The 70761-nt window shown below is 49.1% G+C and overlaps 2 protein-coding genes across 4 annotated transcripts; one reads left to right on the top strand and one right to left on the bottom strand.

Moving 5' to 3' along the window:
* Nucleotides 1-16525: 16525 nt before the first annotated feature.
* Nucleotides 16526-33614, top strand: DNAJA4 (DnaJ heat shock protein family (Hsp40) member A4; the record flags this gene model as incomplete). 3 transcript variants are annotated; one of them, XM_080691806.1, is made up of 8 exons in its annotated part: nucleotides 16526-16605; nucleotides 16799-16937; nucleotides 24141-24321; nucleotides 26950-27054; nucleotides 28454-28681; nucleotides 29555-29785; nucleotides 33204-33304; nucleotides 33399-33614. In XM_080691806.1, 8 exons carry the CDS (start codon nucleotides 16526-16528, stop codon nucleotides 33612-33614), a joined length of 1281 nt encoding a protein of 426 aa, XP_080547932.1. The 3 variants fall into 3 exon arrangements, with proteins under 3 accessions (XP_080547932.1, XP_080547933.1, XP_080547934.1); XM_080691807.1 differs by lacking the exons at nucleotides 16526-16605; nucleotides 29555-29785 and having other exon boundaries at nucleotides 16806-16937; XM_080691808.1 differs by lacking the exons at nucleotides 16526-16605; nucleotides 26950-27054; nucleotides 28454-28681; nucleotides 29555-29785 and having other exon boundaries at nucleotides 16806-16937.
* Nucleotides 33615-36541: 2927 nt separating this feature from the next.
* On the bottom strand, nucleotides 36542-48614 carry SKIC8 (SKI8 subunit of superkiller complex; the record flags this gene model as incomplete). Its single annotated transcript, XM_080690691.1, has 10 exons — nucleotides 48570-48614; nucleotides 47952-47979; nucleotides 45615-45720; nucleotides 45114-45286; nucleotides 43338-43486; nucleotides 43020-43113; nucleotides 41485-41578; nucleotides 40004-40096; nucleotides 39152-39230; nucleotides 36542-36631 (listed from the first exon to the last, which is right to left on the bottom strand). The coding sequence occupies exons 1-10, from the start codon at nucleotides 48579-48581 to the stop codon at nucleotides 36542-36544; spliced, it is 918 nt and encodes a 305-aa protein (XP_080546817.1). The 5' UTR covers nucleotides 48582-48614.
* Nucleotides 48615-70761: the final 22147 nt, after the last annotated feature.

Raw genomic sequence — 70761 nt, 5'->3', positions numbered from 1 at the left:
GAAGGGGCCACGAGCCACGGAGTGCAGGCACCTCAGAGAAGCTGGGAAGGCAGCGGAGATGGTCCCCTAGAGCCTCCAGACAGAATCCAGCCTCCCAGCACCTAGATCCTGGCCCGGGAGACCCACTTCGCGCTTCCGGCTCCCAGATCCTGTGATAATCAGCGTGTGCTGTTTTCGGTCCCTATCTGTGGAGTTATTTGTCATGGCCGCCACAGGAAACTAATACAGGGCTCTTGTGCAGGCACCGGGGCCTCAAGGAGCACCCTCCAATTAGCACGCTAGAAAGCTGGATTCAATTGCACAAATATTTGCCAAGCGCCTTGTACACACAGGCACCGCACTAGACCCAGGGGAGAGAGTGGCAAAAGACAGAAGCAGCCGTGGCCCCGGGTGGGGTCCGGGGTCACTCCAGGGCACTCCAGCTGCCGCACTGGATTAGAGGCAGGTGCAATGGAGAGATTATCACCCACCGCAGCCTGAACGGAAACAGCTTCAAACCGGCAGCTGCCAGGCCTTTGTTTATCGGCAAAGGGGCTTATCTGAGGGGCTTGGAGGGATCACTTCTCTGCTCACGGACCCGACACAGCCTGGCAGCTATCTGCTGTGGACAATTTGTGTCACGGCTACCCACTGCCCTGCTCAGCAGGGCAGCCTGAAGGACTCGCAGGTAACAAGGGCTGGGGACGCCGGGGATTTCTCAAAGCTCCAAGTAGGAGTCTCACCAGTGGGGAGCTGGGGCCAGGAGAATGCAAAAGGGTGTGAAAGCGTGACCCCCAAATCCATCCAGTAGGTCTACTCTAGGGGAGATCCAGAGGAACATGAACAGTCAAATGACATACACCAGAATGTTCACAGCCAGCGGTGCCAAAACGGCCCCAAACTGGAAACAACTCTAACGCCCACTGATGGGAGTAGAATGGATGCTAATTTGTGGTACCCTCCGACATCAGAACCCTAAACAGCAACGAGAGTGTTTGAACTACTGTTAACCCCGGCCATGTGGATAATTCTCACCAACTTGATATTGAGCAAATGAAGGCAGACACAAATTCATACTTACTACATGGCTCCAGTTACCTAATGTTCACAAAGAGGCAAAACAATTATGTGTGTTAACCGCGAGGACGGGGGTAGCCCTGGGGTAGGGGAAATGCACGGGGACTGGGACAGCGCTGGCGATGTCCCCGCTCTAGCTCTGGGGAGAAGTTAAACAGGATCATTCACTCTGGGACCATTTATTGCACTGTATGCTTATGATCTGTATATTTTCTATGGGTATGTTAAATTGCCATAAATTTATTTTTAAAATTATTAATGAGCTGGGTGCGGTGACGCACGCCTGTGATCCCAGTACTTGGGAGGCTGAGGCAGGCCGATTAGAGGTCAGACTCAGCAATTTAACCAGACCCTGTTCCAAAATAAAAAGTTCTGGGATGTAGCTCAGTGGTAGAATACTCCTGGGTTCAATCCTCAGTTATCAAATAAATCAGTAAAGTAAAAACCTTAGTGGACGTGCCTAGGGGTGTTTTGGTGGCTATGCAATGTAGGAGATATTGGCTGAGAGCTAGAAAGCTCAGGTTCCAGCCTTAATCTGCCTGGACTAAGATGCTGTGTGACCCTACTCAGGCTCTGGCCCTTTTTGGGTCTCCTTCATCCAAATCTTGGGAACGTGTGTAGACAGATCATATGATTTTCACAGAAACCCAGCAAAATGCTATGATTGTAGCTGACCTGACAAGAGAGAGAGAGAGAGAGAGAGAGAGAGAGAGAGAGAGAGGAGAGAGAGAGAGAGAGAGAGAGAGAGAGAGAGAGAGAGAGAGAGGAGAGAGAGGAGAGAGAGAGAGAGAGAGAGAGAGAGAGAGAGAGAGAGAGAGAGAGAGAGAGAAAGAGAGAGAGGAGAGAATCCCAAAACTTTCCTGTTTCCTTGTCAGAGTGCTCATGGGTGATTTGGCTCCATTACTAAAGGCCTAGTTGTTTGACCTCCAAGCAGAGTCAAGTGACGGGAAAGAACTATGGTGGGCTTTGGGATCATTCAGTCTGGGTTAATGGTCTGGCAGGGTCTCATATTGGTTGTGTGTGAACTTGGACAAGATTCTTCTTTTCCTCCTCCATTCCTCCTCCTCCTCCTCCTCCTCCTCCTCCTCCTCCTCCTCCTCCTTCTCTTCCTCTTCCTCCTCCTCCTCTTCCTCCTCTTTTTCTTCATACTGGGGATTGAACCTATAAATGTTCTACCTCTGAGCTATATCCCCAGTCCTTTTTATTTTTATTTATTTATGTGTGTATGTGGGGGGTACTGGGAATGGAACCCAGGGGCTTTTCTACCTCCGGGCCATACTCCCAGACCTATTTTATACTTTATTTGGAAACGGTCTCACTAAGTTGCTGAGAGCTTCACTTAGTAGCTGAGGCTGGCTTCGAACCTGTGTGATCCTCCTGTCTCAGCTTCCCAATATTTTTAAATTTTTGAAACAAGATCTCGCTAATTTGTTGAGGCTGATCTTGAACCTGTGATCCTCCTATCTCAGCCTCCCTAATACTGGTATTACAGGCATGTTCCACAACATGTGGAGGGCAAGTTTCTTACCCTCTCCAAGTCTGTCTCCTCACAGGTGCCCATGGCCACCCTACTAACAGGTGTGAAATTAAGGGAAACGTGCCCCTGCCACCTGCCTGGGGGGGGGGGGCTGGGTTGAGTTCCTTTCTTGGATCAGGTCAAAGAAGACATTTGAACATCCTGATGATTTATTGAGTTGAGGTAGCTCCGTGTGTGTGTGTGTGTGTGTGTGCATGCGGTGTGGCAGAGAACAGACCCTTTTTATAGCTGTAGAGGCCTTGTGAGGGAGTCGAGTCTCACAGTACTGAGGGAGACTTGGGCCTGCCTTGTCAGCCCGGGGTGGGGGTGTTGGAGAGGGAGCCCAGAGTTAAAGGGCCGCTCCTGGCTCCTTGTCCCGTCCTCCCAGTGCCCTGTGAACCTGGTAACAGCAGGTGTACTGGAGTCTTGCTGGTCTGAAAGAAGATCCGGCCTTTCATACTGTAAGGGACCGGGCTCCAAGGAGGGGTCCAGAATGGGAAATGGGGAAGGATTTTGTCACAGTAGAGACACCTGGAAAACCTCGAGGGGGGCAGGTAGTTCATAGGAGTCGGGCGGGTTCGGGGTTGACTGCTTTTACGAATCCAAGGGATTTGGGATTTCCTGACCTTTTATGTAGAGAATGTTTCTCCAGCCCTGACTATCAGAGAATCCAAATCTGCTCATTATTAATGATGTTTTCCATAATAATCTAATGTATTTTGTTTTGTTTTGTTTTGGTGGATCTGGGAATGGAACCCAGAGGCGTTCGACCTCTGAGCTTCACCCCCTGCCCAATTTTTTATTCTTTACTTTTTTCAAACAGTGTCACACTGAGTTGCGGGGGCCTCACTAAGCAGCTGAGGCTGTCCGCAAACCGCGATCTTCCGGTCTCAGCCTCCCGAATGCTGGGATGACAAGTGTGCGCCACCAGCCCGGCTTAATCTAATGTATCTATGTCGGTGCAAAAGAACTGAGATGCTTAGAAATGTAAATAAGAAGGGACTGCTCATCATTTCAGTATCTGGAGATGCTGTTTTTAAGTTGCTGTGTACATCCTCTGGATTCATATATAGGACCACTGATGTATACTGGGGATTAAACCCAGGGGATTAAACCATTGTACCTCCAAGCTCTATCCTCAGCCCTTTTTACTTTTTAAATTTGAAACAGGATCTTGCTAAGTTACTGAGTCTGGGCTTGAACCTGCGATCCTCTTCCCTCAGCCTCCCAAGCACTAGGATTACACGTGTGCACCACCTTGCCTGGTTATCTCCGGTATATTTGATTAGTCAGGGATCTTGGTTGTTGACAACAGAAACTGGCCCTGGCTAACTCTGCTTAAGGCATAACTAGCTGCTCTAGTAGGAAAATCCCAAAATATCAACAGCTTTACACAACACAGATCTATTTCTTGCTCAGAGAGATGTTTTGAATGTGTCCCCCCAATGACTCATGTGTTAGAAACTTGACCCCCAAATTCTTGTGCTTGGCATTTGGAGGGGGCTTTGGGAAATAATTAGGATTAGATAAGGTCATCAGGGCAGGACCCCCAAAATGGCACTCACAGCTTAATTTTTTTTTTTAAGGGCTGGAGGGCATGAACCCAGGGGCATTATACCTCTGAGTTACACCTCCAGCCCTATTTTTTTTTTTTTTTTTTTTGGTGGTACTGGGGTTCCTGGAAACCCTTCTACCTCCGGGCTACACTCCCAGACCTATTTTCATACTTTTTATTTGGAAACAGGTTGGTTCTCTTAAGCCAGCGCGGCTGGCTTTGAACCTGCGCGATCCTCCTGTCTCCGCCTCCCAAGTGCGGGGATTACAAGCTTGCGCCACCACGCCCGGCACTCCAGCCCTATTTTATTTTCATTCTGTATTTCAAAACAGGGTCTCACTAAGTAGCTGAGGCTGGCTGTGAGCCTGAAATCCTCCTGCCTTCGCTGCCCAAGTACTGGGATTACAGGCTTGTGCCACCACGCCTGGCATAACTCAAGGCTTTATATGAAGAGATTTACCATGTCATGCTGCAGCTAGGGGCCTCGCCAGCCACCAGCAATGCCCCGGACTTCCCTGCTCCAGAACTGTGAGCCAGATAAATTTCCATTCTTTCTAAAGTACCCAGTCTGTGATGTCCAGTCATAGCAATAGAAAACCGACTAAGACCAGCGGGCAGCTCTGGTTCCCAGGGGCCCAGGCCCAAGGTGGCCCTGCCCACTTACCCTGTGGCTGCCCAGGTCACCAGCCTCATGCAGCCAGCCAGAGGGAGAAGAGACAGGTGAGGATCCCACGGGTGGATTTGGGGGCCAGCAGCGGGGTTCTTTCACTTGCCATTGGCCAGAATCCAATCATGTGGCCACGCCTGCCAGAAAGGCTGTTGGAGGATTCCCAGACTGGACAGGAGGCTGGGGCCCCAGGCTGGAGGCCGGGCGGTCTCCAAGGAGCTCTGGGCGGCCAAGAAGCAGGAAAGGAGAGACTGGCCATCACCAAAGCCAGGCAGAGCCCACCACTCTCGCCCCACCACGGCGGCCAGGATCTGCCTGGAGTCCTTGCTTCTAGTTCTCTTGGGACCCAGCATCCTGGAAGAGATCCTCTATCTGAAGAAGTCCAAAGCGTGCCTGGTCCCTGGAGGAACCAGGACCAGAGGGGCTGGTGTCACCAGCCCCATCTTTTTGTGTATGTATATGTATAGTGCTAGGGGTAGAACCCAGCTATACTCATAGCCCTTCTTTATACTTTTTATTTCGAAACCAAGGGTCTTGCTAAATAAGTTACTGTATGCTGCTAGCTTTTATTTATCTATATTTTATTTATTTATTTATTTGTTTGTTTGTTTGTGGTACTGGAGATTGAACCCAGGGGCAATTGCTGAGTCTGGCCTCATATCTGTGATCCTCCTGTCTCAGCCTCTCAAGGACTGGGATTATAGGTATGTGCCACTACACCAGGCTGAGTCTGACTTTTTAGAGCCCTGTTCCTCAAACCACTTGTCAGAAAGGAAAGATATGATTCTGCCAAGCAAGCTTTGTTTCTTTTTACTTGGTACTGAAGATTGCACCCAGGGGCATTCCACCTTTAGGCTATACCTCTAGCCGGATTTTGTTTTTTATTTTGAACAAGGCCTCACTAAGGAGTAGAGGCTGGCCCCTTAGTGAGGCCCTCCACAACTTAGTGAGACCCCGTTTCAATTTTTAAAAGGGTGTGCGTGGGAGGATAGCTCAGAGGTAGAATGCTTCTGGGTTCAATCCCCAGTACCATGTACACACACACACACACACACACACACACACACACACACACACACACATACACGGGGCTAGTTGGTTATGGTGGTGCTAGCCTGTAATCTCAGTACTTGGGAGGTCGAGACAGGAAGATTGCAGATTTGAGGCCAGCCTTAGCAACTTAGCAAAATCCTCAGCAACCTAGTGAGACTGTTAAAAAAAAAAAAAAAAAAAAGAAGGGAGACTGGGGGTGTAGCTCCGAGGTAGAACACCCCTGGGTTCAATCCCCAGCACCAAAAAAGGGGGCAAGGGGTGGGAGGTGAGGAGGCTGAGGAGCGGCCCACAGCCCCGCCTCATCCAAGCATCTACTGAGCCACATCGCTCCTCCCTTCTCTCCTGGGCTTCCATTTCCTGCTCCCTTGCAGCAGTAACATGCCCCCCTGGCGTTGCACCAGGTCTTTGGAGGCCTGGCCCTTAGATCTCAATGGCCTCCCTACATTGCCGACCAATGTATTTTTTTCAAAGGTAGTCCCCATTCTAAGAACAACTCAGAACCAGTGCGTAGACCTCACTGTTAGATGTTACTGCACCGTCATCATAATGGGCCTGCAGTGTCTGCTCCTGAACGGGTTCCAGGCTTGTTCTCCAGCCTCCCGCTGTCTGCAAGCCGCACTGCGCTGTACTGACATGGGACTCGGAGCCAAGAAGGCGAGCTGGGCTGGATCCCGGGGAACGTGGGTGCGAGGGAAGGGCTTGGTTATTGGGTTCAGAGGCCCATCAAAGGTTCTGGAGTTTGTCTGTCATTTGAACGGTACTGGGCTTCTCAAAGTTTCATAATCTGGCTGCTGCAAGAGCTGGAATGGAAGCCGGGCCTGGTGGCGCACACTTGTAATCCCAGTACTTGGGAGGTTGAGACAGGAGGATTTCAGGTTCAAAGCCAGCCTCAGCTACTTAGCGAGGCCCTCTGCAACTTAGTGAGACCCTGTTTCAAAATAAAGAACAAAGCCGGGCGTGGTGGCGCACGCTTGTAATTCCAGCATTCAGGAGGCTGAGACCAGAGGATCGTGGTTCGTGGACAGCCTCAGCTACTTAGTGAGGCCCTCCGCAACTTAGTGAGACCTGGTTTCGAAATAAAGAATAAAAAATAGGGCAGGGGGTGTAGCTCGGAGGCCAAATGTCCCTGGGTTCCTTCCCCAGACCCACAGAAACAAAACAAAAAATAAATAGGGCTGGGGGTGGCGCTCAGAGGTAGAATGTCTGTGGGTACCAACCTCAGTACTGCAAAAAAAAAAAAAAAAAGAGTTGGAATGGAAGTGGACTGACTGGAGACAGAGGCGGAGGAGCTAAGGGTATGCCTTAAGGCAGAGCACAGGCCCAGGGAGCTCAGAGTAGACACAGACCTCAAGGGGAAGGAGTGGGAGAGGAAGAGAGGAAGTGAGGATCCCGCCCAGTGTTTGAGGGTGAGGTCCCCCCTCCCCCCCACTCCTAATCTAGAATGGCCTGTAACTCTGTGTGTGTGTGTGTGTGTGTGTGTGTGTGTGTGTGTGTGTGGTGCTGGGGATTGAACCCAAAGGCATTCTACCTTTGAGTTACACACCAGCCCTTTTAAAAAAATTTTTTTTTTTTGAAACAGGGTCTTACTAGGTTGCTGAGAGTCTAGCTTAGCTACACTGCTGAGGCTGGCCTTGAACCTGGAATTCTCCTGTGTCAACCTCCCAAGTACAGGTTTACAGATGTGCACCACCATGCTTGACTGGTCTGTATACTTAACATGGACCACCACGGCTGAGACATGACCAAGGCTGTGGAAAGATTGGAAGAAATCATCAAGTGTAGCTTTCTGTGTGTGTGTGTGTGTGTGTGTGTGTGTGTGTGTGTGTGTGTGTGTGTGTTACTGGGGATAAAAACCAGGGTGTTAAGAGGAAATACATTTCTAGTAAGTCTACCTCTCTTTAGACCTCTGGAGGCCATTTTATCTAAACTTATGTTTGGCCCATAGTTTTCAACAAAGTTAAAAACATTAAGTTCCAGGATTATACAGGCACTCAGATTTGTGTCTTTTCACTTTTCCTGATTATACTCATTTTTCTGGACTAACTGAACAATGAGGCAGTTCGTTTCTGGTCTTTTCCCAATTGTTACATGTTCAATTGCTAAAGGATGCTATCTCACAGCCTCTAGCTACAGCAGTGACACAGTGGCAATAGGAAATTCCTTAATACAGTGCTGGGCAAATCATAGTTCTCCCATAGGACTGATAATATGGGTAAAACATTCAAAAACAATATTTTCTCATATAGCTCAACAGTCGAGATTTAAAAATTTAACGGATCAGTCAAAGCCTTTTAATACCAATTTTTCTGTTATTCAGCCTCAAGCCACTCTATTAGATACTGGCATCTATATTAAAACAGAAAAACAGAAAAAGAGAAAAAGGCACGGGTTCTTGTCCTGAGCTAAGGGTAAATACACATTAGCTCGGACTCTTGCTGAAGATTTAAAGAAGTTTATTAAAAAGATAGAAATATAGCCGGGCGTGGTGGCGCACGCTTGTAATCCCCGCGCTTGGGAGGCGGAGACAGGAGGATTGCGCTGGTTCGATGCCAGCCTCGCTGGTTTAAGAGACCCTGTTTCCAAATAAAAAGTATAAAATAGGTCTGGATGTGTAGCCCAGAGGTAGAAGGGCTTCCAGTAACCCCAGTACCACCACAAAAAAAAAAAAAAAAAAAAAAATAGAAATACAGCCGGGCGTGGTGGCGCACACTTGTAATCCCCGCGCTTGGGAGGTGGAGACAGGAGGATCGCGTAGGTTCAAAGCCAGCCTCGCTGGCTTAAGAGACCCTGTTTCCAAATAAAAATATAAAATAGGCCTGGGAGTGTAGCCCGGAGGTAGAAGGGTTTCCAGGAACCTCAGTACCACCAAAAAAAAAAAAAACAAAGTACTGGGATTATAGGCATGTGCCACCATGCCTAGTTTATGTGAACCTTTCACACACACACACACACACACACACACACACACACACACACACACAGCCTCCTAGAGACATGGCACCACTGGCTGCAGGACTCAGCCCGCTCCACTGGAGGAGAGATAGATAGATTTTCCAGGCTTCTACTCTCTCTGGCTTTTCATTCTTCCAACTATGATGCTTCTAGCCGGGTGTGGTGGCGCACACTTGTAATCCCAGCATTCGGGAGGCTGAGACAGGAGGATCATGGTTCACCGCCAGCCTTAGCTACTTAGTGAAGCCCTTTGCAACTCAGTGAGACCCTGTTTCTAAATAAAGAATAAAAAATAGAGTTGGGGTGTAGCTCAGAGGTAGAATGCCCCTGGGTTCCATCCCCAGTACCACACACACACACACACACACACACACACATGCACGCACATACACACACACACACACGCAAATATGATGCTTCTAGGCATCGAGCCTCTCATATCAGGATAACACAAGATTGAATGCTGTGTGTGTCAAGTACAACCTAGGGGTGTTTTTATTATGCAGTATTCAGTATTCCGGACAACTCTGTGAATGATGTAAGCACTCTTACAAACGAGGCAGAGAAGTTAAGTAGCCTCCTGAGGCCACACAGCTAGGATGTGGCAGGGTCAATATCCCACGCATCGTAACAATGAGTTTATATTCTGGGCAAACACATGAAACTAGGAGTCAAAAGAACGGTGTGCGACCCCGGCTCGGCTGCGGACCAGTGTCAGCGCGGGCGGGTCATCGTTAAAATGTAAACTCCCAGCCCTCGGCGGTGACACAGGCTGTAATACACACTGCTGTGATCCTAGTGCTTGGGAGGCCGAGACAGAGGGGTGCAGGGTCAAGGCAGCCTCAGCAAGTAGTGAAGCTCTCATCAACCTAGGGAGACCCTGTTTCAAAATAAGAATAAAATAGGACTAGGGGTGTATCTCAGAGGTAGAATGCCCCCAACGTTCAATCCCCAGTACCACTAAATAAATAGATACTGGAATAAAATGGGCTCAGTGGTAGAGCTCCACTGGGTTCAAGACCAAGCACTATATTAAAAAAAAAAAAGTTAAAAAATGTAAACTCCCTCATAAGGACACTTTGGGAAATGATGGTTATATTTACTATATTGATTAAGGGGATGGTTTCACAGATATATGCATGTAATACCAAAAATTATCAAATCATATACTTTATGTGTAATTTATTGTATGTCAATTATACTTCAGTAAAGCTCTGTTTTTTGTAGAACTAGGAATTGAACCTACTCTACCACTAAGCTATATTCCAGTCCTTTTTAATCTTTTTATTACTTATTTTTGTGGTACTGGGGATGGAACCCAGGGGCATTCTACCTCCAAGCTACACCCCGAGCCCTATTTTTTTATTCTTTATTTGAAACAGGAACTCACTGAGTTGCTGAGGGCCTCACTAAATAGCTGAGGCTGGCCACAAGCTGCGATCCTCCTGTCTCAGCCTCTCAAATGCTAGGTTTTATTTTTTATTTGAAAACAGGGTCTCACTAGATTGATGAGTCTCACTACTTGCTGAGGTTGTCCTTGAACCTGCAGCCCTCCTGTCTCAGCTTCCCGAGAACTAGGATTACAAGCATATACTATCACATCTGGCTTAAGCATTATTTTTCATATGTTATAAAGACATGTCACTTTTATAACCAGAAATGAAATTGAAACCATAAATATCCATATAAAACTGTAGTCATCAATACTGTTTGTGGTATTTTAACTTTCTTTTTTCTTTTTTTGCAGTATGTATGGGGGATTGAACCCAGGGATATTCTACCTCTGAGCTACCCCCCCCAACCCTCTTTTTAATTCTTTATTTCAAAACAAGGTCTCACTAAGTTTCAGAGGGCATAAGTAGCAGAGGCTGGCCTTGAACCTGTGATCTTCCTGTCTTAGCCTCCCAAGTACTGGGATTACAAGCGTGGGCCAGGACACCTGACTTGGTATTTTAGGTTTCTGAGATACTTGTCCTACAGTACTGTTATGAAAACGGCCTTAGTGGGGACTACTAAAATTTTTTAAAAAATAAAAAAAGTTGGGGCTGTATCTCAGGGGTAAAATGACCTGGAGTTTAAGCCTCAGTACCCTTGCCCCTCAACAGAGATATCAATTAGATGATAGGATTAAAATATCTATAGTATTTCTACAGTGATTTTCATTTACCTTATATAACTCTGTTACATACATTGTTTGAGAATAATGCATAAAAGTCATGGTCATCTTTGAATTTAGGTATTGGCCTGAGAGTTGAAAATTTTGCTATGTCTGAGAAGAACAAAATGTCTCCAAGCTAAAACTAAGAGCTGCCATGTCTCAAAAAATGGCTTATAATCTGGCATTGCTGAAAATAGAGCAGGAAGAATGCAGAGATGCTGTTTATTAAACAGAGCAGTTGGGTGTGGTGGTGCACCCTTATAATCCCAGTATTTGGGAAGCTGAGACAGGAGGATCACAGGCTTGGAACTTAGCCATGCCCTCTGCAACTTATGAGACTCTGTCTCAAAATAAAAAAAATAAAATAAGACTGGAGGTATAGAATATCCCTGAGTTCAATCCCCAGTACCATCACAAAGACTAATAAATAAAAATAAATAAGTAAAGTGATTTTGCAAAATAGAAAAATAAATTTTACATAGTATATAATAAGTTTATTGTTTTTGTGTTAAAGCCTGTAATCCCACTACTTGGGAGACCAAGACAGGAGGATCACAGGTTCCAGGCCAGGTTTAGCAATTCAGTGAGACTCTGTTTCAAAAATAAAATGAGGGCTGGACATGGTGGCGCACACTTATAATCCTGGTACTTGGGAGGCTGAGACAGGAGGATCACAGGTTCATGGCCAACTTCAGCTACTTAGTAGCTTGCACCCACACCCAGCTGCTCTGTTTTATAAACAGCGTTTCTGCATTCTTCCTGTTCTATTTTCAGCAATGCCAGATTATAAACCAGTTTTTGAGTCATGGTAGCTCTTAGTTTTAGCTTGGAGACATTTTGTTCTTCTTAGACATGGCAAAATTTTCAACTCTCAGGGACACTTAGTGAGATCTTGTTTCAAAATAATGAATAAAAAACAGGGCTGGGGTATAGCTTAAAGGTAGAATGTCCCTGGGTTCAATCCCTAGTACTGCAAATACTAATAATACTAATAATTAATAATAATAATAATAACGATGATGGAGGACTCTAGGGTTCAAGCCTCAGAATTACACACAAAGCCCTTTAAAGGCTTCTCTTGGCCCTATTTCAGCACGCCTCTCCAAAGGCCACACCCTTGCTTTGTCTCTGCTCCAGATACAGTGGCTCCTTTTGTGGTCCTTTACAGAAGGTCTTCCATGCCTCGAGGACTCCATATATGCAGCTGCCTGTGCCCAGAATTGTTTGGCCCTAGCCCCCAATGCACGGCCAGCTCCTCCTCTGCCTTCAAGACTCTACATGAAGATCACCAACTCCAGACACCTCCCTGGGCATCCAGAACTCAGTAGAATTCTTTTTTGGGCCTCATCATAATGTGCACTTGAGAGTTTCATTTCCAACTTGTTCCTGCCCTCCATGTGGGAGAGTACAGGCCTGCTGCCCACTGTGTCCCAGAGACGGGACACGAAAGGCCTACACACTCATGCTGGAAGGATGAATAGATGTCTTCTTTCTGGACTTTGGGGCCTCACAAGATGAAGTTAGAAATTATAGGGACAAAGGGGACAGCACAGAAAAGGCTTTGGTCAGGGTCAAACCTGGGAAAAGAATCACAAAAGTGAGAAGCCCGCTTCCTTACAGACTTGGGGCTCTTTATGGGAGTTAGGAAGGGAGGGAGTGCAGGGACAGTCGTGTGTCCCAGGGATTGGTGGGTTTGACACCGAGCCGGATTTGGTAAATTTATGGGCTGGGAGGAGGGGGATGGTTGGGAGAGTCTCCCCCTGCTTTGGTGCCATTTCTTGTCTTTTTTTCTCAATCTCCTCCAGCAAGACCTCACAGTGCCCACAGATGGGAGCCCCAACGAGAGCCCAGAATTTTGTAAAGTCCAAATATGTGGCAGGAGAATCACTATGGATATTCTTAGTTATTTTTCCCAAAATAGAGCCCCCCTGCCCCATCTCTGGTGGCAGCAACTCTGAGTAAAGGCCAACTTCTAGGAGGAATTGGCCTTTCAGAGACCAGGCCCTAATATGCAGAAATACCACATGCTACTTGGGTTTTGTCTGTTCAAGCAAGGTACAAGTTCAATTTTTATTTTTTTGATACTGGGGATTGAACCCAGGGGTATTCTACTGAGATAGAACTGGAGAAAGAAAAGTAGTAAGTAGAAAGGAGACAAACAGAAAAGACAAGGAAGATTGTACCTTTAAATCTAAAAATTCTATGATGGCCCTCAACTTCACCATGAAGGTCTGTTTTCCTTCAGACCTAAACTCCTAAATAGTCCATAAATAAAAGAAAGCCAGGCGTGGTGGCACACGCTTGTGATCCCAGCATTTGGGAGGCTGAGAAAGGAGGATCGTGGTTCACAGCCAGCCTCAGCTACTTAGTGAGGCCCCTTGCAACTCAGTGAGACCCTGTTTCAAAATAAAAAAATAAAAACTAGGGCTAGGGGTGTAGCTTGGAGGTAGAATGGCCCTGGGTTCCATCCCCAGTACCACAGAATAAATAAAAATAAATAAATAAGTAAAAGGCTCAGTAAATATTAAAGAACCACAATCCAGTTAATTGGTATATATATTTTATTAGCCTATAGAATTTATGTTATACTGATAAGAGAAGTCTAGGCCTAAATTCTTTTTTTGTATATGTGTGGTACTGGGGATGGAACCCAGGGGTTTTCTACCTTTGAGCAACACCCCCCAGCCCTATTTTATTCTTTTATTTTGAAACAGGGCCTAAGTTGCTGAGGCTGACCTCGAACCTGTGGTCCTCTGGTCTCAGTCTCCCAAGTGCTGGGATTACAACCTTGGGCTGCCAGGCCTGGTTTAGGCATAACTTCTTAAAAGGTGCAGTAAATCAAGGGAAGCCAGCTCTCCTCGTCACATGCTCACCATTTGCCCACCCTCATGAAAGTCCCCAATGAAGAGCCCTTGGACCCCAAGGCGCCTCTCACTCTGGGGGTAGCCGCAGTCTCTCTTGAACATGTATTTCTTATCCTGAATCACCTCTGTCTGTATCTCTGACTGGCGCATCGTGTCACATAAGCTAAGGACCCTGCAGGTCCTGAGTTGAGGAATCAGCCTTTCTCTTATGACACCACCTCCAAGCTACACCCCAGTCCTACTTTATTTATTTTTTAATTTTGAAACAGAGTTTTACTAAGTTATTGAGGGGGTCTCACTAAGCTCACTGGCCTCGAACCCACAACCCTTCTGTCTCAGCTTTCTAAGTACAGGGATTACAGGGGCAAACAATCATGCCCAGATAACAAGTTCAATTTGAGTTCTTAGAAATTCCTAGAGGAAAGAGAGAAAGAAAGAAAGAGAGAAAGAAAGAAAGAAAGAAAGAAAGAAAGAAAGAAAGAAAGAAAGAAAATTCCTAGGGTTAGCTGGGCATGGTGGTACATGCCTGCCTGTAATCCCAGTACTTGGTTGAGACGGGAGGATTGCAGGTTTGAGGCCAGCTTCAGCAATTTGGTGAGATCCTGTTTTAAAAATAACAAACTCTGGCATAGTGGCACATGCCTATAATCCTAGTACTTCAGAGGCTGAGACAGGAGGATCACAGGTTTGTGGCCAGCTGCAGTATCTTAGCAAGACGCTCAGCAACTTAGATCCTGTTTCAAAATAAGAAATTAAAAAAAAGTAGGGCTGGGGATGTAGCTTAGAGGTAGAACACCCCTAAGTTTTCCCAGTACCACTCACAAGATGGGAGGAGGAAGGAAAGAAGGAAGGAAAGGAGGAAAGAAAGGAGGGAGGAAAGCGAGGGAGGGAGGGGAAATTCCTAGGGCTTAGCCAGGCAAGGCGGCACATGCTGTAACATCAGAATTTAAGAAGCTGAGACAGGAGAATCCAGGTTGGAGGCCAGTGTGCAGTAATCTAGTGAGACTCTGTTTCAAATTAGGGCTGGAGGCCTAGCTCAGAGGTAGATTATCCCAGGGTTCTATCCCCAGTATAACAAAAAGAAAGGAAGGAAGGAACCATGTTTGTGTTTGTTCAGGCTTTATAGGTCTAGGTTGAGGCCTAATCCAAGAAGAGGGTTCCGAGGAGCCTGGCTAGAGTTTGGTCAAGAGAATCAACAGATGTTGAATCCCTGTATATGTACCTATAGGACACTTCACCTGGTATTATTATCATCCCAGTTAACAGGTAAGGAAACTGAAGCTCAGAAAGGTCAAGCTACCTTCCCAAGGTCACGTAGCCAGAAGAGTGCTGGTCTCAGTGAGACCCACCTTGGTTTCACTGCCCCACTTTCTTCCTCTAGGGCATTCCTTTCTAGCACACATCCACCCCGCCCAGGTCGTGCTGGCCCACAGTACTGAATCTGGACAGGCACTTGGAGCTGAACGGTGCTTTCCATTGCTGGCTGAGTATTGGACCCACCTGAAGAACTTTAATGACTGATGTGTGCATCCCATCCCAGAAACTCTGGGATTCAGACTAGGTTTCCAGGTGACCCCTATGATCATCTAGGTCTCTTTAGAAACCTCAACCATGGCCCCATATGATCCTTGTGAAGCCTATGAGGCAGGCAGGCAGTTGGCAATGGGCGTGCCTGCTCAGATCCATGTCCCCAAGAATAAAAATTAGTTGAATTTCCCTTGGACTTTAATTAGTCACCTCCATGTAACACATGGAAGAGTGAGGGGTGGTACCTGTTTTAGCCACATGACCCAAAATTAAGCCAGGTGCACCCAGGGCGAGCAGGGGTCCCCTGTCCCTGATAAGTGTCAGCCTGTAGAAGCCAAGGCCGGCTGAGGAGGGCGGCCTGCAGGTGTCCAGTCGACAGCCCCGCATCTCCCCGCACCCTTGTTTCTGCAGCAAGTCTCCGTCATGGTTCTTAGGGTACCTGCTGGGAGCCGAGGACTTAATACTGAACCCCTTGGGACCATGTCCTGGACGGCCCACTCAGTCAGAGTCCAGCTGCAGATCCCCGTTGTTAGCCTGGTCCCCCACCCTTCACCCCGTGCCCCGCCTTGATGGTTCACGTACTAAGGATGCTTGGAGGAGGGGGGTGGTCTCCCACCTGTGGGAGAAGAGGGGTCACTGCCCACCCTTGGGAGACTTGCTGATGCTCTCACATCGGACCCACGTCACCGCTCACGGCTGCGGGACGTCACTGCTTACCGCGGGGGTACTTGCGGGATTCCCAGTGGTGGACGGCGGAGAGGCCACCACCATCCACCGGGACCACCCGGGACCCCTGCACCAGCCCGGCAGGGCTCACGCCCACGCCGGCCGGAGGATGCCCCGGGGAGAGCCGGCAGCCGCGGGCCCTCGGGAAACGAGGTGCCGCCGCGGCCCAGGACCCCTACCCACTCCGAACCCCTCCAAAACGCAACAATCCGGGGCGCCTCCCCGCGGTGACCGCACAGAGGGCGGCCACGCCCCGGGGCCGCGGCCGGGCGGGGCGCGCAGGCCCGGCGCCCCGCAGTCCAGGCCCTCGGCCGCCCGCTGCCGTCGACGCGGCCCCCCAGGCGCCCCGATCCTCGAGCCCGCCGGCCCCACGGACCCGCGCCCGGGCAAGGCGGCGGCCTCGGGGCGCCGGGACCCTCGCCGCAGGGCGCCCAGCGCGCCCGCGCCCGGCATGGCCCGCGGCGGCAGCCAGAGCTGGAGCTCGGGGGAGGCGGACGGCCGGCCCGAGGAGCCGGCGCCGGAGGACGGCGGGTGAGCCGCGCGGGTCTGGGCTCGGTGGCGTCAGCCGCCCGGGCGGAGGCTGCCGCGGCGCCCATAAAAGCGGCGCGGGCGGAGGCTGCCGCGGCGCCCATAAAAGCCGCCCGGGCGGAGGCCGCCGGGCTCGGGCGGGGGGGCCGCGCCGGGTGGGGTCCGGGGCGCGCTGACCGCCGCTCGCCGCCCGCAGGGACAAGATGGTCAAGGAGACCCAGTACTACGACATCCTGGGGGTGAAGCCCAGCGCCTCCCCGGAGGAGATCAAGAAGGCCTATCGGAAGCTGGCGCTCAAGTACCACCCGGACAAGAACCCCGACGAGGGCGAGAAGGTGCGCGGGGGCCCGGGCTCGGATGGAGGTGCCCCCCAGCCGCCTTTGGGTCCGGGAGGCTGTGGCCAGGGCGGGCCAGGCCCGGGCCCCGGGAGGTGGCGGCCAGCGGGGGGCACTGGGCTCCCCGGGCGCCGGGCGGAGGGCGTAAACACTGCGGGGGGCCAGAGCTATGGGGCCCCATCCCTGGCTGGGGCTTCCCGATCTGAGCAGGCGCTGGGACTGACCCCGGGGAGCCCAGTTCTCATGGGGTTTGCGGGAGAGGTGGCTAGCGACCAGAACTTGTGTTGCTGTTGGGCATCGCTGGCTTCGAGTTAGTTTTGAACCTAGGTTCCCTGTGGACGTGTAAAGCTCGGGGATGAGTTTGTTTTATTTTTTAATCTGAGTCGTATCTTGGACAAACTTGGTGTCCCTCTGGAGAATGATTGGATTTGGCCATGAGCCTACCTCCTGCCTGATTCTGTAGTCGGAGGTTGACTTTTCTGTGTTAAACAGGGACGTGGAGATCTGTAACTTTTTAATGCATATGCCAGGTTTCTTGTGATGCATGGCCCCTAAGCACCAATCCTAAGGACTAGTTGATTCTCTGCATATTAAAGACCTAAGTGAAACTTTTCCGTCCTGTCTGCAGAAACAGACTTGCCTTTCATCTCAAGGAGAACACGACCCACTTGAGTAAGGGAGGATCAGGTGTTGCGAGGAACACTTGTTAGCCTTCCCGTGACTCCTGAGCATTTTCTTATACAACTTTGTGTGTCCCACCTGGTCCTCGGAGGCAGCCCGGTATAGAAGCCGCTAGCAGTAGCCCCTGGGCCCCTTTTGAAGCCACCGTTCACTCAGCCTGGCACTTCGAGCTGTGGAGGTGGTGAATGGATCAAAATACCCGTCTGCATTAGTAATGCTGAGCTGGAGCAGGCTACGTAAGGGAACATTGGCGGGGCGGCAACAGTGATAGAATATTTATATTTAGCCGCATGTGCCGAATGTGGCTGTCACAAGTTTAAAATCCTTCCCTGCAAGACCATTCGTCTGTTTCCCACTTGCGTTCTTATCTATATTTAGGTGGCTTACTGTAGCTCTTAAAGTCACTGGCGCTCTCTCTCCCTGAAGTCACTGTAGTTTGTCGCTAACAGTCTCCTTTAAGGCTCAGATTTCATATTTCAGCAGGTTGGCTAGTGGCAGAGTGTGGGAAAGCCTTCTGACCCTGGTTTCAGGTCAGATCTCATCACTCTCACCAAGAGTTAAGTTTATGGTTGTGTGCATACTGTTGGAAATGAAGCTTGCTTTGTTGTTCTGAAGCTTTAAAAAAAATTGTTTACCCTTTACATATATTAGCTTTTACCCTGAGTACCTGTCAGGGCAGGTCGTTTTGTTTGTGTTAAACCAATATTTATTTATAGCCAGGCCCTGAATTCTTGTTACGTTGATGAGGCTTGTAGCTAGGCACAATGGTACACACCTGCAATCCCTTGAAACACAAGGATAACAGGTTTGAGGCCAGCCTGGGCAACTTAGCTAGACCCTGTTTCAAAATAACAAGTGAAAGCCTGGTGTGGTGGTGCACACTTGTAATTTCAGACCTTGGGAGGCTGAGATGGGAGGATTGCAGGTTCACAGCCAGTCCCAGCAACTTAGGCCCTGTTTCAAAATTAAAAAAAAAACAACAACAACAACAAACAAAGACAGGAGGATTACAGGTTTGGGGACAACCCCAGCAAGTAGTGAGAAACTCATCAACCTAGTGAGACCCAGTTTCAAAATAAAAATAAAAATAGGGCTGGGTGTGTAGCTCAGAGGTAGGATGCCTCTTGGTTCCAACCCTAGTACCACAAAAATAAAAAGGGCTGTGGGGAGCATCTCAGAGGTAATATGTTTCTGGGTTCAATCCCCAGTACCACTAAAATAAGATAAAATTAGCAGGGTGTGGTGGTGCATGCTTGTAATCCCAGCATTTGGGAGGCTGAGACAGGAGGATGGCGGTTTGAGGACAGCCTCAACTACTACTTAGTGAGGCCCTCTGCAACTCAGTGAGACACTGTTTCAAAATAAAGAATAAAAAAATAGGGGCTGGGGGGGGGTATTGCTCGGAGGTAGAATGCCCCTGGGTTCCATCCCCAGTACCACAAAAAAATAAATAAAATAAAATTAGTGAGACTCTTAGCAGTGAGGTCTAGCAGGTCCCTCTCAGTTTGCGGCAATGGAAGATGTGTGTGTGTGTGTGTGTGGGGGGGTTTCTATGATGGGTCTACTGCCAGGAATACTGCCCCCTCCCTTCCACAAAGAGCCCGAAACCCTTTCCTTTAGTTCCCCCCTAAGGCGCCTAGCAGAGGCCGCCTCGGCAGACTGAGGTGCTGGCCCGGCCCTCAAGCTGCCCCGCGGTGATGACTCGTGTGATCTCCGTGCCCACTTGGGTGGCATGCCTTCACCCTCTAGCTGTGCCTGGGAGTACTCGGATGTTTGTCAGCTGGCTGAGTGAGTGATTAAAGGATTTCACGAGAAGAACGGCACTTTAAACAAATTCTGAGTGGGAGGAGGAAAGAGTCCGGCATAGGCACAGATTGGAAGGGAGAGATGGCGGGGTCAGTGAACATTTGGGTTGGGAATCCAGGGGATGAGGAGATGGGACACAGTTTCTAGAAACTCAGTCGCAAAGTTCCCCAGCAAGGACTCATCATTTATTCATCCAGTGCCTCCTGCTCTGGGCTTCCTGTGTGCTGGCTGTGCTGTCAGACTCTGTTTTAGTATGAGTAGGTCTTGTCCACTGTATCTTTCCTAGGAGAAACTTTTTATTTTTTTTCACCTAAGTTTGTGTCTTTATTATTCACTTATAGATTAGGCCAGTCCTTGTCCACCTTGCTCTGGGGCAGCTCAGGCCGCGAGCTCAGGCTTTTGTTTCTGCCCTGTTGTCCCGGGTTGCTAAGCATCGGCAGCCTGTGTTTGTTGTGGACGCTCTGCTCTGTGTGGATTCTGGTTTTCTGCAAGACGCAGCAGGTGGAAGGTCAACAAAATAGTCCCTTTCAGGGCAGTGATGAGGGTGTGTTCTTGGCTCTTATCCTATTGAAATGAGCTTGGTCTTATGGTCAGTTTCATTGTTCTGAATTTGGATAATAGATTTTCAAGGTTAAAATCCTAACATTTTATAATAGGGCAGAACATTTCAAAATACAGAGGAGACGCCAGCAAGAACACATCATCCTGCCCATCCTGTGTTTTTTTTTGGGGGGAGGGGATGGAACCCAAAGGCATTCTACCTCTGAACTATACCCCCAGCCCTACTTTTTTAGTCTTTATTTTGAAACAGGGTCTCACTTAGTTGCCGAGGCCTCACTAAGAAGCCGAGGCTGTCTGTGAACTGCGATCCTCCTGTCTCAGCCTCCCAAATGTTGAGATTACAAGCGTGCGCTGCCACGCCCGGCTCCACCCCGTGTTTTTCCAAGAAGCTTTTTCTTTTTCTCTGGTGGTGCTAAGGATTGAACTCAGGACCTCACACATGCCCGGCAAGCACTCTACCACTGAGCCACATCCCTACCTCCCCAAGGAGCTTTTCACAGAATGATCTTATCTGCTCATCCTGGTTGCATGGGCTTTAAGTTTTGTTTTAGTTTTCCCCTCTCTTTTCATTTAAAATTTTATCATAAGGACTTTACTAAGTTGCTGTGTAGTCTTCAAAGGCATTTTCCCCAGCTGTATAGTTGTTCCATTAAGGTTGTGAAAGGTAAACTGATCCTATGTGTGAAGGGTGAACTGGTCAGAGCCCTAATCTCCAACGGGGAGAAGGGGTCCAGGCAGGAGTTGAAGAAGACCCTGGAGAGCTGGGTCCCCCAAGGTGGAGGAATCCAGGACTGTTGGTTGCAGCCCATCTGTTGTGAGGTCTGGTCTCTGATTTGGTTCCCATGTGTCTTTCGGGTATTTGGTAATTGTTCGGGTGTTTGGTAAGTGTTTCCAGGGGGCCTGCCCTTGGAGCATACTCTCTAGTCCCTGGCCTACAGATAGGCCCCGAAACTGCCTGGCTTAGCTTTCTGACCTTCATTTTGTTTGTCTGTATTATTATTATAGACATTTGCTTTGGTGATGATGATTATTATCACCACTATTTTTTTCTTTTTCTTTTACTATCGTTATTACTCTCTGATCTTCCAAACCAGGGACCTAATCTCTATGCCTCAGTTTTTCTGCTGAAGGAAGGGGTGGTAGTGTATGAAACCTACTGCTCTAGTAGGAGAATTAACAGATCAGAAGATCTAGTTGCCTCATATATGATGCTGATATCTTTTTAAGACTTTTTTTCCGTCCTGGAGATTGAACCCCCAGGTGCTTTCTACCCCTGACCTATACCTCCAGTCCTTTATGTTAAAAAAATTTGTGTGGCCGGGCGTGGTGGTGCACGCTTGTAATCCCTGCGCTTGGGAGGCTGAGACAGGAGGATCACACAGGTTCGAAGCCAGCCTCAGCTACTTAGTGAGGCTCTCAGCAACTTAGTGAGACCCTGTTTCCAAATAAAATATAAAAAAGGTCTGGGAGTAGAGCCCGGAGGTAGAAAGCCCCTGAGTTCCACCCCAGTACCACCAAAAAAAAAAAAAAAAAAAAAAGTCTGTGGGGGGAGTATTGAGGATTGAGCTCAGAGGCATTCTACCCTCAAGCTCTACCCCCAGCCTGATTTTATTTGGAAACAGGGTCTTCCTAAATTGCTGAGGACCTTCTAAGTTGCCAAGGCTGGCTTTGAACCTGGGATCCTTCTGTCTCAGCTTTCCAAGTACTGGAATTACAGGTGTGTGTCACCATGCCCAGCTTTTTTTTTTTTTTTTTGATCTGGGGATTGAGTCCAGAGCATTCATACCTCTAAGCTACATCTCCAGCCTAATTTTATTTTTACTCTTTATTTTGAAACAGGGTCTCACACTAAGTTGTGGAGGGCCTTACTAAGTAGCTGAGGATGTCCACGAACATGGATCCTCCTGTCTCGGCCTCCCAAGTACTGGGATTACAAGCGTGCACCACTACCCCCAGATATACCCCCATCTCTATTTTTATTTTTATTTTTAAACAGGGTCTCATTCGGTTGGAGAGTCTCACTACTTGCCAAAGCTGTCCTCGAACCTCTGCTCCTCTTGTCTTAGCCTCCCAAGTACTGGGATTACAGGTGTGCACCACCATGCCCAGCAAGACTTAATTTTTTAATTGTCCAGTTTTCGTTAGCTATTACTTGTTAGCTATTATGTACTGGCCCTTTATTAGAACTCTGCCAGGCTCCTGTAGAACAAGGGATGACCGAGTGTCCGATCAGTTTCCATATTTGTGCTTTGTGGCACTTTTCCCCTTCTGTGTTCTTTGGTGCCACTGCGCTGGATATTTATGTATACATCTGTCTCTCAGACTGGAGCCTGCAAAGAGCAAGACCCAAACTCATTTATTCATCTCTGAACTCCCAGAATTAAGCCATTCATTTCACAAACATTTACCCAGTGCATGTGCACGGCCGACGCCATTGCGGGCTCAGGGATGTAACCATGGACAGAGCTGACGAACCTCTCGGCTCCCGGAGGACCCCTGTGCGGGGGCCCAGTGTGTGGAGGGATGCCGGGGAGCAGAGTGAGGTGGGGGTGGAGGCTCCTCGGGTGAGCTTGCAGTTTCAAAGCTGGGCCATTGGGGAGTTCCCTGGGAAGGTGGGCTCTGGGCAAAGGCTTGAAAGAGGTGAGGGAGAGGCTCACCTCAGCTGAGGGACCTTTGGGGTACATGCTGTGTGGTGACAAAGAGCCGGGGGGAGGGCTGGCGAAGCAGCGGAACTGGGACAGGAGGAGAGAACGCAGCATCGGGCTGGGTTCCTGACTGGCTTTTATCCCAGTGACCCAGGCCACTTTGAGGATTGGCACGACCCCCAGGCTCAGGCTGAAGGCTGGAGTAAGGAGACTGCTGCGGAGCCCTGGACACGGTGGTGCCTTGGGGAGGAGGGATGGGATTTGCATGTTTACCTGCTCCAATTTTATTTTAGAGATAATCCATATACTTACAGCAAAGATGAGTGTACAGTGAATGCCACATCTCTTTCACCTGGCTTCACCAGTTGTAAATAGACACATTTGCTTTATTTTCTCTATTATTATTATTACTGTTTGCTAAAGCTTTGGAGAGTAATTTGCATATATCATAACCATGCTGAGCTAAATATTCAACCTATTTTTTTTTCTAGCAACAAAGATATCCTTGTAGGTAACCATAGTGCAGTTATCAAATGCAAGCAGTTTAACATTAAAGAAAATTGAAGCCAGGCATGGAGGTGCATGCTGAGGTACTTGGGAGGCTGAGACAGGAGGATCGCAGGTTCTGAGGACAGTCTCAGCAAGAGTGAGACTCTTATCAACACAGTGAGACCCTGTTTCAAAATAAAAACAGAAAAAGGACTGGGGGTGTAGCTAAGAGGTAGAATGCCCCTTGGTTCAGTTCCCAGTACCACACACACACACACACACACACACACACACACACAAAGACTGATTCAAATTTCTGTACTTGTTCCAACAATTCCTTTTCCTGTAGCCTATTTTCCTTGTGCAGGATCCAATTCCAGGCTTACCCACTCTATTCGGCTTTCCTTTTGCAAAATACTCCCCAATTTGGGTTTTCTTATTCTTACCTTACAGTTGGGTTCCAGTGAGAGCTTTTTGGCAGGCATACCATACTTGGGGCATTGTATCTGTGGCGGGGTGCTAGATGTGAAGGTAGCATGGTAGGATCTGACAGGTGAGGTCGGCCTGGGGACCTGGGGAGACCATGGAAAGGGCAGAGCTCCATTGGGGTCTGGGAGGACAGGAGCGCAGGTTTGCAACTTAAGTATGTGGTGCGTGGTTAGGTGCTCACAGGTGTCTCGTTGGATTTCATGCTTGTAAAGCGAGTCCCTTACACTGGAAGCCATGGCGGGGGAGGGCCCTGGGCGGGTCTCCCCGCCTCCCGGCTGGACGACTTGTCCTCCTGACTCCCTCCTGCCGTCTGTTCCTAGTTTTGCAGTGTCTCTGCCACCAGTCCCTTCCGAATGTCTGCCCCGGTGCCCCACTTTACAAAGGAAGTCAAGTTTCCCACAGAGAGTGGAGGCGCTGGGTGTCTCTGCAGCTTCTTTAAGTGTGTGTGGTGCCTTTGCATAATAAAACAGCCCAACCTCCCCTCTCAGTGCCTCTCTTTTAAAATCTCTCTCTCTCTTTTTTTCTTTTAAAGTTTAAACTCATATCCCAGGCATATGAAGTGCTTTCAGATCCAAAGAAAAGAGACGTTTATGACCAGGGCGGAGAGCAGGCGATTAAAGAAGGCGGCTCGGGCAGCCCCAGCTTCTCTTCCCCCATGGACATCTTTGACATGTTCTTTGGTGGTGGAGGACGGATGTCTCGAGAAAGAAGAGGTAAATGCTTTCAAAGAAATGGAAGCAAGCTGGGCGTGGTGGCGCACGCTTGTAATCCCAGCATTCGGGAGGCTGAGACCGGAGGATTGTGGTTCGCGGCCAGCCTCAGCTGCTTAGTGAGGCACTCTGCAACTCAGTGAGACCCTGTTTGAAAATAAGAAATAAAAAATAGTGCAGGAGGTGTAGCTCGGAGGTCAAATGCCCCTGGGTTCCATCCCCAGACCCTCAAAAAAAAAAAAAGAAAGAAAGAAATATAAGCAAGTCTTATAGTTTCCAAAATTGTACATGTTGCTAAAATCAGGCTTGGGTCATGCTCTAGGAGGGTGCAGATGGCCTGCTTGGGGATCGTTAGCTTTACCCTTGTCTAGTACCCAGGCTGCTGGGATCTCTTAGGATATCTAGTAACTACCTGATACTTTTCATACACTACAAAAGATCAAATGGGGTCACGGACAGGAAGGAAGAAGGTCAACTGGGTGGTGGTGCACACTGTGTGTCCAGAGACTGCTGAGACAGGAGGATTACAAGTTCAAGGCCAGCCTTGAAACTTAAACTTTCTGTAACAAAATTTACCTGTTTTAGATTTTAAATCTATAAAATAAGCCAGACATGCCAGTGTACATCTGTAACCCTAGTATTTGGTAGGTTGAGTCAGGAGGATCACAGGTTCAAGGCCAGCCTCAGCAACTTAGTGAGACCGATTCAAAATAAATATAGCCAAGGTATGGTGGTGCACACTTGTAATCCCAGTACTTGAGAGACTGAGACAGGAGGACTGCAGGTCTGCAGGCAGCTTTAGGTACTGAGGCGCTCTGCTACTTAGACCCTGTTTCAAAATAAAGAGTACTGCAAAAATAAAAAATAAAAAGGGGGTGGGACTGTAGTTCAAAGGTAGAATGCCCCTGGGTTCGATCCCAGCATAAACAAACAAACAAGCTGCCTATTTTTTCAGAAGACACTAGGATCAGCAGCCCCATCCCCAGGAAGTCAACGAGGAAGACGGGCCCCAGGCTCTGTTTTGGTTGTGGGGGTCCCTCTTCCTCCCTTCTCCACATCCTCGGCGGCCAGGCTGTGGCTGCAACCTGTTGTCATAGCCTCTGACAGCCAGCCAGCCCCTTCCTCCTGTCTAGTTCACTGCTGACAACCTGGGGTCTGGAAAAGAGATAGCTAAACTTATTAAAATTCTGGTTAAATATCAGAAGAAAGCCGAGCGTGGTGGTGCACGCTTGTAATCCGAGCATTTAGGAGGCTGAGACTGGAGGATCGTGGTTCCCGGACAGCCTCAGCTACTTAGTAAGCCCCCCCTCCCCCCGCTACTTAGTGAGACCCTGTTTCAAAATAAAGAATAAAAAACAGGGCAGGGGGTGTCGCTCGGAGGTCAAATGCCCCTGGGTTCCATCCCCAGACCTGCAAAATAAATAAATTAATAAATAAAAAATCAGAAATATGCTCTGCCTTGGCTTTCAGAAGTATCTTTTAGGTCAATGAGAGGCCCCTGGATAAATGAGGCTGTATTTGTTCTCACATTATAATTGAGTTCGAGCTTTAAAAAGCTTGGCCGTCAATTCTGTGAACACAGTGTGCTGAAATCACAGTGTTTATTAGGGAAAAATCCGTCCCTGGCCTCTGGTTGGTCACTTACCCTGTAATTGGCAGCATGGATGTGATTAGACCGTGGGTATTCTCTTGCCATAGTCTCACTGCCCTGAGATGAAAATTGCCACGCCCTTAATCGAGTCATCTCTTAGCGTTGACAGCCAGTAACCCAGGGCACCTGGACCCACCGCTGTGAGAACTCCGTGGCAGGGGAAGGTCTCGATGCCATCTCTTCCCACGAGCTGGCAGGGGGCTGGCACAGACAGACTCCTACCCTGAGGACCAAATGCCCACCATGCTGAATGCAGAAACCAGACTGGGCAGAGGAGAGAGTGCCTACCCGGCCCCGATTTATAGGAAGGCTCGGCAAGCACAGAGCTGGTGTCCAGGGGAGAAGTTCAGTGAATGGCTCCATCTGCCTGGTGATTACCACCGTCTGTGAGGAGAGGGTTTCTCTCACGGGGGATGTAGTTAACCCATCTCACTGGTTAACACTGCCTTCTGCTTCTAGGTAGTGGTCTCCCTGCCCTCGGATTTGATCTCAGAAAAGTAGAGGTGGAAAGTGTTTTTGTTGACCTCTCTAAATGATGGAATGATGGGAATAATGAGCTCAGAGCTAGACACGTATGTTCTCTTTATTAGAAAAGGGCCAGAAAGTCTCATGGAAGAGGGGCTGAAGGGCCCAGGCCCAGCTCTGAGGTCAGAGTCTTCCTATAATGAAGGCATGTGGGTGGAGTTTAATACAGTAGTTTATTTATTTATTATTTATTTTTGCGGGTCTGGGGATGGAACCCAGAGGCATTTGACCTCCGAGCTACATCCCCTACCCTATTTTTTTTTTTAATTTTTTGAAACAGGGTCTCACTAAGTTGCAGAGGGCCTCACTAAATAGCTGAGGCTGTCCACGAACCGCGATCCTCCGGTCTCAGCCTCCCGAATGCTGGGATTCCAAGTGTGCGCCACCGCGCCTGGCATACAGTAGTGTATTTAATACGGCATTGCTAACTGGTTCTTTTTTTCTCCCTCGGCAAGGCAAGAATGTTGTACATCAATTGTCTGTTACTCTTGAAGACTTATATAATGGAGTCACAAAGAAATTGGCCCTCCAGAAAAATATAATTTGTGAGAAATGTGAAGGTAAAAATTATTTTGTGAATGAATCTGACAGTCTGATCCCTTAGATGCAAAAATAAGTCTGCTGTTTCATGGTTCAGAGAAAAATAGTTTAAGCCAGGCGTGATGGTAGATGCCTATAATCCTAGTACTTGGGAGGCTGAGACAAGAGAATTGCAGGTTCGAGGCCAGTTTCCACAACTTAGACTCTGTTTAAAAATAAAAAGGGCTGGGGTGTAGCGTGGAGATAAAGTGCCCCTGGGTTCAGTCCTCAGTACCATACCAAACTAAACAAAATAGAGAAAAACAGTTCTTCTTTTCAAATGGGGAAGTCAAGCAGAGTTTGCAAGTAGGTTAGCCTGCAGGTCAAATCTGTTTCTCTGAGTGAATGTTTTATTTGGGCCTCACTTTATTTAATATATTGGCAATTATCTTGGAAATTTCGAAATCCAGTCCGTCCTTCTAACCTAGGGCCGAATAGCAAATGTTTAGGCTCGGAGGGCCAAGCACTGTGCTGCTACTGCTCCGCGCCGCCAACACGGCACACGAGTGCCTGGCGTGCCTGGCTTCCAGGAGGGCTTTCTTTACAAATCAGCAGTGTGGCCATCATCTTACGACCCTTGACTTACATGTAAATGAAATTGAAATAAATTTTAAAAATTGAGTTTCCAAGAAAGCGCAGATCTTGTGATCTCAAACCCACCTCGTCCCACAAGAATTAGCCAAGCCGAGTGGCCACCCCCATTGAAAGAGCTCGTGTCTTATTAGTTCTCTGAAACCTCAGCTCCCTCATTTGCCTGTGGACATCGCTGTTTTTTTTTTTAATTATTATTATTTTGTACCCTGGGGTGGAAAAAACCACATTTGATGAAGCTAAAGTAATACACGTGGAATGACACAGTCCAAACCACATTTTTAAAAGATAATCTTCATATTATCTGCTTGGCTAGACTAGACTCTTCTAGACTCTTCCACATTGCTTTTTATGATTGTAAATAGAATTATGACTCAGAGCCAGGCATGGTGGTGCACACCTGTAGTTCCAGTACCTGGGAGGCTGAAACCGAAGGATTGTAGGTTCGAGGACAGCTTCCACAACTCAGTGAGACCTTCAGTAATTTAGCAAGACCTTTCTGGGTAGCGCGTGCTTGTAATTCCAGTACTTGGGAGGCTGAGACAGGCGTATCACAGGTTCGAGGACATCTGCAGTGTAGCAAGACTGTCAGTAACCTAGTGAGACCCTATTTCAAAGCAAATAACAAAAAGAATTAGAGTTGAAGTACAAGGTAGAATCATCCTGGATTCCATCTCAGTCCCCCAAACAAAAACCCCATTGAATTCCAACGTGTTTATGGCTCCTTCTCCTTCTGCTGCGGTGCTCGGAGAAGCACAGCTTTCATTCCTGCCGCCCCTCATCCCCCAGGTATTGGTGGAAAGAAGGGATCAGTGGAGAAGTGCCCTCTGTGCAAGGGGCGGGGGATGCAGATCCATATTCAGCAGATCGGGCCGGGCATGGTGCAGCAGATCCAGACCGTATGTATCGAGTGCAAGGGCCAGGGCGAGCGCATCAACCCCAAGGACCGCTGCGAGGCCTGCAGCGGCGCCAAGGTGATCCGCGAGAAGAAGATCATCGAGGTGCACGTGGAGAAAGGTGAGGCTGCAGCACGCTGGCTGGAAGTGCCCCTGATGCCAGCCGCGGGGCGCACGGGTTACATGTCAGGGACACAGGATGTATCTTGTCATGTTTAAAAGATACCAGGAACCGGGTGTGGTGGTGCGCACCCATAATCCCAGTACTTGGGAGGCTGAGACAGGAGGATCACAGGCTCAAGGCCAGCCTCAGCAGCTCTAGCGAGATTCTGTTTCAAAATAAAAACTAAAATAGGGCTGGGGCTGTAGCTCAGAGGTAGAATGCCCCCCTGAGTTCAATCCCTAGTATCATAAAAATTAAAATGAAAACAAAAGAGATTAGGGTGTGCTTTAATTCCTCTTATTTCTGGGTCATCTTTTCTTGACCCTCCCTGTCCTGGTTTCATTCCTGGCATAAACTAAAGCTGAGGTCTGCCCTCTTGAGTCATAGACAACCTCTGTGATCCTCTCTGAAAGGCTTACTCAATCTTGAACATGCCCGACCTCTGCCTGTGTGCACACACTGACATAATAGAAGGGCCGGTGCTGTCTCGTTCTGGCTGACCCCGGGGCCAGGCACCATGTGCAAGGGAAGTGGTGGTCAGCTCGGCTCAGCTCTGTGAGGCCTGAGGGTGGGGCGTGCGGAGTGGACCGGGTGTGGGCCTCGCTTGTCCTGTCCTGCTCGGCCTAGGGCCCTGTCATGTCGGGGAAGTGAATCCTCTCTCCTGGGTAATAATCTCAGCTACCCCTCCCCGTCCCAACGTCCTATGTGAGTGAGGTTGGGACATTTGATGAATAAAGAACCCCCAAAGTCTCCGCATCCCTTCTTCAAAAGCTTTGAGAAAGCGTGGTTTTTATGAGAAATGGCTAATCAGAAAGGGATGATGTTTCATAGGTATGAAAGATGGGCAAAAGATACTATTTCATGGAGAAGGAGATCAGGAGCCTGAGCTGGAGCCTGGTGATGTCATAATTGTGCTTGATCAGAAGGATCATAGTGTCTTTCAGAGACGCGGCCATGACTTGATTATGAAAATGAAAATTCAGCTTTCTGAAGCTCTTTGTGGCTTCAAGAAGACGATAAAAACACTGGATGATCGAATCCTTGTTATTACATCGAAATCAGGTAATATTCCCATTGTGTTTGCAGTGTGCCTGTCCCATGTGTGATAATACCAGTGCGCGAGCCCGGTTGTTTATTTAAGGCCCACTCGGTTATGAACGTTATTGTGAGGGGCATGTGGCACACGCCTGTCACCCCAGGACGCTACAGGAGGATCACAGCCTCGGCAACAGAATGAGACTTTCAGCAACCTAGCAAGACCCTATTTTAAAATAAAATAAAAAGGAGCCAGGCGTGGTGGTGCACGCTTGTAATCCCTGCATTCAAGAGGTGGTGACTGGAGGATTGCGGCTCTCAGACAGCCTCAGCTACTTAGTGAGCCCCTGTATAACTCAGCGAGACCTTATTTCAAAAATAAAGAATAAAAAATAGGCTTGGGGGTATAGCTTGCAGGTAGAATGCCTCTGGGTTCCATCCCCCCCCAGAACCTCAAAAGAAAAAAAAAAGGGGGGGATTTTTCTGGAGAAAAAGACATTGCCTGCTAGCTTGTCCTGAGGCCTCCACAGGACCTGCCAGTCTGCACACGGGAGCCCGAGGCAGGTGCCCCGCTGGCTGGGCCTGGCTGGGCTGGACAGGCCTGGCTGGGCTGAGCCTCCAGGCGCTGCGCAGGCAGCAGGGCTTTCCAGCAGGGTCCTGTTCACTGCATTCAGGGCCCGCGTGGTCCAGAGCACCTCACAGAGTGGTTGAGAACAGGGAGAGGGAGAGGTCAGACCTGGGCCCTGGCGTGGAGCATGGAGGGCCAGCTGTGTTTGTTCAGGAGTGGCGGGCGTTGGTGGAACTCTGGGCTGCTCTGGGCGCCACAGGCCGCTGGGCCTGGGAGTAGCCTTGAACCCGTTCTGTGAGAGTGGTAACCAGCTGATAAACGCATCCCTCGGCAGCTGGCGGCTGGTGATAAGAGCCAAGTCCTGGAGTGAGCGAGCCACCTTCCTGCCGCCTCCTGGACCCCTTCTGCCTCTCTGCTTGCTTCTCCACTCTGCCTGCGCTCCTCTTTCAGACCCTCTTTCTGTTCCTTCCTCTCTTCTATTCTTTCTGGTTCCTCTTTTTCTGGGGATAATATGACATAGAATTGTATTTCTAAACCCTGATCAGAGTTTTTTTTTTTTTTTTTTTTAATGTGAGGTACTGAGGATAGAACCCAGGGGCATTTTACCTCTGAGCTACACCCCCAGCCCTATTTTTTATTTTTCATTTTGAAACAGGGTCTCACTGAGTTGCAAAGGGCCTCACTAAGTAGTAGCTGAGGCTGTCCTCAAACCATGACCCTCCTGTCTCAGCCTTCCAAGTACTGGGATTACAAGTATGTGCCACCACGCCCAACTTGAGTTTGTGTTTTTTTTTTTGTTTTTGTTTTTGTTTTTTTAAAGAGATCTCTTTGGAAATGCTGTTAAAAAGTTGTAAAAACAAATGAGTACAGGGCCGGCCTGTTAACATTTTGCCCGATTTTTTGTTCAGTTTTGTGCACCTGTATGTACGCATGTGTGTACATATACATAATCAAATATTGGTAGGAAGTATAATACACAATTTGTGTGGACTTTTTTTTTTTGGTGGTACTGGAGTTCCTGGAAACCCTTCTACCTCTGGGCTACACTCCCAGACCTAGTTTATATTTTTATTTGGAAACAGGGTCTCTTAAGCCAGCGCGGCTGGCTTTGGACCTGCACGATCCTCCTGTCTCTGTCTCCGTCTCCATCTCCCAAGCGCGGGGATTATAAGCGTGCGCCACCACGCCTGGCTTGTGTGGAATTTTAAGGCACCTTCTTTAGCCTTCTTTCCGCAGCCCTCCCATGGTGCCCCCTGCCCTCACCACATCTGAGGAGGAAAGCTGAGGATCACAGTTCACACAGGCCCAGGTCATAAGCAAGACGCTGCTTAGCACCCCGGGTGCCCCAAAACTGTCTCAGCCCATGCGGTTCTGCCGAGAGGCTGGCAGCACCTGTGTGTAACTTCCCTTGGCCAAGGGGGGCCATGTGGAGCTGGCTCAGCCTGGCAGCTCCCTGGAGCTCCCCTGTGGCACCAGTACCAGTACAGAGCCAGTAACGGAGCGGGAGGGCGAGTGGAGGAGGAGCCCCAGAGGCAGGGAAGGGGCAAACCCCGTGCACATTTTCCTTGCTTAGGTATAAGGAAGGGTGGGCGTCCAGAAAACCTGTTGCTGGAGATGTCTTTTGGATTTTTTTGTTCTTGCTTTTTATTCTCGTTTATCCCTATTTTGTGTCCTCTCTTGTCTCTGGTGCATGCGTCCTCTTTTCTTGTTCCAGCTTACTCCTTGTTCCTCCCCCACAGCACTGTGGAGTCAGGAGGCCGGGCTGGGGGTGGCTCGGTGGTAGAGCGCTGGGCGGCATGTGTGAGGCCCTGGTTACACCCCACCACAGCAGTCGTCATCACTGTCATCATCAGTACACTAGTGAAAAGGTGGCCCAGGAGCTGCACGGTGCACCTGCCGGGGAGCGCGACCTGGGGTTCTTGTGTGGTCTAGGGCTGCCGCCCCAGCAGTAAGAAGTGGGAGTGAGGTGTGGGGAGCTGGCTTGAGAGGCAAGAAGTGCCCCCTGAGGAAAGCTGGGAGACAACAAAGTCTGCCCCAAACAAACGACTACCAAGAACACAGCCCAGCAACTGGGTCCAAGTCCTGCAGTAGGTGGCTGAGGGCCACGTCTGAGCCACAGCCCTTCCATGAATGAGCCTTAGGACATGTCGCACACTATTTCTAAAAGCCCTGTGACATGCTTTAAAGGCTCCTCTGGAGGAGAGCTGTCGCTCTCTGTGTGGAGTGGTTTTCCTGAGGCCGGGGGCTGCTGAGCAAAGTGTTGTTTAGTTTGGCTAGACCTTCCTCATTTCCATGAACACGTCTTCCATTACTGTGCTAAAAAGCACACCTCTTCAGACACCCTTTTTCCCCTTGCCTTTGAGTGCTGGGGGGAATCGCACCCTCAGAGCTGCAGGAGAGTCGCGCAGCTCACCAAGCAAGCGCTTTGCGATCAGAGGGACTGCAGTGCTGCGGCCACTTGGGTGGCTCTTCCAGGAGCCTGTCACCCACCTGTGATGTGGGGCTGGATGGACGTCCTGCTGCCAGCTCTGCTTAGGCCTTGGGGACAGTCTTGCCTGCTCATGGGAGGGCTGCCTGGGCCAGTGGAGAGGCTGGCTGGCAGGCCTTACTTGAGGCTGGCTCTGGTGTTCTGACCGGTTTATTTTAAACCATCCTGCTGTACAACGGAGGCCTCGGGCTGCTGGTTTCTTGATGCACCACTGGAACCCAGCGTCCCAAGCCCCTTGTCCAGACAGCGCCCTGAAGGGGTGACGCCCCTTCCTTTGCCAGACACCACAGGGCCACGAGGGCCTGCCCAGCTCTCCCAAGATGGAGGCAGGCTGGTCCCCGTCCGCACCACTCTTCTGTTGTTTCCTAACTGACCCTTCTCTGTGGCAGGCGAGGTGATAAAGCACGGGGACCTGAAGTGTGTGCGCAACGAGGGAATGCCTATCTACAAAGCCCCCCTGGAGAAGGGGATGCTGATCATACAGTTCTTAGTAAGTGCGCTGTGTCCTCTCACGGGACGGTCACTGGATGCCTGTGCCGGGCAGGGAAGGGAGCCAGCTTTTGTCTGCCCCTCGCCCCTTGCAGGTCGTCTTTCCTGAAAAGCACTGGCTGTCTCAGGAGAAGCTTCCTCAGCTGGAAGCGCTGCTCCCGCCCCGGCAGAAGGTGAGGATCACGGAGGACATGGATCAGGTGGAGCTGAAGGAGTTCAATCCCAACGAGCAGAACTGGCGCCAGCACAGGGAGGCCTACGAGGAGGACGACGAGGGGCCGCGGGCCGGAGTGCAGTGCCAGACGGCGTGACGCGGGCGGGCGGCGCGGCCGGCGACGGGCACGTGTTGGATGTGAAGCTGGCACAATGAAAAGGCGTCGCTCTCTTGGCCTCGTGTTGGGGTGTCTCGTGTATGTGTTCAGCCTTCTCCACTGCTGAGTCTTTTGGTTTCTCTTTTTCTTTTGGTTGTAATTTAAGTTATAGCTTGATTTATATGTAAGCATTTTAAGTGTAAATCACCCCTAGTCTGCATATGGAGTCTTCATTTACACTTCGGGGACACACTCTGGAGATGCTAGTGACCGCCCGACACCTTGAGCTTTGGTGGCTTTGGCGTAGCTGGTCCCACAGGCGAGCAGCGCCCAGAGCACGGCACCGGCTCCTCTGCTGGACGCCGAGGCACCCTGGCTGCCTGGCCGTCTCTAGTCTGGTCCCGCTCCCTCCCCTCCCTGCAGAGTTACTGACGGCATGATCTCAGGGCTGCTGATAGGATATTTGTGAATCTAGATTCAGATGAACCTCTCAAAGTAAAGGCACATGTGTGATGTGGACATGGCTTCCACACCCGGTTCACAGCGTGTGGGCTGCGCTCCTGAGCTGCAGGCCAGCCTCGTTCCTACTGCTCTGTGCTCGTGAGTAGTTGGAAAGGGGCGCGTGACTGGCAATCTTGGAAGTTTTGGGAACCTTCCAAGCCCTGTAGTGAAGACAAACCAGTATTTTAAATGATAGGCTGATAAGTCATTTGCCTGTGGCTCCCAAACCTTGTTCTTTGTGGTTTTAATGATTTTCTGATTTTCTGTTGACAACCTTTGTAATGCTCTCCCACCAAAGTGCCGACTTGTAAAGAAAATGAAACCCTTCCGTGTCCCCAGCAGCCTCAGTACAGCAGAAGCCAGAGGAGCACTGGTGGTCTGAGCCCGCAGCAGTCAGCGTGTCTGCTGACTGGATGACCCGAGGGTCTGGAGAGGCACAGAATTCAGTTCCCACCTCACTCCCCAGATTCAGCTCTTTCCAAAGATCATCCCTTCCACCCCACAGCCACCCCACAAAGGGCGTCCTGCTCAGTGACATCGGGTGAGAGCAGCCCTGGCTGTCCCTGAAGGACTTGCAGCTCACCGGGTGAGTCTGCACAGGCCACTATCACGAGTCTCCTTGGAGAGGTACCTGTCATTGCTTTATTAATGGAGGGTCAGCTGCACTCTGAAGGAGGGTTATGGAACCTTTAGCTATTACTGTTCATCTCTCTCCGACAAGTTATTAAAACCTGCTACCTTCTAAGCTGCTGGATTAATGTCAGACCCACCTCTACTTAGTTATACTGTACTTGAGAATTTGACTCAGACTAAGGACCTCCACTAGGAGGATCACAGAGCAGAGCAGCCCCGTGGCAGGTCGGGCAGCCAGCTGGGCGGGCCAGGCTCCCCAGGAATGTTGCTGGCCAGTGGGACACAATTTGCTTGAAGTACAGAAAGAGCCACCTCTGCCCACTTTGACCATTGGTCAGGATAGACTTAAACAACTCAGCTAAGCCTCTGTGAAACTGATTTTCTACATGGACCACAACTCCAGGGTGTCGTTTCTATCTGTGACTTCCTAAGAAATTATTGGTAGAGAACTACTGTCTTAGTTGGTGATGGAGCAAAATTATATTCAGCTTTCTGTCATTTAAGGGGAACCAGAGGGTACTGCTTAAAATTTTATTCCACCTGTTTATTTGTCACTTTAAATTAAACCTGAGCTGCGATGAGAAGTTGGCTTCTCTTTTCATTTCTTGATCACACCAGAAAACAGTGTTAAGTGCCAGCTTGCCTCATGCTGGTTGATACAGGAATGAAGTTTCCCCCTCGTGGAGCTTAAATGTGTGCGTGTGGTGCTGATGTCAGGTTCTGGTGGCTGCTGTGACCACCTGGAGCACTGGGGAAGAGAAGGGAACGAGAAGCGAGGCCCCAACCAGTGACGCGGACCTCCGAGGCCTGGCGTGGTTCCAGGAGGGTGAGCAGGGCCTTTTCTGAGGCGGTGGGGAGAGGTGGGAGGAATGCACGTGGCCTCACAGATGCTCCTAGCTACTCGAACTCCCCACTGACATGCAGACAGGGTCTCAGGGAAGGTGCTGTGATTCTGTCCTGGAGGCACAGCTGAGGCAGGGCAGAGTTCGAGGCCCATCCCCTACAGCCAGGAGCATACAGGCAGCAAGAGCGGCAGCCTGCCTTCCAAAACCTGTCTGGGTGCAGACTGGAATCAGTAGGGGAAGAGAAGAGGCGCCAGGGGGCATTTTTCATTTATGGATAGAAGGCCCCAGGCAGGTAAGCCACAGCCCGTTCCCACACAGGCAGGCACGGTGCTCCCTTCAGGACCTGTTCTCCAGTCCAGCGGCCACTGTAAGGCAGCTGTGGGAGCTCACTGCTCGACCGCGGCAGGAGTCGGCGCCCAGGAAGCATGCCTGGGTTTTCTTTTCTCGGTGTTGGGGATTGAACCAGGGGATTCTACCTTGGGGCTATACCCACAGCCCTATTCTTTTTTTTTGAAACTAGGTCTCATTAAATTGTGGAAGCTGCTGCCAACCTGCGATCCTCCTCCTCAGCTTCTCAAGCACTGGGATTACAAGGTGCACCACCGTACCCAGCTAGGGGCCTGCGTTTCTAAGCTCTAGGAAGTTCAGTGTGCTGGGCTCCCTCTGGGAGTGGTGTTCACTTTCACTAACAGTGCCAGTTCCTCTCTCTGTTCCCTGGTGACAAGGCGAAGGGAAAAATTAGCATGTTCATGTTCATAAGCATGTTTGCATTAAGAATGCTTTATGTTAAAAGTAAGAATAGCATTTCCAATAAAACAGGAAAATTTTTATACTGTATCTACAAAATTTAAGATTTTGCTACAATATATTTTAAACACACCTAAAAGGTTAGGAATGTCGTGATCAATCTGCGCATCCTCTTTGCAGCATTAGCCCAGATGCTGATGTTTAAACTGGACAGTCATAGATGTGAATTTCCTGGTCATCTCCAACAGACACAATTTTTGAGCCATTTCCATTGTATTTTACTCCCCAGACCTGTAAGTTTAAAAAAAGAAAAAGTTCTATTGGTGCCTTTCTTACTTCTGAGGAACGTTTAAGAAATGAACACCCTTCTCATTATTCTCAATCTAGAAAACACTGAATGAAGACATTCTTCCCTTTATAGACCAGGAGAATGGAGCCTTTTACCAGCTATTTATCATTCCCCTCCTCTCAGATTTCAGAAAATTTTACTTCTACTTTTTTTTTTTTTCAGTACTGGGATGGAACCCAGGGACATTCTACCTTCAAGATACACCCCCACCTACTTTTTTTATTCTTTATTTTGAAGCAGGGTCTCACTGAGTTGCAAAGGGCCTCACTAAGTAGCTGAGGCTGGCCGTGAACCATAATCCTTGTCTCAGCCTCCCAAATGCTGGGATTACAAGCTTGCACGCTACCACGCCCAGCTTTCTAAATACTGACCAAGATAATCTATAACCCTTCCTTCCAAAGATTTAGTATCTAGGGGGTAACCTAATGCCATGAACATGGAGCCCATAAGCAACTGACATTTACGGTTCCAGGAGGAAAGGGCCAACGCTGCTGTTTCCGGGAAACTGCAAGCTGCCCCTCCCTGGCCTCCAGCAGTGTTCATGTGATGCCCGGCCGTAACTGAACTGCTGTGGCCGGAGCTGCTCACACCAAGAGCCACTTCCTGATGGCAATTCTGGGTGGTCAGGCTGTAACCAGCCTTGAGATGGGGGTTCAGCCCTGGCCACACGGCCTCATGCCCACTGCAGGCATCTTCCTCTGAAACAGCACCATCCGCCTGCAGGAGAGGCCTGTCAGAGTCAACACCAACTCTACTAGTCACAATGGAGACCGAGTATAAAACATTAACAATTATGTTAATTTTAAGTTGCATTCTAAAAAGAAATCCATAAGCTCATCTAAAAATATTCAAAATACATTACAAACTAATTTTGCATGGATATGGGTATTTTGGTTTTTATGCTAGCTTCCTAGACCCCTGCTGTTTAGTGTGGTTGGGAGCAGCAGCCATGGCCTCAGTTGGGGTCTTGTGAGAAATGCAGTCTAAGCAGATCACCAGGGACTCTGCACATTGAAGTCAGGGCAGGACTGGCCAGGTGTGGTGGCCCAGGTCTGTAACCCCAGCTACTCAAGAGGCTAAGGTAGGAGAATAGGAAGTTGGAGGCTAGCCTAGGCAACCTAGCAAGACCCACTTCAAAAAAAAAAAAAAAAGAATTGCACTAGAACACCTTTAGTGTTTCACGTTCACCTTGGCAAAGATAAAAACAGTCTTTTCTTTATTTTTGTAGAACTAAGGATTGAACCCAGGGGCAGTCTACCTCCAAGCTACATTCCCAGCCCTATTTTTTATTCTTTATTTTATTTTATTTTTTTGCGGGTCTGGGGGTGGAACCCAGGAGCATTTGACCTCCAAGCTAAACCTCCTGCCCTATTTTTTATTCTTTATTTTGAAACCGGGTCTCACTGAGTTGCAGAGGGCCTCACTAAGTAGCTGAGGCTGTCTGTGAACCAGGATCCTCAGGTCTCAGGCTCCCGAATGCTGGGATTACAAGCGTGCACCGTGACCACGCCCGGCTTTTTCTTCATTTTGAAACAGGGTCTCACTAAGTTACTGGGGCTGGCCTTGAACCTGTGATCCTCCTGTCTCAGCCTCCCAAATACTGGATTACAAGTGTGCACCACCATGCCTGGCTTCAGAGTCTTCTTTTAAAGACAGAGAAGTTAGGCTGGGCGTGGTGGCACACACTTGTAATCTCTGCTTGGGAGGCAGAGACAGGAGGATCGCACAGGTTTGAAGCCAGCCGTGCGCACTGGCTTAGGAGACCCTGTTTCCAAATAAAAATGTAAAAATAGGTCTTGGAATGTAGCCCGGAGGTAGAAGGGCTTCCAGGAACCCCAGTACCACACACACAAAAAAAGAAGTTAGTACTACCATTAAGACCAAACAATTTTTATAAGAATTTCTAGCTTCTGTTTGGCATAGTACTACATGCCTGTAATCCCAGTACTTGGGAGGCTGAAACAGGAGAATCACAGGTTTGAGGCCAGCCTCATCAACTTAAGATGGTTTCAAATAAAAAAGGGCTGGGGTTGTCAGTGGTGAATGCCCCTGGGTTCCATCTCTAGTACGAGGGTTGGGGGGACCTGGGGTTATAGTTCAGAGGTACAATGCCCTGGGTTCATTCCCCAGTTTTAAAAAAGTGACTATGTGTAAATAGTAGAAGCTGCTGACGAAGCTCCTTCCCGAGCTAGTGGTGGCCAGGAGGTGACCAGAAGAGGACCCCGACATCCCATGGACATGGCTGCTGCAGTTCCAAGGACAGCGATGCGGCTCGTCTCATGTCTCCTGTCCTGGGTAGGGATCCGTATCTCTGTACCCCACTGACAGCAACACTGGCAAGACCCCAGAGCAGACCAGCCATCCACCGCTCTCAAACAGCAAGGTTAGGAGAACTCTTGACAAGTGGCAGGACAATGCCAGCAATCTGAAGACCAAGGGACTGAATGCTCATCCCTCCGTACCTGATCCTGGTGGTCAAAGAAGGTATGAACACAAGTCCTCGTTCCAACGTCCCAGACTTTGACGCTTTTGTCAGATGAACTATTTTAAAGAGTGAACGTTAGTATCAGAAAGCAGTTCCAGACAGGTATGAAGTTGGAAGGAAGTTGACAAGAACTCCTAGACCCCTTCTTCTGAGCTACCCTTCCACCTGTGGAGGCCCGCTCTGCGCAGGCCACGGCGGCTGTGAGCATCACCGTGGCACTCCCTCCTCCCGAGGCAGCCATTCTCCTGAGATTCTGATAGGCCCTCCCATCCAGTGCTGTCATCAGGAGCTCCAGGCCTATCTACCTATTTCTGGATGCCAGGGAAGCCTGTTGACACTTCAAAATAAGGGCTCTCCGTAATGCCGCTCTAAAACCAGGTGGGAACCTAGGTTTTTAGTAAAAATCTAAGAATTTATTTTTGTTCCAGCTAGAGACAACTAACTTTATCACTTAGAAACCTTAAAAATGGCAGAAAGCAAAGGCAACCTGAATTTAAAAAAGGTCATACAGCCGGGTGTGGTGGTGCACGCTTGTATTCCCCGCGCTTGGGAGGCGGAGACAGGAGGATCGCGCAGGTTCGAAGCCAGCCGCGCGCGCTGGCTTAGGAGACCCTGCTTCTAAATAAAAATATAAAAATAGGTCTGGGAGTGTAGCCCAGAGGTAGAAGGGCTTCCAGGAACCCCAGTACCACCAAAAAAATAAATAAATTAATTAAAAATAAAAATAAAAATAAAAAGGGTCATACAATCTTCACATTTTGAGGAATCTCATACAAGAAGACTACTTTGTCTTTCTAGCATTTTATAAACTGCTAAGAATTATAAGTACCTGGAAACGAAGTGGGTATCATCCGGACAGAATGCAACATTCAGCACCCAGGAGGCATGACCACTCAGCGTGCCAGCCAAGTTGGCATGCTGTCTGAAATGGGAAGGGTTCAAAACAATTCAGGAGGACTGAAGAGGAAAGTGTATTAACTGTTCACATCACTGGATGCAATCTACTACCCTTACAATAACCACATTACTATACCCAAGCTTCTCTTTTCAGCGAAGTGGCATTGTGAATCACAGGGACAACTTTTCACAGTGGCGTTAACACAAAATGTGTTGATGCCATGAGAGCCCTCACAAGACAAAACAGAGGCTCTGCAAGTCAACCGCACTGTTAAACAAAAGCAGTAGCAGAGGTGAGCTGCAGAGGGCTGGAGCAGACGCAGGCCCCTCACATCAGCACCAGCACCCTCTCCCCTGGGCCAGTGCCTCCCATCCAAGGAGATCCTCTTTGTAACAGAGGTCCTGAGAGGGACCATTTTTAACCCAACCAAGAACGAGACAAGTATAGTCACTAAAGTCATTTTTGCATTTAAAAAAGTGAAACCAAGCCAGGTAGGGTGGCGCATGTTTGTTGTCCCAGTACTTGGGAGGCTGAGACAGGAGGACTTCAGGTTCAAAGCCAGCTGTGGCAATTTAGTGAGGCCCTCAGCAACACAGTGAAACCCTGTTTCCAAATAAAAAATAAAATTGGACTGGGGGTGCAGTTTGAAAGTAGAATGCCTTTCAATCCCCAGTACCAAAAAAAAAAAAAAAAAAAAAGGGAAACCAAGTGCTCCTTGCGAAGCTGAGATAGGAGAATTGCAGATTCAAGGGGAGCGAGAGGAGGAAAGCAACAGGGCGGGGCCTGGCCAGGGGTGGCACACGCCTGCAATCCCATCAGGAGGCGCAGGCTCCAGGCAGCCTCAGCAACACAGCAAGACAGTCATCTAGCAAGACTACTTCAAACATTACAAAAGGGCTGGGGTGTGGCTTGGAGGTAAAATGCCTGTAGGTTCAGAGGGGTCTATGTGGGCAGCTGAGGAGACTCCCCAGGGCCAGAAAGTGGGTGGGGCTGTGAGCGGACGCTCCCTGCTCCATGACTAGGCACCAGCGCTCTGGACACCCCTCCACCCACCCCTGACAACGACAACAGGTGCTCTAGCGGTGACTGTCACTCGAGGCTACAGGCCGGGCTCCACTTCCTCAACTGTGTACTAATCTACCCAAGAACTCAAATCAATGAGCCAAAACAAAACAAGAATTTGGCTGCCTGAAAAAGACAGCAGAAATCTCCCTGACCCTACCAGGGATCCAGGTGCGTTTTCATCCACGCAGCCGCGGAGGACACCAGCCAAGCTCCAGGACAAGGTGCTGAGTGAGGACCAGGTGTCTGACAAGACCTGAGCACAGGTCCCTGCTAGGACCAGGAAAGGGCCTGTGCTCGAGTGGCCGCTGGTGCCGAGTGAGATGCCTTCAACCCCCCTGGCAACTTACACGTCGTAGATCTTGATGTAGCCATCATCTGAAGCGGTGACGAGAAGCTGAGAGTCCGGGGAAAAGGTCAAGGAGCGGATAGGCATAGCATGGCCTAAGATTCAGAAAGGCTTTGTTAACCTAAAGCACCACTGCCTCCTCCCGGCTTCCCACTGAGTGGCCCCCGGGAATGAGCAGAAGCTGCTCTGGTGCAGAGAAGGGAGGCACCCACAGAACAGGCCCTTCCTCCGAAAGTTCTAAAACATCTACACAACTCTAGCCTCTCCTCCTGCAGCTAGGTCTCCTTCATTCCTGACCAGTTGGGCCTCAACAGAACACTGGTTTAAAAAACTCCTCAGGCCGGGCGTGGTGGCGCACACTTGTAATCCCCGCGCTTGGGAGGCAGAGACAGGAGGATCACGCAGGTTCGGAGCCAGCTGCGCGCGCTGGCTTAGGAGACCCTTTTACCAAATAAAAATGTAAAAATAGGTCTGGGAGTGTAGCCCGGAGGTAGAAGGGCTTCCAGGAACCCCAGTACCACCAAAAAAAAAAAAAAAAAATAACTCCTCTGGCTGGGTGTTGTAATCCCTGCGCTTGGGAGGCTGAAGCAGGATCGCACAGGTTTGAAGCCAAACCTCAGCTACTTAGGCTCTCAGCAACTTAGTGAGACCCTGTTTCCAAATAAAGTATAAAATAGGTCTGGGAGTATAGCCCGGCGGTAGAAAAGCCCCTGGGTTCCACACCCAGTACCACCAACAAAACAAAAACTCCTCTATAATAAATATAGTCAAACATGGAAGTGAACGTTAGTCCTGATTTGTAAGGCTGAACAAATAACGTGTTACTTCCCTACCAAATCCTTGTTGTAAGGATAAGCTGAGGAGGCAATACATTCATTTTGTCAGATTTCAAAATGGTCCAAAAGAACACATAATAAAGTCTACCCCCGCCCTGCCCCTGTTCTCTGGCTGCGCAGTCCTTCCCAAAGGCCACCAGTGTGGGGGGTGGGGGTGGGCACAAGACTTTCACCTGGCACCAAACTATCAACACAAAGTTCTTTAAAACCCAAAATGGCAGAAACAAGACATTCATATGGCTAAGGTATATTAACACATAAAAAGCAAGCTAATTCACCAAAATAAGCACTTAACACTGTTTCAAGGATTACTATATCTATGTTAAAACTATACTGACAAGTCTAAGACTTAGACTCATTTGTTTTCCAACAGAGTAAAATATTTTGCAAAGCTAATGCTCATTTGCCATTTAACAACATTTTTTTTTTTTGGGTGGTACTGGGGTTCCTGGAAGCCCTTCTACCTCTGGGCTACACTCCCAGACCTATTTTTACATTTTCATTTTTGGAAACAGGGTCTCCTAAGCCAGCACGCACGGCTGGCTTCAAACCTGCGCGATCCTCCTGTCTCCGCCTCCCAAGCGCGGGGATTACAAGCGTGCGCCACCACGCCTGGCTTAACAACATTTTAATTAAAGAGTAATTCTTCCTTTGTGATCTGATAACCCAGTTTGCACAAAATTAGGATGAAGAACTGTACCTTCCAGCGTATGCAGGAGTTTTCCAGTTGCAATATCAAAAATGTTGATGATTCCATCTATAGCTCCGCTGGCCAGGTATTTCCCATCTGGACTCTGTTCACAGAATATATGGAGGAAGGAGCAGGTTGAGATTCCATGGTTCACCCTATCCCTTCCTCACAAGAAAATCTCTTGCAGGCTACAGTTCTAACTGGCCAGCCAACCACACTAGAGCAGGGAGCAGCTGCCCACGACCAAAGCAGAAGCTGTGCCAAGGCCTCCAACAAGCCAGAGTGTAACCCCGAAGCCCTGGAGAGAAGACCGCCATGTTTCCTTACATATGCAATACTGAGAATGAACTTTCCTCTTGTGTCCAAAGAATATTCCTTTTTCCCACTTTCCACACCAAAAATGTTCACTTTTCCCACATGAGTTCCTGTGGCTAGATACTGGGAATCAGGAGAAAAAGCCAAAGTCCAAGCATCCACTGAAAAAAAGAAAAGAAAGAAAGAAAAAATACAGTAAGAAAAGATTTCATCTTAAATTTTTTAATTTTTTTTTTTTTTTTGGTGGTACTAGGGATGTACTTGAACCATGATCCTCCTGTCTCAGCCTCCCAAATGCTGAGATTACAAGCGTGCGCCACCACGCCTGGCAACTACCAGCATTTTAGTCAGCCCTCCTTCCCTTTTCTTTTCCTCTTCCATCCCCAGTACTGCAAAAATAAGTAAATAAAGAAAGAATAAAAAATAGGGCTGGGGGTACAACTCGGAAGTAGAATGCGGCCCCTGGGTTCCATCCTCAGTACCTGGAAAAAAAAAAACAAAAACGTATGGTGGTGCGTGCCTATAATCCTAGTACTTGGGAGGTTGAGACAGAGCATCGCAGGTCTGAAGCCAGCCTCAGCAACTTAGATCGCATTTCAAAAAACAAAAAGGAAGCCAGGTGTGGTGGCACACGCTGGTAATCCTAGCATTTGGGAGGCTGAGACAGGAGGATCATGGTTCAAGTACAGCCTCAGCTACTACTTAGTGAGGCCCTTGCAACTCAGTGGGACCCTGTTTCAAAATAAAGAATAAAAAATAGGGCTGAGGGTGTAGCTTGGAGATAGAATGACCCTGGGTTCCATCCCCAGTACCACAAAAAAAAAAAAAAAAAAAAAAAAAAAAGACAGGGGTGTAGCTCAGAGGTCAGTGCACCCTGAGTTCAATCCCCAGTAACACACATACCCCACACAAGTTTCATCCGGGTGTGGTGGCTCACGCCTGTAATACCAGTACTTGGGAGGCTGAGATGGGAGGATTGCAGGTTTGCAGCCAGCCTCAGCTACTTAGCAAGGCCCTCTGCAACTTAAATGAGACCCTGTTTAAAAATAAAGAATGAAAAATAGGGCTGGGAGTGTAGCTCAGTGGGAGAATGTCCCTGGGCTTTATCCACAGTACCTCACATACTTAAATCATAATAGAGTTTACCACTAACAGATCTATTAGGAGGACACAGTGCTGTTCTAGGCTTCTAAGACAGAGAATGTATCAATTTACAATATGAAAAATATAGAACCACTGGAGCATCTGAATATGTCTATACTCCCAAACTGGCAATTGTGAAACCCAAATAGCTCTGGAAATTGAGGTTAGTACCAAAATTCATTTGGCAGCAAACCCTGACCTGAACTAGTATAAAAGTATTTTTTTGCGGAACTGGGAATTGAACCCAGGGGCATTCTACCTCCAAACTACACCCTGGCCCTATTTTTTTTTTTTTTTTTATTCTTTACTTTGAAATAGGGTCTCACTCAGTTAAGTAGCCAAGGCTGACTGCAAACCTGCGATCCTCCGGTCTCAGTCTCCCAGGTACGAGGATTACGAGTGTGCGCTGCCAGGCCTGGCTGTGAAACTACAGCCACCGCTTCGCCACTAGGTCGAGACGCTCTCGTCTAGCTGCAGTGCTATCAGTGTTTGATTAGAGTGCTCTTCCACCCCACTGAAGGCAGCTCATGCACTCTTACCACGCCTTTCAAATAGGAAAAATTCCAAACTGTAAGCACATCTATCCCCAGGGGTTTTGAAAAGGGATCGTGGGCCTGTTACCTCCCCTAAGCGTAAAACTCTTACCAGGTCCTGCATCTATAGACTTTATCTGTTTGCCGTTTTCCAAGTCCCAGAGACGAATATGAGCATCTAGAGAGCTGGACGCAGCAATGGGCAGGGTGTGGCTGATGTCCACAGACACCACGCCCAGCTGATGTCCCTCCAGGCTCCACTGTAGGTCCAGCCTCTCATCACGCCTTCAGGGGGACAGAGAAATGGATTGCTTCACACAAAGACACTGTATCTGGCATCTGGGATTCTAGATCCCTGTATGTCACCAGTGGTCTATGAAATGCAGAACACAGAACACCGAGAGCAGTCAGGTTTTAACCTTAGGTTTGTTTTTCTTAAAGAGGGCTTCAATACCAAATGAAAGGAAAACAAGTGAGAAAAAATACCTGCTGCTTCGTATCACCATATTGCTCTCGCTTTCCTATCTAGAAGCCGACACCCCGCTGGTTACCACCGGGGAGGTCAGAAGCAGAACTCTGCCCCTTGTTTTCCCAGCTGTACGTTGGTACGTACCATTTCCAGACCTTCACCAGGTCATCCAGAGATCCCGTGACCACTGTTTCAGAGTTTTCCTTTTTGTTTGTCCCCCAGGCAACTGACCAAATGGCATCATCGTGGGCTAGAACGGAAAGTGCTTAACTTAAAGAGTTTCCATGCATGCAACTTCTAAATGTAGTGGGATCAAATGAAGCTCTAATACCACTCATCAACTTTGAGGCAGCATCCACTCCCAGCTATCTGTTTTACTGCTTCACAAGATACTTTCCCATAAAGCTTTTATTGGAATTGGGGAGGCACATAGGAAAACTGGAGGTCCTGAAGGAGCCGCCAGCCCTAAATCACAACTTTCCCAGGTGGGCAGACCGAACCAGAACAAGCCAGCCCCCGCCACCCCCCAAACTAGGATTAAACCCAGGAGCATTCTACCTCTGAGCTACACCCCTAGCCCTATTTTTTTTATTCTTTATTTTGAAACGAGGTCGAACTAAGTTGTGGAAGGCCTCACTAAGTAGTTTAAGCTGGCCATGTACATGCAGTCCTCCTCCCAAGTACTGGGATTTCAATCATGTGCCACCATGCCCAGCTCCAGCCAGGTCTTTAGACTCCAAATTCACCATCCCTTCGGTCAGCAAGCTGTCCAGTGTATAGCAGAACGGAATGACATTCAGTTGGCTAGATAAAACCAGTGGGGAACCTCCTTTTCCCTGGAAAAAGGACCTAAACTTGGTATGAGATACAGTTTAGTGATCTTTGAAAACCAGAAAGCAGTTAATTGTAAACAGTACAGGTCTAAAAACATATGAGTTGTAGCCAGGCACAGTGACACATGCCTATAATCTTAATACTGGGGAGGCTGAGACAGAAGGATCATATAGATTCAAGGCCTGTGCATGGTAACTTAGTAAGACCCTTCTAAGGGTATGAAATAAAACAAAATTAAAATAAATATGGGTTATATTTTACAAATGTCTTTAATATACTTAACAGGCCAATATTAATCTTTTTATAAGTGTTGTCTCTATTGCAACAACTCTATGAAATAAATATTATTAGGATATCTTCAGGTGAGCACACCTGTAGTCCCAGTACTGTGGACAAGTCCCAGTACTGAGACAAGAAAATCACAGGTTCCAGGGCAACAACATAAAAAATAAAAGGGCTGGGGTGTAGCTTAGAGGTAAAATGCCTTAGGTTCAATCCCTAGTTAAAAAAAAAAAAAGGATCATCTAAATTTATAGACAAGGAATTAGAGGATTAGCGAAGCCTAGTAGCTCAACTTAAGTCACAAAGCTAAGGAGGGGAAGAACTAAGATTGAAACCCATCTCCCTATTAAATCTCCCTCAAACCCAAGCCTGCAAGCTACATACGTGATGGAGCACACTGTTGAGTCTACAGATTTACTGAGGGTATACAAACGTGACAAGTATATAGCGAGGCTTTATCCAGGCCTGGCAGCAATTTCCCAAGGCCATCTTTCCAAAACACAAATATGAGGGCATCAAACACCTGAGAGTTACATGCAGAATTATGACTTCATTTATAATCCCCACCTGACCCAACCCTGCTAGCTTACCACCCATGTGGCATTAGCCTCATACAAACTACCTGACTGGTGTGCCAAGCCTGCTAGTTACCTATACTAGTTAACTTGGAAGAAATCGTGTGGCTTAAACATCAGATTACTTAAATGTCACCTCCTTAGAGTGGAGGAGTTTTTATTAGGCATCCCACAAATTCCTGAGACTTTCCCTAATTCATCTAGGCTGAGAAGAAATGCAGGGTGACTGGTCCTTGCACGCACGTATCCTTTGCAGGTCTGAGAGCTGCATCGCTGGGGAGCACAGTCCCAGCCTGGACTCTGACCTGCCTCCTGCTCCATGCCCACTACAACCACATTAGCACCGCCCCTAGCCCTCCTGCACACGCAGGGGCCTTGAGACAGCTTCCCCCTCCACCTGTGCACTGTGGTAGTGGAGGACCATGTGCAAACACCCCACGGCAATTTCTGGGTTAAAGGCCAGGTGTGTACCCACCTCGGACACTGTAAGAGAATTAAGTCTGGAGGGGCCAAGCAGCTCCCCTCCCACCCCGCCAGCTGGAAGCTGAGTTATCTCTTCCTCATATGGGAAAGCTTTCCCGGTCTGCTGTCCTCCAGCCTATCTCTTGACTCCACTTTTTCTTTTTAGCTATCCACTTCTGTTTGTTTCTATGTATCTCTTCTCAGCTGCCTCTTCTACAAAGAGTATACAAGGGAACTGCGTGTGTCTGCTTGGCATGGCACATCTCAAAGACGCCAGGGAGAGCATGTTTTTCACAAATGGGTTTGCTTGAACATACAGGCTCCTTACCTTGCTCTTGTTTGAAGAGAATAGTGTACTAAAAAAGAACAGAAGCCACATTGAAACAATGGTCAGATTGTGCCTGTCTTATACCCCCTCTGAAGCACTCCCCAAGTAGTCATGGTGTTAGCCACGCCCTCTGCTGTTGCCCTGATCATCCTGCAAGCTCCTTGATGTAGCTAATGCAAGGTTGGTACAGTCAGTCATACCTAGGAAAAAAACGAATTCTTAAACTGCTACTCTCCTCTCCCCTACTACCACCCACCTAATCCAACAGGAGACCAATAAATTGTATTTTATTTTTCTTTTCTGATCACCAGGAAGCCCGGAGTCCAGTTTGCAGCTTAATTTTTGCAGCTGTATAAGGCCACAGCCTGCATAAGCTTTATGCCTAGTTTTAAAGATGTTCTTTGTTTTGTGTATGAATTCTTTTAAGTTTCCTCAATCCCTCACTAAACTGTGGTAAAGGCTTAAATAAACGAACCCTGCTATGCCCAGGGTCACCCAGCTCTTCAGCAACAGGGTAAGAATTAGATGCTAGTTTCCTGACTATATACCCAGACAACCTACGGGCTTGAACTTGCTAAAAAGGCCAACTGATATTCTTCCCCTTGATACGGGCCTTACCTGGTTGGTCATTTCCTTAACCAAGGATGAAGGGTTAAAGGCCAGACAGCTCTGTGGAAACAACACCGAGGGTTCAGTAAGGGGTGTCATCAGGACAAAGAGGGTGACAAGAGGTTCCTCTTCACCAAGACAATAAGAAAACCCTTTGTTAGGAAGTTGTTCTGACACCTTTTGCTGGTGGACGTCCCAGGTTATGTGATCCTTCTCCCAGGGACTCAACTAACCCTGCCACATCACATGGCTTCTTCTCTTGAGCCTGACCATAGAGACTGACCAATTTTCTGCCCCTTGCTGCTCTTTTGAGAGACAAATCCACAGGCTCTTTTAATTTTAATCATCTTTATTCGACTCAGCAAAGACAAGGAGGTTTAAAGATGACAAAGTTCTTACACTCCATGCAGAGGTTTCAACCAAAAATGCTGTTAAGAGCCTAGAGGTATATAAGTAAGGACAGGGCCTGGAGGGAGACACATCAAAGTCTTCAAGGACGTAGCTTCACATAGACTTAACTTACTTTAAGAACTGACTTAATTTCACAGGCTATATTATGGGTTCTTGATTTTTTTTTGTGCATGAATAATCTCTTTAGGAGCCTTATAAAGTCCATAAGCCTTCTCTCTCTCTCTCTCTCTCTCTCTCTCTCTCTCTCTCTCTCTCTCTCTCTCTCTCTCTCTCTGTCTCTCTGTGTGTGTGTGTGTGTGTGTGTGTGTGTGTGTGTGTGTGTGTGTGTTAGGGGGGGCAGTACTGGGGATGGAACCCAGAGGCCTTCTACCTCCGGGCTACACTCCCAGACCTATTTTATATTTTACTTGGAAACAGGGTCTCTTATGCCAGCTGAGGCTGGTTTCGAACCTGTGCGATCCTCCTGTCTCCGCCTCCCAAGTGCAGGGATTACAAGCGTGCACCACCACGCCTGGCTCTCTGTGTGTTTTTGAATATACAAAATATACATTACTTAGAAAGGAGAACCAGGGATGTAGTTCAGTGGTTGAGCACTTGCCTAACGTGTGAGGATGAGTCCAAACCTCAGCACCACAAACACAAAAGCACCCCACGTACAGTACATTTTCAGTATTCACAGCCGTTATGTTCTGTAAAGTCACCACAAACATTAAATTAGTGGGTAGTCAACTGAAAGACTTCTAGAGCTGATGAACAAATTCAACAAAGCAGTGGAATACAAAATCAACTTATAAAAATCAGTAGCTTTTCTCCATGTCAACCATAAACCCACTGAAAAAGCAACTCCATTCACAATAACATCAAAATAAATATATAAATATTTAAAATATTTAATATTTTATATATAAATATATAAATCCCTAGGAATAAATCTAATCAATAAGGTAAAAGACCTCTACAATGAAAACTGCAAAACACTAAAGAAAGAAATTGAAGACCTTGGAAGATCAAAAAACATTTCATGCTCTAGGATAGGTAGAATAAATATTATCAAAATGGCCATTCTACCAAAAGTAATCTATGGATTCAATGTGATCCCTATTAAAATGCCAGTGTCATTCTTCACAGAGCTAGAAAAAAAAAGTCCTAAATTTCATATGGAAAAACAAAAGACCCGGGATAGCCAAAACAATTCTCAGCAGTAAGAACTATGTAGGAGGCACCACTATTCAAATTATACTACAAAGCTATGAAAATGGAATTCTACTTGGCAATAAAGAACAAAATTTAGGTCACTTGCAGGAAAACGGATAGACCTGGAGAACGTTGTGTTAAGTGAGATTAGCCAGTCACAGAAAGTGAAGGATTGTGTTTTCTCTCATATGTGGCATCTAAGAGTAATTAGGACATAAGAGGGACTTAGATAATGGAAGGGAAACTCCAGCGGGATGATGGAGGGGTCTAGGAGGGGGGCAGTGGGGAGTGGAGAAGGAAGGAAATACTTCCACTGACGTTATGTGCATATGGGAAATTACCAACGCCGATTTCAATATCATGTATCGGGAAGAGAAGGGAATAGGGAGGGAGCCAGAGGAAGCTTACCAAGCGCCATGTGCATATATCCCTATTACTCTGAACTACATTATGATGCAAGACTACAATGCACCAATTAAAGTATATATGTAGCCGGGCATGGTGGCGCACGCTTGTAATCCAGCATTCGGGAGGCTGAGACCTGGAGGATCGCAGTTCGAGGACAGCCTCAGCTACTTAGTGAGGCCTTCTGCAACTCAGTGAGACCTGGTTTCAAAATAAAAAATAAAAAAATAGGGCAGGGGGTGTCGCTTGGAGGTCAAATGCCCCTGGGTTCCATCCCCAGTCCCGCAAAAAAATAAATAAAGTATATATGTAGCCGGGCGTGGCGGTCCACGCTTGTAATCCCAGTGCTTGGGAGGCTGAGACAGGAGCCTCGGAGAGGTTCAAAGCCAGCCTCAGCTACTGGGAGAGGTTCAAAGCCAGCCTCAGCTACTTAGTGAGGCTCTCAGCAACTCAGTGAGTCCCTGTTTCCAAATAAAATATAAAGTAGGTCTAGGAGTATAGCCCGGAGGTAGAAAAGCCCCTGCGTTCCATCCCCAGTAACACACACACACACACACAATAATAATCTTTGCCTCTGGAGATCGTAATCAGGTAGGGTTCTTTATTCATCTGTGACCCAAGAACAGTCTTGCTCAGAGTAGAAAGACAGGAAAGAAGGCAAGCCAATTCTGCTGAAATGAATAGCACGCAAACCCTCTGCTTGAGCGCCAGCCCTCTGCCCAGTGACACACAGACTGGTCTTCTTCTCTGCCACTGGGCCTCACAACTGACAACCAAGAGAAACAACAGTAACAAGAAAGGGAGGAAGGCTTGCAGGAAGCCAGCCTCCTCAAGATAGGGCGGATTCTACCAATGAGTGTGCATGAGAAGAAGTACTATGAATCAAGTCCCATTTTAAGTTCTATATATAGTAGAGTAGCTCACTGAACTCAAAATCCCATTTAGTAGGTATTCTTATATCAACTGCACTTTCCTGAAAAGTGAGGCTTAGAGAGGTAGGTGGCTATAAGCCAGGCGTTGGTGGCTCCCGCCTGTAATCTCAGTACTTGGGAGGCTGAGACAGGACGATCACAGTTTCGAGGCCAACCTCAGCAACTTGATGAGACCCTGCTTCAATATAAAAAATAAAATAGGGTTGGGGTGTAGCTCGGAGGTAGAATGCCCCTGGATCCAATTCCCCATAGCCTTCCCACACACATACATGAGAGAAAAGATTTTTAAAAGGTGGATACAAGCTATAGTACAGGCCACCAACATCGATCACCTCTTACTCCAGTATCTTATTTCATGATAGATCATTTCAGAACTGAGAGAACCCAGAAGCCTCTTTTGCCAAACTCCTTCGTTAGGAAACTTCCCCTAATAATCTCAGGCAGAATTCATTCCTCTCTTCTCAATGTTTCCAAAGAGCACTACATACGTACGTCTCCACTAAAGTACTCAGGCGCGTCAAAAAACCCACTATGCTACGTGGTGCTGGAAACAGCAATGCTCATAGGTGCCCAGTGCCTGGGAGCTCCCTAAGAGCGTGGCCCAATACCAGAAAATCTCGGTTAAGACAGTTTTCCACCAAAAGGGAAAGGATCCTCCCCCGCAGAGAAATGTCGGGGCTGCAGGAACATTCTGAGGACGCCAAAGGGGGCCACCTTTGGGCTTCTCTCTTCCCGGGCCCCGTACGCCGCAGGCTCCCAGGGTAAATGGAGTCACAGGAGCCACCCTCGAGCCCCAACCTGTTAAGAGGCAGCCTAGGCCCGCCCGCGCTCACCGCCCTCCGGCCCCGGGGGGCGTCAGCGACCCCAACAGCCGCCACCCCAACCGCCCTGAGGATCCACTCACCCACGGCGCGGCCCAGGGCACGCTGACGTCAGGTTCGGCGCGACCGCGACGCGCGGAGATGAGCTAACGAGGAGGCGGTGTCGGCGGTACGCCCCGCCCCTTCTCCAGTTAGTCTCGGAATCCATTGGCTCCTTCCCGTCTCGCTGACCCCGCCCCAGGACCCGGACGCGCGCCGCAGCGCCCTCTGCCGTCGCCGTGAGGAAAGTGGGCGGGGAGAGGTGAGCATACGCCACGCCCCTCTTCCCTTGGGGGCGTGGCCTCAGGGAATCTGCTGTCAGAGGCACAGGTTTATCTGCCAATCTCCTGATGACTTCCAGGGTTCTGCATCAGTAGGCGAGGAGCAAGACACAGGTGAGTCCCTGCTTTCTGCTCAGCACAGGTAGAGGGTGGGAAACTCCAGGGGTGACATCCGCCCTGCAAAGCGCTCCCGAGCTCCTCCAGTGTGGATTCTCTGTGATCCTCTTCAGAACCCCACATGGCAAAGCCTGAGGTCAAGGGTCGCACCCCACGTTTCTAATATTGGCCTCAGGAGCCCTCTCTAGGTCCCCAGAGCCGCCTTCCAACGCTCCTTCCTGTTCTCCCTTCCTTCTGCTGGGCTCAGTGTCTCCCAGGAGCCTCTCTCCTGTGGCTGCCAACCCTGAAGCTGCCCCCCAGTTTTCCCCCTCTTTGATCTAGTAGCACCTCCTTTTTTCCTCCTTAGCCCCACAGATGGGACCCAGGCCCCGTGTGTTTCCAGATTGGACGCAGAAGGGCTACACAACTTGGACTCTCGAACCACAAAGGTTGGGTTCAAGCGTAGATGTGTAAATCACGTAACCTCATAGGGACAGCTCTGTAATGGGGGTGATACTGAGGCAGGAGCCCCGCTATGTCCTTAAAAGCCTAGGGTCAAGAGAGAAGGATAAAGCTTTCTTCACGGGGCTGCTCTGAGGTGAACCGCCAGGCAGCTGAGACACGAGATAAGGCAGGTGACTGCAGAGAAGAGGAAGGATGCACAGAGTAACTGCGTTCTGTTTCGACATCTTGCTTGCACTAGGTAAAAGTCCCACTCACCCCTCCCTTCTAAAAATTAAGTTAATAACTGTATAAAAGAACTTGCATATTCTGGGGCTCATTCCGGAACTTTGCTTGCTGGGCCTTTACCAGTCAATAAAGAGACCTGCTTTATCCTACTCTGGGCTCTGTCTCTTGTTCTCTGTGGACCAAGCCTCCTGCAACAACACCAGAACTTTCCCTTTATGGCTGATAGAAGGTTTAAAAGAGTGAGTGTATGTAAGATGCTTAGAAAAGTGCCTAGCACAAAGAACATACTCAGCTAATGCCGGCTAATATCACTCTCACAACTGTAGCCTGGGAAGCCACAAACATACAGACCACATTTAGGGAAGATTCCCAAGAGCCCCGAGTTCTCATTTATTCACCAGATTACTGGATCACTTAGGGAAAGTGCCAGTGATTATTACTTATAGCCCAAGCAACGATGCACTCTGGGTATTCCTTCATAAGGAACATTCTAGAAAGTTATACACCCCCTCAAAAAAACCAGTGACTCACATATCTATCGTTATAATTTTTATCATGCATTCTCATATATGTACATCATTTATTTATTTTGTGGGTCTGGGGATGGAACCCAGGGGCATTTGACCCTTGAGCTATACCCCCTGCCCTATTTTTTATTCTTTATTTTGAAACAGGGTCTCACTAAGTTGCAGAGGGCCTCACTAAGTAGTTGAGGCTGTTGGCAACCCGCAACCTCCCAAATGCTGGGATTACAAGTGTGCGCCACCATGCCCGGCTTACGTTATTTATAAATCATGTAAATTTACTACTCTATTAATGTGTATAGATACATTATAAACCAAATGCAAATATAAAATTTAAAAAGGAACAAGATGACAATAAATAGAATCAGAGCTGGGCATGGTGGAGCATACCTGTAATCCCAGTACTTGAAAGGCTGACACCGGAGAATCCAGATTCACAGCCAGCCTCAGCAACTTAGTGAGACCCTGTTTCAAAATAAAAAATAGAATATGGCTGGGGACATAGCTCAGAGGGAGAATGCTTTTGGGTTCAATCTCCAGAGCCACCAAAGGGAAAAAAATAAGATTTTTTTTAAAGGGCTGGGGATGTAACTTGTTGTTCAGAGATACAATGTCCCTGGGTTCAATCCCCAGTACCTTAAAAAAGTGTTTTTTTAAATCCACTTTCTAATTTCGCAGTGTTAGGGGAGGGGTGGTGGAAAACAGAGGGTCACAGGAAGGAAAAGGCCGGCTGAGGGTAAGGGCAGGACTGTTACAGGGCCAGAGTGGACAGTCTGGGTTCAAATCTAGACCCACAGACACACATGGCTCTTTTCTGTAACCAGTCCAGGGGACTGAACCTGTAACCTCTTGGAACTGACTTCCTACTCTGCAGCTAGGGTCCCTGGACACTAGGCCCAGGTCTGGAGCAAGCCAGCCACGTCTGAGCCACCAACCAGAGGCTTTACTACCATTGACCAGAAGGTGGCAGTCACCGCCCGTGCACGGCCCGCCTCTGGAGCTAAAGAGTGCCCGCCCTCTTGGTTCCAGCAAACCTCACAGAGGCAGAGTCCCCTGCTGAATTGTAATAGTTGTTTCCACCAGCAAGGGTCTCTCAGTTATAATACTATCGCTTCGACCTCCGCTGCTTTTCACAGTGCAGTTCCCAAGCATTAGTTTAGTATTTTGGTTTTCATTGTTGGTTTCCAGAGATGGCATTGCTGGATCATATGGTAAGTTCGTTTTCCTTCTGAGGATCTTCCATACTGGTTTCCAAAGTGGTTGCATTTATTTGCAATCCCACCAATAATGTATTAGAGCTTGTATTTCTCCACATCTGATCAATTAGTTTTTTTCTTCCTTGGAAGTCCTTCTTTTAATTTCCACACTGATTCCCACTTACTGAAATCCCGAAAACCAGAAGGCGAGTAACTTTGACAAGATGATCCACTCACAACCAATTTTATTTTTAATAGAGATCACTTAGATCTGGGAATCTGCTGAGATGTGGTGAGGCAGCAGCAGCTTCCAGTGCTTCCTGGCCGCATGGTTGCAGGGACCCGCTGGCCCTTTGCTATGGGGCAGGCCCCGGTCCCAGCCCCGCCGCATGACAGGCTCCGGGCCGGCCTCGCCGTGAAAACCAAAATACCAAACTAATGCATGAGCAACCATGTTCATGGCTGCACAATTCACCACTGCCAAACTATGGAACCAGCCGGGGTGTCCTTCCGCAGATTAGGCTCCTCCATCCCAAACCTACCCAACAAGAAAGGCCGGGGGTGAGCCTAGCAATGTGTGTAACCAGCTCACTGAGGTAATGATGTGGGCTATGGCCAAAGGAGAGGCAGGAAGGACAGGTACCCCAAGGATTGTTGCTAAGCTCCTGGGGATGCTGCAGGGCTCCTACAAAGCCTGGGTTGAGGAGGCTATGAGCCCCACATCCTTTGTGGTCCCTAGAGACAGAGCTGTGGGATTCCCACCTGTAATTCCTGCAGGTCCTGGCAGTGAGACCCTCCCTAAGGGAGCTAGAGAAAAGGTCGAGGCAGAGGAGAGAGCCCTTGGAGAGGCAGCTGCCGCCTCCACCGTCTCTACACAGCTGGCTGAAGGCTGCTGCTTGTGGGCATGGCAGGGACTGGCCTTCCTATGACCTAGCGACGGGTTGGGATGGGGGTTCAATTCTATTTGGTCCACCTAGTGCTGGCCAGGGGTTGGCAGTGACCCCCTGCCCATGGCTATCTGCAAGTGTCCATCGATTAGGCCTACGTGGGACTGGCTGGGGATATGGGAAGGAGTCAGATGGGATCCCTGCCCCCAAGGGGCTCATGATGGCTCTATCCCCTGATGCCCAAAATCATCTTCAATATCAGCAGGTTTTCCCATCAGAAAAGTCTTCCCATCTGATTCTCCTGACGTCAGAGGTAAACAAATTATGGATCCTCATTTTGTAAAAAAAAAAAATTAACAGCTGGCCCAGAGACCACACACGGTTAACCCAGAGATCCTAATAAGGCTTCAGCAGAATGGAAACTAGAACCCAGGCCCATGAGTCCCCATACAGCCTGACAGGCCGGTGGGCGTGGCCCAGAAAGACAGGAAGGGCGATCGGAGCCTGCCCCCTCCACAGCCTGCAGACTAGTCCCACATCAGCAGAGTCAAAGCGGCTGGAGGAAGCAGGCCCTGTTGCTTGGGGTGGAGGAGGACTGCACAAGCCCAGAAATCTGTGAGATTCTGATGTAGCTGGGGCCCTGGCTAGGGCTTTCTGAGCCTCATTGGCATTTACCACACAGGAGGCCACAAAGTCAGGCTGCAGAAACAGGCACCCCACACCACACGTGCGCACACACACACACACACACACACACACACAGAACGTTGAGAGTAGGAAGGTGGCGAAGGGGGCCAGAGTGATGGGCTTGCCAGCCCCCAAATGGTGGTGGGAATTGGGAGGGGGGCTGTGAGCCAGTGCCGCAGTCTGCTATGAAAGAGATCAGAGCAGGTGAGTCTGCTGGGAAAGGTGGAGAGGAGTCTATCTGGATGGTGAGAGTCGCAAAGCAACAGAGTGAGGAGATGCAGGGTTTCTGTGCTGTGCTGGGAAAATAGCTAAACCTGCCATTTGCCTGCATGTGTAGAATTTTCCAATTTCCCTGGTGCAAGTATGGCTCCTGTGGGCAGCTCAAGTGACTACCTGATGCTGCTGGCCCACGCACGCAGTGAGCTCTGCTGAGCGGCTTGGTGCTGGCTCCAGCATGCCACTGGGTGGCCCTAATACATCACAAGGTCACCCTGCATCTCTCACTGTATCCACGCCCTAGCCTGCCAGGAAGTGGTGTCTTCTGGGGAAAACTAGTTGTGGTGACAGCAAGGTTGGAGAGACAGCTGGAAACCTTAATGGCTCTTATTTACAAAGTCAGGGGCAGTCAATGGGTTGAGAACAGCCAGGCAAGATGGCACAGACCTGTACTTGGGAAGCTAAGCCAGAAAGATCGAAGGTTCGAAGCCAGCCTCAGCAACTTAGCAAAACCCTCAGCAACTTAGTGAGAATTTGTTTCAAAGTATAAACATAAAAATAAAAAGGGCTTGGGATATAGCGGGGAGGTAGAATGCCCCTGAGTTCAATCCCCAATACCACAGAAAAGAGGGGTGGAGGGCAGAGTGTGGGCCTCAGATCTGCAGAGAAATACTGACTAGAGGGGCCTGGATTTAGGCTAGAGGCAAAACAAGCTCTGGGAAGAGAATTCTTTGGGGCTCCCAGCGGAACTTGAAAATCCTTTTCCTCGGCAGCTTAGGCTGAGTCTCCTGCCAGGAAGAACAGGTGCTAACGCCAAGCCGGAAAGGCTGGGAAAGCTCCAGGGACCCTGTATCGAATGCACTTCTGAAGGACAAAGGGAATTCAAGAAGCCAAAGGTGGCTTTAGAAGAGCCTCGCAGCAAAGCTCCCCACCCCCAGCTCAGAGAGGGAGCTGGTGGCCAAGCTAGGGCGACAGCAGAATGACTGCACCGTGCTACATGGAGAGCAGAAGAATTAAAGCCCGTGGAAACCTTGCTGTGCAGTGACACCCAAGGTGCCCAGGAGACAGGTGGCAGACGCCCACGATCCCGGCGACTGGGAAGGCTGAGGCAGGAGGACCGCAGGTTGGAGGCCAGCCTTGGCAACTTAGCGAGACGGGAGGATCGCGGTTCACAGACAGCCTCAGCTACTTAGTGAGGCCCCTTGCAACTCCGTGAGACCCTGTTTCAAAATAAAGACTTAAAAATTTTAAAAATGGGGCTGGGGGTGAAGCTCAGAGGTTGAACGCCTCTGGGTTCCATCCCCAGTACTGCAAATAAATAAATAATAAAAAATAAGCCGGGCATGGTGGCGCACGCTTGTAATCCCCGCGCTTGGGAGGTGGAGACAGGAGGATCACACAGGTTTGAAACCAGCCGCGCTGGCTTAAGAGACCCTGTTTCCAAATAAAAAAGTATAAAATAGGTCTAGGAGTGTAGCCCGGAGGAGAAGGGTTTCCAGGAACCCCAGTACCACCAAAATTAAATAAGTAAATAAATAAAAATAAAAAATAAAAAGGGCTGGAGTAGAGCTCAGTGGTAGAATGCTGAAGGTTTAACTCCCAGTGCCGTGATAAGGGGAAAGAAAAGGAGAGAAAAAGTGCCCAGGAGGCCGTGTGGGCCTCGCAGCAGAACACAGACCCTCTCACTAGAAGCTTCTGGAATCATTGTGGCTGTTGTCATTTCTACCTCCAAGCACCAACAGCGTGCCAGGCCTAAAGCTGGGCCTGTCACCCCAACTGCCTCAGGGGCCCCCCCTTCCCTGGCTCTGAGCCGGCTCGGAGCCTCGTGTCCTCAAGGGTCTGTCCATGCACCATGGGTTCTCTGGTCCACCGCAGGGCACTGGAGTGGCAGGGATTCCCACTGTGTACTGCCCCAGCAGGAGCTGCCTGCGTCACCGGCGAGCACGCCGTGTCTTCACTGTGTAGGACGCCCGTTGTGACTCAGTTTCCATCCTTTCTGCCTCACTTCTTCACCCAGTCATGACCCCGAGATCTACTCTATACAGGTCCCACCAGGGCAAACGGAGGCTGCTTCCCCTCCCCCACCTCCACCTCTGTCTTCCCATCCTGGGAATCACTCTATATCCACCTAGGAGGACAGGGGACCTTGCCTGTGGGCAGCCTTGACCCACGGGGAGTGGGGGGATCCACCCAATGGACACTCCTCCTTTGGTCCCCTCAAGGGACAGTTCTGAGATACCTGGCACTGATGGCCAACTCAGTGATTCATTCTGTGTGTGTGTGTGTGTGTGTGTGTGTGTGTGTGTGTGTGTGTGTGTGAAAGAGAGAGAGAGGACCCCTGGAGATTGAGCTGAGGGTCATTCTACCTCTGAGCTACACCCCAGCCCCATCCCATTTTTTATATTTATTTTGAAACAGGGTCTCACTAGGTTGATGAGAGTCTTACTACTTGCCAAGGCTGTCCTTGAACCTTCAATCCTGTCTCAGGCTCCCAAGTACTGGGATTACAGGCATGCACCACCAAGCCTAGTCAACAATTCATCCTTGATGTGTGTGTATGTGTGTGTGTTACTGAGCATTGAGCTCAGGCATTCTACTACCTGAGTCCCAGCTCTCTTTCTTTCTTTCTTTCTTTCTTTATTTATTTATTTACTTATTTATTTTTGGTGGTACTGGGGTTCCTGGAAACCCTTCTATCTCTGGGCTACACTCCCAGACCTATTTTTTAGGTTTTTTATTTGGAAACAGGGTCTCTTAAGCCAGCGGGCTTTGAACCTGCGCGATCCTCCTGTCTCCGCCTCCCAAGTGTGGGGATTACAAGCGTGCGCCACCACGCCCGGCTCTTTATTTTTTTATTTTGGAACAGGGTTTCACTAAGTCAGCCTGCGCTGGCCTTAGACCTGCGGTGCCCGGTCTCTGCGGTGCTTCCTGGCGTGGCTTGCCCTCCCTTTATTCCACCCTAGTCCCTTACTCCTACTACCTGGGCTCACACCCCCTGCTTGGGTCTTTGTCTCAGGCTCTGCTTTCGGGAAAATCCAGGAGGAGACAATTTCCTAGCAGCTGTGACTGCAAATAATCTCTTGATTAGGTGGGTCGATTTTTTGCACGCTAATGAAGTTCCCCCTCCCTTGCACTTAGAGATGATTTCTTGAGGGGCGAGAGGCATGATGGGATGAGGACCTTCTGAAGGGCTTTGTTCTGTTCTGGGGAGGGGGTGCTGGAAGACCTGGAACCAGGAGACTTGTTGGAGGCTGGCATATCAGTAAGGAGCCTGTGCTGGTTGGGTTGGGGGTGCCTGTGGCTTCTCAGCACACTGGTGTAGGGGGATAGTTGCTTTTGGGGTGTCCTTGTTATTAAAGCGGGCCTGCATGCCAATTACTGATCTCATATATATATATATATATATTTTTTTTTTTTGCAAAAGCAAGTTTGTTCACAAGGTAGCCAAGGGTGGATATGGGGGAACAAATCTCAACTCTACCTCCCCAGGACAGGGTTGCGAGATAACTCATGGACCAAGGCTGAGACACACGGAAAAGTGATTAGAGGTTAGGAAGTAATCAGTGGTCTGCGCATGCATAATCAAACTTAAATCGGCTGTTACTAGGTGTTTTCTATATCTCTAAAATTGATGGCTTTTGAAGTCATTAAGAGCAAGTGAGGCAGGTTATGGGTAGAGGGCTCACTCAGGTGTCCCTGGGTTTCACCCTGTGCCTGCAGAGCTGGGGTACCCTCCACAAAGCTGGATGCCAAGGAACTGACCCAGGACTCCATGGACCTCAGGTCCAGCCCCTGCAGAGTCAAGAGGGAGCAAGAAATCAAGGAAAAGAGGCCCCCTCAGCCTGCAAACCTCCACTCTGAACAATCAGACATTACTAGGGGGCAGAGCTGCCACCCCACTGAAGTCCCAGAAGAGAAGCAGTATTTGGGAATAGGGTGAGGAGGTCATGCCCTCAAATGGCAAAATAATAATAATAATAATAATAATAATAATAATAATAATAATAGCATATTCAGCCTGCTGTTGGGAGGCTGGTGAGAGATAGTGTTGTGAGGAGATCCTCGGCGTGGTGGCGCACGCTTGTAATCCCAGCATTCGGGAGGCTGAGACAGGAGGATCGTGGTTCGCAGACAGCTTCAGCTACTTAGTGAGGCCCTCTGCAACTTAGTGAGAGCCTGTTTCAAAATAAAGAATAAAGCCAGGCGTGGTGGCGCACGCTTGTAAATCCCTGCGCTCAGGAGGCTGAGACAGGAGGATCGCACAGGTTCGAAGCCAGCCTCAGCTACTTAGTGAGGCTCTCAGCAATTTAGCGAGACCCTGTTTCCAAATAAAATATAAAATAGGTATGGGAGTATAGCCTGGAGGTAGAAAGCCTCTGGGTTCCACCCTCAGTAACACACACACACACACACACACACACACACACACACACAAGAATAAAAAATAGGGCAGGGGGTGTAGCTCGGATGTCAAATGCCCCTGGGTTCCAGCAAAATAAATAAATAAATAAATAATAAAAAATAAAAGGGATTAGCTGGGCATGGTGGTACATGCATGTAATCCCAGTACTTGGGAGGGATAGGAGGATTGCAGGTTCGTGGCCAGCCTCAGCAACTTAGTGAGGCCCTCTATAGCTTAGGAGGCCCTGCTTCAAAGTAAAAAATAAAAAATAGGGCTGGGGGTATAGTTCAGAGGTAGAATGCCCCTGGGTTCAATTCCCAGTACCTCAATAAAAAGGGCTGGGATATAGCTCAGAAGTAGAACACCCCCAGACTTTAACTTCAGTACCCCCACAAGGTCTCATGACAATCAGGCTGAGGCTGTACGGGAGGGGCTGCCCTACAGTAGGAGCCAAGGGGTCTTGGCTATGGGAGAGGGCTGGAGCATCTTTGGCAAGACTCTTCCCTTCTGCGCCGTGTCCCTCTCCAGCCTGGTGGCTAATGGGTGTCTCCTTACTCTGCAACCCACTGTGCCCTGCCCTCCCTGGAGTTCTGGAAGTCTTTTACTCCCTGCTCTGTCCCCTCCATCCTTGTCCCTAAGCCAAGAGAGTACCCAGAGGCTGGGCTCTAATCTGGGTTTAGCCATTTTTAAGAGAAGTGACTTCTGCTCTTCGAGCCTCCGTGTTGTCATCTGTAAGATGGAGATAACATCTTTTTGCTTAAAGATTTAAGTCATCAGCTAAGGGCTCGGCGGCACTTGGCACTGGGCTGGGCTGGCAGAATGTGCTTCCTAAGGAGTTATTAGTAATGGAGCCATCGGTTCCTGGTTTGATTCTTTCACTCCAAAGGCAAACCCATAGACGGGCGTGGTGGCACATGCTTCTAATCCCAACATTTGGGAGGTTGAGACAGGGGCATCATGGTTCAAGGACAGCCTCAGCTACTTAGTGAGGCCCTTTGCAACCCAGTGAGACCCTGTTTCAAAAGTAAAAGAATTTTAAAAAAGAAAGGGCTGGGACTGTAGCTCGGAGGTAGAATGCCCCTGGGTTTCATCCCCACTACTGCAAAAAAAAAAAAAAAAAAAAAAAAAAGCAAATCCAGGTTTAAAGAGAGGAGCTGGCTGAGCAGAGATCCCCACAGAGGCCCCTCGCCACAGGCTGGGGAGGCCCAATTGCGCAGTCCAGTCCTCAGCAGCAGCAGAGCCAGGGGAGGGGCTCAGCTCAGCAGGGTAGTCAGGAGCTGGGAGTTCACCTTCAGCCCACACGCATCACATCACAGCTCCTCTGGGGCCTAGTGTCCTTGATCACACATTTGTGGGACCCCCCCTGCCGTAGCCAGGTCTGGATAGCCCAGAAGGGCACTGAGCTCTGGCCTGGCAGGGTACGCTCTGTTCTCTCAGATGCTGATGGCTGCTTGGGCCAGGCCTCTGGGGCAGGGTTTTTGCTCTGGAAGGAGCTGCCTCCAGGCTCCAGGCTCCCTTGTCAGTTGACTTGGCTGCTCAGCGTGCAGGGGCAAGTGGTCTTTGAGAGGCATAGCGCACTGCACCGGACATGAGTGATGGGATTCGCCGCGGGGCTGGTTGCCCTCCTCCCCTCCAGGCTTGCTTGGTCATCCGTCCGGCGCTCAGGAGCATCACTGCCGGCCACCTCGGTCAGCCAGCGGCCCCCGGGGACTCGTTGGAGGCACATTATCGGCCACTGGTTGTGCGGGATGATGGAGGAGCAGGCCCAGCTGCGCACACATTAGGCCCTTTGTCTCTGGCCTCGCTGGGAAGATGAATGAGGCCTGTCGTTTGGCCCCTGCAGCCTGGGGGACCTGTGGGGCCTCAAACAGATGCTGGGCTGGTTGTTGGGTAGAAAAAGACCTGTGCTCACTCCACAGCGATATCCAGAGCAAACAGGCTTAACAAGAGACAGCTTAGAGCAGGCAGTAGGGACAAAGAGTCCCAGAAAGCCATGTGAGCCAGGTGGGGTTTCTGCTTGAATCATGCCAGTGTCCCCTCTTTAAAGCTGGGCTTAGTCTTGTGGGGCTCCCTTTGTGTGGTGGAAGTGCAGGTGGACATTTGAACTGGACTAGCTGATTCAAACCCCTCACTCTGGGGTGAGGAATCTAAGGCCCGAGAAGGCCAAGGATGTGCCCAAGGCCTCTTCTGGAATCGGCAGCAGGGCCAGGCCATGAGCCCCCGTTGGTACAGAGCCAACGAAACACATCGGCCAAGGATCTGAGACAAGGGGCAGGTTCCTGAGGGCGAGAAAGGCCATATGGGGCTCTGGCCCATTTCTGGCTGTGTAGGAGCCAAGGCTGAGGCTGGAATGGCCCGCAGCACAACAGAGATGTGTACTGGAGGACCCAGATTTGGAGGAGTTGCTCCAGGTGTCTCCAGTAAGCTTCCCACAGCATGAGTGAACATAATTCAGCAGCTCATTAACCTGCCCTGGCTCTCCGTGGCCACAGGACGCAGTCCTAATTCCCTGGCCTGGCCTCCGAGGCCCCATACAATCCCTGACGCCCATTCCTGAAGGCAGCCTAGTCGAAACGTCACTGGCCCTGGATGTCTTTCTCAGGACTCAGAACATATCGCCCTTAGTCACTGTGCCGGTAACTTTATTCTGCCTGAATTTGAAAAATCCTCATTTCCAGGTCTCTCCTCTGACAAATCGTATGTTCTAGGCCTGACCTGGTCCTGACACTCAGTTTAGCATGGGGCTCAGGGAAGGAAGGAAGGAGGACGAAAGGCGGGCAGGCAGGCAATGTTCCCTACTCTTTGGGAAAGCATGTTGGACAGAGCAGCCAAGAGCCTTTTCATGGTCCAACCCTCTGCCCCAGCAATCCCCTTAAAGAAATTACCCCAAGCAGAAAGGAAAACCCTTTCAGAGACATAAATGCTCATTGCAGTGTTCCCTGTCGTGTTTAAAAACTGAGCAAACCCTAAATTTCCAGTAGGAGGGGTGGTGTTAGGTCAATTAATACACACCCGTACAATGGGGCTGTCCACACCAAAGGCCCTGACGCTGATGGGAGAGGGAAGGAGGATTCTGGAATGTTCCACCATGCTATAAGTGTATTATATTTGAAGAACCACCCCTTTTTGGACTCCATTTCTAAATGTGAATGGGTGATAAACTTCTGCACTCTTAATTCTGTTCTACTGATCTATTTATTTACTCCCATACCAACTACTGGTGTGTGTGTGTGTGTGTGTGTGTGTGTGTGTGTGTGTGTGTGTGTGTTCGTGCACGCACATGTGTAGTATATTGGGAATTGAACCCAGGGGGCATTCTACCTCCAAGCTATACCCCCAGCCCTATTTCATTCTTTATTTTAAAGTAGGGTTTCATTAAGTTGTGGGGACCTCACAAGTTGCTGAGGCTGGCCACGAACCTGCGATCTTGTTTCAGCCTCCCAATTACTGGGATTACAAGTATGCACTACCACATCTGGCTAACTATCGATTTTTTTGTTTTGATTTTCTTATAGTGCTGGGGATTGAACTGGAGCCTCGTGCCTACTAGCATGGAGCTATATCCCCAGCTCCAAATCCTGGTTTTAAAATACTGAAGCACGCCGGGCATGGTGGCGCACGCTTGTAATCCCCGGGCTTGGGAGGCAGAGACAGGAGAATCACACAGGTTCGAAGTCAGCCTCTCTGGCTTAAAAGACCCTGTTTCCAAATAAAAATATAAAATAGGTCTGGGAGTGTAGCCCGGAGGTAGAAGGGTTTCAGATTGTGTGTGTGTGTGTGTGTGTGTGTGTGTGTGTGTGTGTGTGTGTGTTAATGGGGATTAAATCCAGAGACATACTACCTCCAAGCAAACTCTGAGCTCTATTTTTTTTTTTTTTGGTGGTACTGGGGTTCCTGGAAGCCCTTCTACCTCCGGGCTACACTCCCAGACCTATTTTTTTTTTAATTTGGAAACAGGGTCTCTTAAGCCAGCAAGGCTGGCTCCGAACCAGCGCGATCCTCCTGTCTCAGCCTCCCAAGTGCGGGGATTACAAGCATGCGCCACCACGCCCAGCTTGAGCTCTATTTTTTAAAATTTATTTTGAAATAGGGTATTGTTAAATTGGGGGGTTCTTACTAAATTGCTGAGGCTGGCCTCAAATTTTCAATCCATCTCATACTCCTAAGCACTGGGATTACAGGCATGTGCTACCACATGGCTTAATTATTGTTATTTTTTTTTGGGGGGGGGTGGTACTGGGGAGATGGAACCCAGGGGATTTCTACCTCCAGGCTATACTCCCAGACCTATTTTATATTTTATTTAGAAAGAGGGTCTCGCTAAGTTGCTGAGAGCCTCACTAAGTAGCTGAGGCTGGCTTTGAACCTACGCGATCCTCCTGTCTGAGACTCCCAAGTGCGGGGATTATAAGCATGTGCCACCACACTCAGCTTAAGATAATTTTTTTTATGTATGGTGAGATAATTTTCTCCTTTTTACTTTTTCTTTTCATAATTCCCTTGGTTATCTTTATGTGCTTATTCAACCATATAAATTTTAGTGCCAATCTGCCAAATATGAAAAAAATCCTGTTAGTAATTAGGTTGGGCATGAATTGAATTTATAGTGTATTGGGGATGAGAATGGAAAGTTGCACAATAGTGAATTATCACAACGTATTATTTTTGAAAATTAATAAAAAAGTCAGCTGAATATCATAAAGCAGCATGGAAACTTTTTCTCATGCTATAAAACTAAGAAAAAATGAAAAAATGTAGTTCATAATCGCATTACCATGTGATCATTCCAGAACAGATGTGGAGGAAGAAGCTAAAAGGAAATACAAATATGCAGGCCGTTGATTTTTTTTCTTTGCTCCATTTTCTAGTTTTTCTACAAATTATTTTTACTTTAAAAATACTCATTAAGCCATGCGTGGTGGTACACGCTTGTAATCTCAGCATTTGGGAGGCTGAGACCAGAGGATTGCAGTTTGGAGACAGCCTCAGCTATGTAGTGAGGCCCTTTGCAACTCAGTGAGGCCCTGTTTCAAAATAATGAATAAAAAATTGGACTCAAAGATAGAATGCCCCTGGGTTCTATCCCCAGTACCAAAACAAAACAAAACAAAAACTCATTATAAAAAAGAGAAAGAGAGAGAGAGAGAGAGAGAGAGAGAGAGAGAGAGAGAGAGAGAGAGAGAGAGAGAGAGAGAGAGAGAGAGAGAGAGAGAGAGAAACCTTTCCTACTGGTGATTGAACCCAGCGGTATCTACCTTTGAGCTACACGCCCAGTCCTTTACATTTAATTTTTTTTTTTTTTTTTTTTTTTTTTTTTGCGGGTCTAGGGATAGAATCCAGGGGCATTCGACCTCTGAGCTACACCCCCCGCCCTATTTTTTATTCTTTATTTTGAAACCGGGTCTCACTGAGTTGCAGAGGACCTCACTAAGTAGCTGAGGCTGTCCGCGAACCACAATCCTCCGGTCTCAGCCTCCCGAATGCTGGGATTACAAGCATGTGCCACCACGCCCGGCTAAATTTTTAAAAAATTTGAAACAGGCTATTGCCAAGCTTCTGAGATTGGCCTTGATCCTGGAATCCTCCGGTCTCAGCCTCCCAAGCACTGGGGTTAGAGGCATGGACCACCACACCTGTCTCTCAGGGGTGTGAGCAGCATGCATGTGTGATGGGTCTCCCCTGGCTCCCAGGTCCAATCCAGCCTGAGAATCTGTGACTCTCAGACCCCAGACGCTGGGCTGAGAAGCCCCTCAGTGTCCACATGACTTAGGACCTGGGACTGGACCTGCCTATTAGAGGGAGTCTGCAGAGCACTGCAGAGGTCTGGCAGGGGTGAGCAGAAGAGGTCCAGGACATGTACTCAGAAAACAACACAAAGCCCGTCCAGATACCTGGGTGATAGGATGCATCCCCCCGATTGACTACTGCTCCGTCCGCTCGCTCCAGAAAGCCAACAGTGTCTACTTGGTTTCCCAGGGCCCTTGGCCAGCCACACACAAGGACTTGTGGCCTAGGTCGTGAACCTGTCAGGTCAGGCCTGCTTATAAAAGTGAGCCTTAGTGGGGTGTGGTGGTGCAGGCCTGTAAGCTCAGCTACTCAGGAGGCTGGGGCAAGAGTGTCACAGGTTCAAAGCCAGCCTTAGCAACGTGGCAAGACCCTATTTCAAATAACAATAATAATAATAATAATAATAATAATAATAATAATAATGGCTGGGGGTGTAGTTCAGAGATAGAATGCCCCTGGGTTTGATCCCTAATACCAAAAAAATAAAAAATAAAATGAACTGCAGGGAGCTCCAGGGAGGCAGCCATCTGAGGTCAATGGCCTTGGGGTCTTGAAGGTACATGCAGCTTGCTTCCACCCATTGTCTTACCTAAGTCGGGGGACATATCGGCCTACCAACTGTATAGAATAAAATGCTGAGGGCTCATGATGGGGGGGGGCGACTTGCCACACGGCAGAGGCATGACACAGCCCCCGTCAAACGCACCCGGTAGCATTCTTCTGTGGCTTCAAAATGGTGGCAGAGGCTGGCCTCTAACCTGCAATCCTCCTGATTAGCCTCCCAAGGACTGGGATTACAGGCAAAATGGTTGAACAATAAAGAAATGTCCCACACAGACTTTTCCTCATCCCACTGGCCCCCACCCCCACACAGAGGGCAGCACCTCCCAGAGAGCCGTGTCAGCTGTTGGGGGCGATGAACGTGTCAGCGCGGAGCCACAAGACGGATGGGCTGTCTTTAATGAGTTTGGGAGTCTGATCCCCTCATGGGCTGAGGGCCGATGGCTCTAATGACCGCTGGGCCTGGTCTCCCTGAAGACAGGCAGCCCAACCACCGGTAGGTATCCTTCGCTTGTCCCCTGTAACTGTGGTGGGCCCCCACTCCCCATGAAAGACCCCTGCTTCCCATCTCTGAGGTGTCAGAGCTCATGGGGAGCAAGCCAAAGGCAGAGGCAGTAAGAGCAGGCAGCGGGCAGGAGCAGGTGTGAGGGCACCTGGGCTCAGAAGGCCCTTTCCTTAGGGGAAGGGCAGGATGCCCTGTGGACCTTCTGGGCCTCCCAAAGCCAGATGCTTCTGTGCAGAACTTCCCGGCATCTTATTTTCGCTTCTCTCCACCAAGAAGGCAGATCACACTGTCTCATCAAAGGCCCCAGACAAAGCCCCTGCCCCACCCCCAGGGGTGCATGCTAGCTGGTGAGGTCCCAGGGCCCCCACCAACTCCAGAGGCCACAGTGCTGGGGACCCGGCTCCGGATGCACCGTGTCTCTGGCCTCCACCTCCGCATGTCTTCCCCAGGCCCATCAACTCCATCTGCCAGAACCCCTTGGCTCCCAGCCCTGGGGAGGAGGGCAGACAAAGGCCTGGGGGGGGGAGGCACAGCTGCTGCGTGGACGTGCACGCGTGTGGGCCAGCTGGGGAACCCGCCCGGAAATTCTCGCCATTCATTCAGCATCGACCCATGACGTCACCTATGCCCGCTCCGCGCCACACCTGGGCTGGGTCCTGAACTCAGAGGCGAGCTGGACTTGGTCCCTGGCCCAGTGCTGCTCTGAGACTGGGAAGAAGACAGGTGCATGAACCCCTAGGGTGGGCGCTGTGGAGGTGATATGTCCCGGAGCTGGGGTTATGGGCAGAGATGAGGACCTGGGGTTCAGGGATGCTTCCAGAGTTGGGGACATGTGAGCTGAGTTTTGAATTATGAGTTTTGTCAGGCAGACGGAGGAGAACAAAGCAAAAGCAACGGATGGAGGCCTGAGGCTCCCAGGAAGAAAGGCGGCGAGGCGGAGTGCGGTGTCCAGTTCTCGAAGGCCGCGGGCCAGGCCAGGTCTCCGCTCTGAAGCAGGGGCTTCAGGAGGGCTTCACGGGCAAGGGAGGCTGCGGTTAGGTCTGCGAGTTGCCCCGTGCAGCTAACCTGGAGACTAGGAGACCCAGCAAAGGCCTGTCCCCTGCGGCGTCCCCAGCATCATTCCTCTGCAAGATCAGCCCTACCTGGGCTCCCATGGAGGCGCGGGGCAGCTGGAGACGGTCACCCAGGGTCGGCCCTAAGCCTGAGGATATGGCCAGAGAGCCGGGCGGCCTTCGACCCACTGAGACCACAACCACAGCAGCCCAGGGGCGCGGCCATACATTCTCGGGAGGAGTGCCCTCCCTGGGTTTCCCGTGGTGACCAACATCGAGGAAGTGGGGAATCAAGCAGGAAGAATTAAATGATCCATTTCTACACTCTGTTGCAGGAAAAGCCCCTAGCAGAGAGGAGGTAGGCCCACCACCAACTGCACTCACACTGTATCTCCAGGTGAGCTGCTTTTCCTCTCAGGGCCCCAACTACGCAGAGAGAGAGAGAGAGAGAGAGTTCAGCCCTCCTGGCCCCATATTCCTGTTCTCTCTCTCTCTCCCTCTCTTGCTTTTTTTTTTTTTTTTTTTTTTTTTTGGTAATAGGAATTGAACCCAGCAGCTATACCCCCAGCCTTTTCATTTTTCATTTTTATTATTTATTTATTTATTTATTTTTATTATTATTATTTTTTTTTTTTGGTGGTACTGGGGATGGAACCCTTCTACATCTGGGCTACACTCCCAGACCTATTTTATATTTTAATTTGGAAACAGGGTCTCTTAAGCCAGCGCGGCTGGCTTCGAACCTGCGTGATCCTCCTGTCTCTGCCTCCCAAGCGCGGGGATTACAAGCGTGCACCACCACGCCCAGCTATTTTTTTTTTTTTTAAATAGGGTCTCACTAAGTTGCTGAGACAGGCCTCGAACCTGCAAACTTCCTGCCACAGCCTCTCAAGTGCTGGGATTACAAGTGTGCGCCACCATAGTTTTCCATTTCTTAAGTGTATGTAGAACTTCACGGTTCCCCCAGCGTCTCCATTACTCTGTGGGCCTAACAGAATAGATATTATTGTGCCCATAATGTAGATGTTAAAACTGATGACCATCTGGGCATGGTGGCACACACCTGCAATCCCAGTACTCGGGAGGCTGAGACGGGAGGATCACAGGTTTGATGCCAGTCTCAGCAATTTAGCAAGACCGTGTTTCAAAATAAATTTAAAAAGGGATGGTAGCCCCCTTTTCCCTTCCAATTCAATTCCCAATACCAATGAATAAATAAGTAGATAAATAAATAAATACCATGATGACCAGATGATCACCTACCTGTGCTCATTGGTGGCAGAGAACGCTGGGCTCCTGCTCCCTATTCCAATGCCTTTCCCTCAGAGCCTTGTTCACACTGGTGGGAAGGTACCCAGTACCTGTCCAGTTTTCTTTCGTGTGTGTGTGTGTGTTACTGGGATTGAACCCAGGAGCATTCTATCTCCTAGCTACACTCCCACTCCCAGCTCTTTATTGTTGTTGTTGTTGTTGTTGTTGTTATTATTATTATTATTATTATTATTATTATTATTA

The sequence above is a fragment of the Muscardinus avellanarius genome (genome assembly GCF_963383645.1).
Source record: "Muscardinus avellanarius genome assembly, chromosome: 3".
NCBI classification, from domain to species: Eukaryota; Metazoa; Chordata; class Mammalia; order Rodentia; family Gliridae; genus Muscardinus; species Muscardinus avellanarius.
This window is presented reverse-complemented; position numbering and strand designations above follow the sequence as displayed.